Below are 72089 nucleotides of genomic sequence, written 5' to 3' on the forward strand. Positions count from 1 at the left end.
AAATAAAGAATCAAATGAAGACACTCATATTTAAATTTTTTCAATAGGATGGTGAAGTCAAAATAATTGACTTTGGATCAGCAACACCATTTTCAGATAAAATAGAAAGGAAAAATTGCTAAAAATAATCCTAACTTATCTCTGTCCATCCTAAATAATCCCAACTTTCGATTATTTTTAAATAATACTAACTTTATACTCCATCCGCCCAAATCAATCCCAACCGGTTATCCAACTTATTATTACAAGTTACTAGACACATGTCATTTTATGATTGGTTAAATTTTTTTTTTAAAAAAAGAATAAAGTAAAAAAAAAAACTGAAAAATACATAAACAACAAGCCTTCTTCAAACTAACCACCCCACTGCTAGTACACACCTGGACGCCCAGCCCAACCACATGCCTCCCTGGCGCCGGCATCCGCGAAGAATCCTCCGACGCCGCCTCGACCTGTTACTAGTAATGAAAATTAGAAATTCTGACTGCGAGAAAATTTGGGTATGTAGGGTTCATCCTTCTCTTTCTCACTCCAGCAGAAGAGAAAAAAACTCTTTCACTTTCATCAAATTCCTCTCTTTCTTTCTCTTTCACTTTGGAGTTTTCATCATTAACCATGGCGAATTGTAAAAATTTTGTTTTTTCTGCAAAAAAATTTTCAATTTTTTGTACATGATTTTTTATTTTTCCTGATTGAAGTTTGAATTCATTTATGGTGGTTTCAATAGTGGCTAGGCTTCCAGGGTGGGGGAAAGAGCGGTCGAAGGGGAGAAGGATTTTGGGGTGGGGGGATGGTGGTTTAAGGGGAAGGGGGAGGGCTAACGGTCGGGAGAAGGTAGGGGCGGCTCCATGGGTAGTTGGGTCCGTCGTCGACAAGGGAAGGGGAAGGGGGTGGCGCAGGCCGAAGGGGAGGGCCTGGGGCGGTGTTGGTGGCGGTTTTTTTTAATTAATTAGTTAATAACAATAATAATAATAATTAATTTTTTAAATTTTTGACCAACATTAAACCATTAAAAAAAACAATTATCTGTTTAACAGGTCACCGGTCCCTTGGGACTGTTTTGGGCAGATGAAATATAAAGTTGGGATTATTAAAAAATAATCGAAAGTTGGGATTATTATGGACGGAAGGAGCAAAGTTGAGATTATCCTTGTCAATTTTTCCAAATAGAAACTGATGGCACACTGACGTATGCTCCAAAAAGGCAATTAAACTCATTCATATTTGTTTTTTTTTTCAAAGTTGAAGAGGTGTTTTATCACCCTAGCTGTTACCTAGTGGGGTCTCCAAGGTCATACATTTTTGTTGGGAGGATAAATAGTTAAAATTTAAAAAAAAAAAAAAAAAAACAAGTATTTTAGTTCATTTATTATTTTTTTTTTTAAAAAAAATCTTTAAAAAGTAAGGTTTCAAACCGGTTAACCTGGTTAATTAAGTTCGGAATTTGGAAACAACCCCTCTATGATTGAGTTTATTGTGAGTTCATTAATAATTTCAGTCCTTTTAAAAATAACGCTGATAATTATTAAGGATGTTAACGTCAAATTCTGATGTAGTATATATTCTCAAGCTCTAACCATAAATATATAATTTCTTTGGAGAGAAAAGCGGTTGAACAATTTGATTTATACGCGTACGATCCAACAATGATACAATTTTTAAACTTTGAATATGAGACAAATATCAAAAATAAAAAAGGATCATAATTAACTGATCTATAAAAAAAAATAGTATATAAATTAAACAATAAAAATAAAATTAAAAAAAAAAAGGTTAAAGAGATTTTGACTCTTTGCATAACATAAAATAAAAATAGAAATTTTTTAAAAACGTAAAAATTTAGTTCGTACAAAAATGAGTAACAATTTGCCAGACTAATAGAAGATTACATACAGTAACTGACGTGACAGATTGATGTTGCATTTTGCAAGCGAGTTTTGTTATACCTTACAAGCATATAACAATATGAATCCTCGCCTGAACCTACATTTGCCAAATATTAATCTCTGGCCCTAATGGTAAGATTCATTCTTTAATCTTTCATGGGCTGTTGACTGTTGTAAAAAAATATATATATATTCCATGAGCACATCGTGATGAGTAGATACAAAATTATACAGCCTATCACATAATTTCTTCACCAACAGGTGTTTGTGATAAGTGAAAATTCTAGCAAAAGGCCAAAAGCTAGGGGAGTAATATTGAACTTTCTAACAGCTATATACCAACCAACATTATTGAAAGGTGGTTAGTGCCTTTGTCTTAGAAATATATGCCAAGTTTTAGACTAGACAACGTATTAGACTAGTCACCAGACAAAGAACCGCCGGTTTCTTATAATGAGAAGTACCTTTGGGTTCTTTTTCAAGGAAAATAGACGAAATGGAACCGGAGGGGACAATGGTAATGTGAAAACTACACTGAATAACAGAAATGTGTACAAGGGTAGCTAAGTGGCGACCTAATACAATTTACAAGTAGCTACATTATATTTACGAGTAGAGTATAAATACGGTCCCTGAACTTTTGTATTTGTGAACTTTTAGTCCCTTAACTTTCATTTGTGCACTTTTGGTTCCTTAACCACCATTTTTGGTGTTTCTGACCAAAAAGTTGAGAGACTTAGCCTAGTCAGCAAAAGTTTAGAGACTATGAATCATTAATTTTTTATTTTTCTCTTTTTTCTGTCAGCATTAATAAAAAAAATAATAAAAGTTTCTTTTTTCTTCAAGATTAAAAAGAATCATCTAATCTTATTTTTTTTTAAAAAAAAAGGAAAAAAAAAACATTTAATTCAACTCATTGCTTATTCTTATTCCTTGTTCTTTTAATTCAATAAGAAAATCCAAAAAAATTTAAAACACCAAGAAATCATGAATTAAACTCAGAAAAATTGCTTATTATTCTTCCATAATTTTTTAATAAGAAAAACAATAATATAAGGAAGAACATTTCTCCTTCCGCCACTCAACCTCTTTCTCCACCACCACCTCCGTTGCCGCCTCCTCTACCATTGCAACCTCTCCTTACATTACAACCACCACCATTACAACCCTTAAAAGTTTCATCAACCGAAGCAGTTTTATTCCCAGATTCGAAAGTCCTTGTAATCGTACACCATTATTTCCGCCATTAGGGAACAATTACCACCATTATTGTTTTTCTTAACATTCCTAAACACCCTAAATTGCCATTGTTGATGCAAACAATTGTGGGATAATGGTAGGAGGATTCAGCGGAGATTTCGGAGGGGGAAAATAGGTTTGTTCATTGTTTTGTTTGGGAGAAGCTTATGGAGGACGAACAAGAAGCAAGCAGTTCCCTAAAAATTCTACTGTAATCCAATTTTCTCTCTCCTAAATTTGTCAATTTTCGGGTTTTAATTCTGAAAAATGGTGGAAATATTAAGGAAGGAGGAGTTTGTGGTAGTTTACCACGAGTAGGGAGAGAAGCCATGGGAGAAGGAGGGGAGGGAGTACGTTCGAAGCCATGGGAGAAGGGAGGAGAGAGAAAATCGAGAGGTAATAGGGAAAAGGGGGAAAGAGTGTGTGGAAGCCATAAAGATAATGCTTAATTTTTTTTATTTTTTATTTTATTTTTTTTTTTTAAGAAAATTATTGTTTTTGATTACTTTAGATTTTTAGTTAATGTTGATGGGAATGACAATTCTGTAAAAAAAATGACAAATAATAAGGAAATTTTGATTTTTACCACCATCAAATAACGACTTTATTGAATTTACCACCTCCAAAAAAAAAAAGATTTACTTTACCACCTCATAAAAAAAAACATCAGTTTTACCACCTAAGCCTAACTCCGGTGACGAAAACCGCCAGTGGGGCCCACCATAACAGCTAGTTTTTGAAATTATCCCCAAATTCTCTCGATTTCCCTTTGATTTAAACCTAACTTCTTCATTTCTACATGTATTTCGTGAAGATTGAAGTTTTTTTTTGCCATTTTCTTTTCAAATTCTGATTTTGGGTGATTCTTAACAATCCCACATCCTCAAATTATCAAATTATTGAAGATTGTACTCGGCCCTGAATCAATTGAACTGTTCGACGACAAATAGCGAAAAGGTAAGCAATTTTCATGAATTCTGTTGTAATTTTTTGCAATTGTTTGCGTGATTATGTTGCAATTGCTAAGTATAATTGAAATTGCATGTTTTCTGTTGTTAATTCAACCCCAATTTCATATTGTAAATAATTAAGGTTTATGTAAGTGTAAATTAATTTGGGGGGTTTTTGATATTTCAATTGGGCAGTAAAATTAGGGTTAGATTATGGTAATTGTGTTCAAATACAATTAGTTTCAATGAAAAATTGGCAGTAGAAATGACAATACTACCTCTGAATTACGAGTACAAATTTTTTCCAAAAGTCGGATTTATTCTTCGTTGCCATCTGTTTTCTGAAAACTCTGTCATATAACATTCAGGTTCAGGAAACAGAAATTGAAGCAGCTCAGGTACGAGTAATTATTGTTGCTCATCCACGGATTCGGTATTTATAAGATCAAGCACGTTTTTGTTTGCAATCCTTAAGCCATTAAGGATACAAATCAGACCAAAAACCAAGCCATAAGAAAATTATAACTTTATAAGATGAACTTTGGCTCATTTACTACCCAAATTAAGGATTTGTGAAGAAAATCGCAAAAAAAAAACTTCAATCTTCAACAATTTGATGTAGAAATGAAGAAGGTTGGTTTAAATAGAAGGGAAATCGAGAGAATTTGGGGATAATTTCAAAAACTAGCTGTTATGGTGGGCCCAACTGGCGGTTTTCGTCACTGGAGTTAGGCTTAGGTGGTAAAACTGATGTTTTATTTTTTTATGAGGTGGTAAAGTAAATCTTTTTTTTTTTGGAGGTGGTAAATTCAATAAAGTCGTTATTTGAAGGTGGTAAAAATCAAAATTTCCAAATAATAAATAGATTTTTTTTTTAAATAAATTTTGTTAAAAGAAAATAAAAAAAATGACTCATAGTCCCTAAACTCTTGCTGACTAGGCCTAAGCCCCTCAACTTTTTGGTCATAAACACCAAGAATGGTGGTTGAGAGACCAAAAGTGCACAAATGAAAGTTGAGAGACTAAAAGTGCACAAATACAAAAGTTCAGGGACCGTATTTATGCTTTAGGGGTAGTTATTGTAGACACCTGATTGTGTCTCCCCAAAAACCAAACCCAGTGATGAATATCTTTAGTTTCACGTAATTAATTATCAAGCGAGGTGAAATGTGAAAGAGTCTCGTGATTTCTCTGTTTTTTTAATAAAAATATTTCTTTCTATTTTCAAAAATATTTCTTTTTGCATTCTATTTATGAAAAATGTCCAATCTAATTTTGTTTGGTCCATGATATGGGTCTAATAATGGTGTAGTTGGATGGGGCTCGAAAAGAGCTTTCCAACGATATATTATAAGCCTAATTCCGATGAATAATGAGGAAGTTATCGCCAAAATACTACATTGGATCTTAAGTGATTTTTATGGGCGACCCAATGATCAAGTGGAGGGTCCATTAATTATAATTCCTAAAGTCATTAGGATTTACTTTAATCTTCTAGAATAATCGAGAAGGTTATTTTAAGTTTTAAAGAGATTAGGATTAATAATTATGTTTTTAATTAATTTAGAAAAGATAAAGGATTTTAGTTGAAATAAAACAAGTGTTTTATTGGATTAAATCTAATTTTAATAATAAGTACGGACTCTACCCACTATATTGGAAAAAGAACTCCGTACAACAATTTTTATCGTACAACGCCATTGCGTGGCGACAAGCCTATAGCGTCACGATAGCCCTGTCGCATCGCGATGGGAGCAGTTTTATTCCGATTGAAATTCGATATTTTCTTATCGTTTTCGGACATTTTTTTCACTATAAATAAAGGCGTTATTCCCCGTTTTCAAATCATCAACAATCATCTATTCTCTTCTCTCTCTCAAAGCTTGAAGCTTATTTATTCTCCCTCTTTCTAAGTGATGAGTCTATTCTATATATATTTTATTCCCCGTTCCACGGTCATATTTGTGCTTATTTGAGCTCTGCGGAGCTATTTATATTACTAATATACGTTTTCTAATGTTTTTGTACAATTGGTATTATTTTGTAGGAATTTGCAGATTTCTAGCAATTTTCCGAGCTTATTAAACCATTATGAAGATATTGGAGAAGGATTGTATTTTTATGACCGTATATTTAAAGCTCAAGACCGTGCTAAATAAATTTAGTTCGGTAAATAAGGGCTTAATTCAAGAGTCAAGTCAACATAGTCCAATTTCGAAGCCCAATTCCTGATCGGGCGTGGGAGTCGTAGTGAATATCGGATTTGCGAGCACCAATTCTCTTGGAGTTTTATTACTAGTGGGTTTCATTGTTGAAGCCCAATGGAATTAGGCGGTGGAATGAATTGTCAGACTTTTGTTAGGATTAGTGCTTCTTGGAATCCTAGTTTAACTTTAGCTAGGGTATCTTTTTAAGTGGCTTATTTATAAGCGTTGTATTTTTATTTTCGGAGAGAAGTTTTTACGTAGGCAGTACTCAGTAATTAGCTTTCTTAGTTTTAGTTTTAGTTTTAGTTTTAGTTTTGTTCTTATTAATTTAGTTTATACTTTAGTTTTACGTATACTTTATTGTTCTTTATTTAGTTTCGCTTCTTTATTTTAGTTTTATCACTATTTCTTCTAATCATGCTTTATTTAATTGTTTTAATTAATTTAGTTTTAATTATGCACGAGTAGTTTAATTTTAGGGTTGTGGGGATCCATGATTAATATGAAAGGGTAATTTATTATTGTTGATTGTCAATGCTTGATTAATTTCCTATTGATTGATTTAATGCTATGCAATTAGATTTGGCCAAGTTTAATTGTATGAGTTATGCAATATTGATTCGAGATTCGAGAGATGAGAATTGATGTTTAGGCTTAGTTTCAATAGCAGTTTAATTTATAAATGTTTAAGTCAAGATTCGAGAGATGCGATTTAATACCGGTAGATTAATTCTGTGATTGTAATACGCAGCGAAAGCCCTTTATGATCTGATTAATTGATGCATCGATGATTGATTATTGTGTTTTTACCCTAGAATATTATTTATTGGTGAACCTATGCCCTAGGCTTTTATTAATTGATTTCTCCCTACTTTTATTCTTCCCTACTTTTATTCTCCCTAGATTAATTCCTTTCACAACAACAAATTTGGTTACTTGATAATCTAGACTATATTAATTAATTAGGAATAGAAAGACTCGTTTCTCTGTGGATTTGACCCTACTTCCCTATCTATATTAGTTAGAGGACTTAGGTAATACTTTTGATTAGGTGATACGACTTTAGCCTGTCACTAAGCCTTGCATTTTCAAATTCAATACTCCTCCATCACGAGACTTAGACACACCTAACCAAGCTCGAAGTTGCCTTCGCCCTAGACGTAAAAGGTTGATAATTTTGAGGGTTTGGTCCCAAATCTCTATTTCAATTATTTAAATTAATTGTTTGATTTAATACGTTTATTGAAGTTACTAACGTGTGTATTGTTTTGATAGAAAGATATACGAGGCATCAAAGTAAGTAATTAGATTACTTCTTAATTATTCTTTTGATATAGAGATCATGCTTAGATTATTTTATTAATTCCTGGTATCATGTATGTCTCTAGTATCATGTTAGGAATAAAGCTTTGATCTTTATTGTTTAGTGACATGTTAGGATTTGTTATAATCATGTTAGTACCATGCCTAGGACCTTGCTAACATTATTATGCTTTGATGAGATTATTATGATGATGATGATTTGATGTATCAATGTTATATGTTGCTTGATATTGTTGTTATTGTTTGATCACACCCTTTCTTGCAGGTTTAAAGGGAATTTGTACTTGAAATCACGTTTAATAAGATAATTAATAATTTCATTTAGGCTAATGTGATTTTAATTCAAGTGATCGCCAATAATAGATTTATTTGTGCATTAATATTCAACTAACATAGATTAAACAGGTTTAGGATTAATATATTGATTGTATGTTGATCGAAAAGCGCACATGAATATGAGAACAACAAAATAGAGGCCTATTTAGGGCAGGTTCAATTACTTTTAGGTTGGATTTGTACCTTCATCCCCGAATATCCAGTCATGGTTCCAGACCACTATGAAGTTAGCGATCTCTAGGATTGTGAAGGGGTGTAACCTTCACCCTGTGAACGGTTTACAAGTTCCTAAAACTTGTTGGCGACTCTTTTTTTCTAGCTTCCTTCCCTTTGGACACCACCATGCTTGAATGCATGATCACAGTGGGGCTCAAGTGTGGGATGTTTGAAATATTCCCTACAGTTATGGATCTTTGTTAAAATATACTTTGGTAATATAATTTCACCAAGAGAGTGTTTGACAATTGGCTTTTTAGTTTGGTCAAACAACCAAAAAAATATGTTTTGGTAATTAGTTTTTTGTTGGCTTTAAAGCTGATTTTTCCGCCAAAATCTAATAGGAGTAGCTTTTTCATGGTGGTATACAATGGAGGGTCGTGGTTGTCGAGCTGGGGCAATGAGGGGGAAGGGGAAATTCGTGGGTAGGGGTAGGGCCACCGGCATGGGGGGGGGGGGGGGGCTAGGTGTCAGCTACTAAGCGGGAAAGGGGGGTGGCTGAGAAGGGGTGGTGGTTGGGTGGTAAGAGTGGTGGTTTAGTTGAAGAGAAGGGGTTAGTTAGTTAATTTAGTATAACTAAGGTTAACCATAAATCAATAATAGTTAACTATAAAATAAAATTAAAAAAAAAAAAAAAACTATACTTAATTATGTAACACTATAGTGCCACTTAACAGAGTTGGAAAATAGTTTAAAGAATAATTCTTAAGGCCACCATGCAGAATTTCCTTTTTTTTTTTTTTTTTTTTTTTTAAAAAAAAAAAAAATTATAATCAATAAGACTAGTCAAAGTATAGAGATTGTAGTATAAATCATGGCGTTAAGTAAAAAGAATCCGAGTCAATATTTTCACTTGCATATCCACATGAAGACATGATCATACCCCTATTATTAAAAATCTCTCCTATTAATCATATTAATTTAGGACCATAAATGATATCAAGGTTATATTTAAACAAATTCTCCAATTTAATCTTAAAATTAGACAAAGAAGAATTAGGAACCACACATGCTATTAGTTACAATATATCCAATGACTCGCTCTTTCTATCTTTCTTCCACCCTGTATCATAATTTAATAGTTATTGTTGTTTTTTGTTTGTTAATATTTTTCCATTTTCAATTGATTGCCCTCATTCTATTTACAATTCTCCCAGGCTCCAACATCTTCTTTCTTCCTCTTGCTCCATTATTGATTTTTCCTGCGATCATTTTTGATGTCGGTAAGTTTGTTTAAATATGTTAGAGATATAAGATATCGGAAAATATATGTCTCTAATTATACATTTTTTATTTATTCATTCCAAATTAATTGAGCACCGCAATATAAATTACAATAAAAGAAAGTGGAAATTTTTTGAACATATAACATATCATGCAAGACCGACCCTATGTTTTAATCACTAGGAGCTAGGACAAGATCAACTTCATTATTTATGATATTAAAGTTTATCTTTTTATAAACGTAAAGTTTTTCCCTTGCTTTTATGTATCTAGTGTATGATATCGCCTATTATCACGTATATATTATAGTCGTGACATACAAACATTAACTAACATTTCCAGTTCCACCAAATTATTTCATTCAATTTCATGAGTATATCCTTTATTTTCGTAATTTGAGAATGAACAAGATGACCTAAAATTAAGTTTTGACGATGTTTTAAACAAACGTAAATAATGTAGTAGTATAATTATAGCATGAATTTTAATGTTGAATTAGAATTTTTTTTGGTGCTATGGCCTAATTTGGATTCGGAACTCAGTTGCTGATGGTGAATTAGATGAGAGTATTATATACAAGTGATAAATTATTTTTATTACACTGCTTTTGCTTTACTATACACGTAGTTTGAAATATTTAAAACAGCAGGGCGCCAATAATGCAAGAGGTAGACCATTGCCTAAGTTTGGAGAATGGGATGTAAATAATCCTGCATCTGCTGAAGGTTTTACAGTCATCTTCAATAAAGCTAGAGATCAAAAGAAATCTAATGGCACTGTTGTTGGTGGCTTAAAAGGTGCTCAAAGATTTAATCAAAACATTAATCATGTTAATAACAACCAACATAAGCAAGATCAAGATCTCAAGAACAAATTCAAACAACCTGATAATCAAGAACGGGGATCGGTAACAAATTCACCTTGTGATCCTTTTCGTTTTTTCCACTTTTAACTTTTTTTTTATTGTCTCGATACAAAAATTAAAAATAAACGAAAAGAATAAAAGAGATTAGAGGGAGTATTTATCAGTAACTTTTATTTTTGTCTAAACGACTTTGTTAAATTAGTTATGTGTCGGCGTATATTATTTATACCTACTTAGAGATATTTTTGTTCTTATTATTTTTTCTTAATAATTGCAGAAAAAGTGGCTATGTTGTTTCTCTACTAGGTGAAGCTATTGCAGATGTATGGTGGTTTTGAGATTTTGATTTACCTATTTGGATGAAGAAGTATGACAAGTAATTGAATATTTGTAAATTTTGAGGGCAATATTTAATTTAATCATTCATTCATCATGTTATGTTTAGTATATCAAATCTAATTTATGGCTGGCAATGCTTATGTTCTATGTTTGAATTGTTTTGTTACTAATAAAGAATTGGTGAGAGAAATTACTCAAGATATTGTTGGAGTGGAGTATGTTTTGCACTAGAGAAAGCCTCAAAGACAAATTAAATGATATAGACGAGATTTGATTTTAAATTTAACCAATTACACTATTGATCATCCACTGGACGAAAATGTGTAGGTGCACTAAATATATTGTAATTGGACTTGCTCCAAATTATGTAAAGGAAAAAAGAAAAAAGAAATGTTGGTAGAACATAGTAGTGTTTAGAATGATACAAAGCATGGAATTTTTTTTAGAAAAAGTTGTTCAAAAGCTCGTTTACCATTTTTTATTTATTGAAAATCTATGTTGTTACATTAAATAAAGAAATACTAAATAGGACCAATATATTAAAATCTAATATCATATCATATCACTAATATATAAAGCCGGTCTCACAGCTAGGCCACGAAACAACGACACTTGACATTCTAGTTTTTTTGTCAAGTGTCGCTCCACATTGTTAAATTAGAGAGGAAAAGATAATTGTGTGGCTTGCCTTCTCATTAATCACCATGAAAATATATAGAGTTACAACCTTCTAACCCTAGAATCAAAGATAATCCTAGGATATTCGGAAGTTAACTAAAATATACACAAGATAATATTCTACTATATCAAATAATATCCCAAAATATCTCAATACCCCCCTCAAGTTGAGCATGCGGGTCGTAACTGCCCAACTTGGAAAGAAGATAATCAAATTGTGATACCCGAGAGCCTTTGTAAAAATATCCGCAAGCTGAGAAGACGTCGAAACATGAGAAGGAGAAATCAACCCTTCGGTAATTGCATCACGAACAAAGTGACAATCAACCTCAATGTGCTTTGTTTGTTCATGGAACACTGGATTCTTAGCAAGATGAGGAACCAACTCATTGTCACAAAATAATTTTATTGCCTTTGGATGTTGTACACCGAGACTCAATAACAATGCTTTGAGCCATTTTAGCTCACAAGTAACGGAAACCATGGACCTGTATTCAGCTTTTGTAGATGATGTTGACACAGTGGGTTGATTCTTGGTTTTCCACGAGATGGGAGACTTACCAAGAAACACTAGCCAACCAGACAAAGAATGACGAGTGAGAGGAAAAGCACCCCAATCTGAGTCACACCAACCCTGCAGATTCAAGTCACAATCAAAGCTCAATAAAATACCATGATCCGGAGTGTCTTTCAAATAACAAACCATCCTCAATGCAACATCCCAATGTTCACTACGAGGTTCTTGCATAAACTGAGACAAAACATGAATTGAGTATGCTAAATCAGGGCGAGTAACAGCAAGATAAATCAAACGGCCTACTAGCCGTCTGTATGCCTCCAGATTAGAGAGTAGATCGCCAGTAGTAAGACTCAACTTGTGGTTCTGCTCCATAGGAAAACCACTAGGCTTTGCTCCCAAAAGACCTGCTTTAGAAATGATATCCAATGTATACTTTCATTGGCACAAAACAAACCTGCAGAGCTACAGGCTACCTCAATGCCCAAAAAATATTTCAAAGGACCAAGATCCTTCATCTTGAAGCAATCACTAAGATAAGCTTTAAAAACTGTTAATGTAGCGGAATCATTCCCAAAAATAATTAAATCATCAACATAAACTAAGACATTAATCTGAACTCTGCTTGTAGTATATGTGAATAAAGAGTAATCAAAGTAAGATTGTATGAAACCATATTATTTTAAGGCTGTGAAAAGCTTTGCAAACCAACATCGAGGAGCATGTTTCAAGCCATAGAGCGACTTCCGAAGTCTGCAAACCAAGGAAGGATCCGAGCTTTCAAAACCCGGTGGCAATTTCATGTAGACCTCCTCATCGAGATCACCATGTACGAAGGTATTATGCACATCCATTTGACGAAGCTTCCAATTTTTTGCAACCGCAATAACTAGGACAGTGCGCACCATCGTCATTTTTGCAACTGGAGCAAAGGTTTCTTCATTATCTGCCCCTGCTTTCTGATGATTGCCAAACACTACCAAACAAGATTTGAGACGCTCTACGTCTCCATTCGATAAAAACTTGGTCTTGTAGACCCATTGACTACCTATAGCTCTTTTTCCTGGCGGAAAATGTTCCAATGTCCAAGTAATATCGTCTTCCAAAGCCCGAATTTCTTCCTGCATAGACTCGCGCCACCCATCAAATTTCATCGCCTCTCTGAAGGTTTTTGGATCTTTAATTTGAACAACAGCTGAAATAAATTTTTGATAATTCACAAAAAAAAATTATCACAATGTATATAATATGCTAGGGGATACGGAGTACCTGAAGACTAATTGGATGGCAGAGACGGACTTTTAGCAAACATTGTGTGAGTCACATAATCACGGAGCAAAACCAATGGGAACTTTTCTTGAAGACCACGCCCCATATCTGGCTACTGCTGTGCCTCAGTATCTGTGGTATGAGTTGCGGGCTGCTGTGGTGCGGAGTTTCCAACACTCGCAGCACTACCAGCAGCGCTGCCAACACCCGTAGCACTACCAACAGCCTGGTTAGTGGCTGGGGCTGCTTGCTGACCCATCGCCCGTAGCATTCCTAGTGGGTTGACCAGTGCTGGGATGCTAGGAGCAGCTCGGGGAGCCTGCGGCAGATGGCTAGTTGGTGCCATTTACCCCCCTACCGTGGGTTCCCTTTTACAATCATCATCAATTTCACAATATTCATCACCCATATCATACACCGCAAAATCAACATGAATGTCATCCGTTGTAGCAAACTCATTCGAATCTATGTTCACATCATCCGTGCAACCAAAAGGAAACACATCTTCCACAAATTTCACATCACGAGAGACAAAGAATTCCTTAGACTCAAGATCATACAACCTCCAACCCTTCTTCCTAAAAGGATACCCCAATAAAACACATTTGCGACTCCTACTAGCAAACTTATCCCCCTTAGTCTTTTGATTATGGGCAAAACACAAGCACCTAAAAGTACGAATAACATCAAAAGAAGGAGGTTTATTAAAGAGAATTTCAAACGGGGTTTTATTTTGTAGGAGAGGAGTTGGTGTTCTATTTATCAAATGAGCTGCTGCTAAGACACATTCCCCCCCCCCCCAAAAAAAAATAAATGGGCAATTTGGCTTGAAATCTCAAAACTCTCCTAACAGTAAGAATATGTTTATGTTTTCATTCCACTTTCCCATTTTGTTGAGGGGTTCCCACACATGAGGTTGGAAAAAGGATGTCGGTTGCAACAAAAAAAATCAATCAAGCAATTAAATTTAGTCCCATTATCACTTTGAACAATTTTAATGGTTTGATTAAATTGCCATTCAACCATAGAAGCAAAAGCCATAAACATCTGGTAAACCTCTATTTTATCAATCAACAAATAAATCCAAACAGTTCGGGAAAAATCATCAACTATAGTAAAATAATAACGAGCCCCACACGACGAAACATGACGATATGGAACCCAAAAATCACAATGTATTTTCTTAAAAATTCTAGTAGAATTATTTTCACTCAAAGGAAATTTGTCTTTAGGTTGTTGAGCATGAAAACATACTTCACAACCCTTAGCTAAACTACTTTTATTATTGCTAATATGAGGAAAAAACTTAACTAATTTCTCTGAAGGATGCCCCATTCTTCTGTGCCAAAGCTCCAAATATGATGTAGCTTCAACCACAGACACCCGTTGCACCTCGTCCAGTTTGTTAAAATAATAGAGTCCGTCTCGCCGAAGACCCGTTCCAATCAGCTGCTTTAGTCGGTCCTGTATAACACACATATATGAGTTAAATTGGACAACAACATTTAATTGTTCACTGAGTTGAGTAACATAGATTAAATTGCAATGAAGATGAGGCACAAAGAGAACTCCAATAATTGTGATTTTGTCGGACAAACGAACGAAACCTTCCGATGTAGCAAGTTCACTTTCACCATTTGGTAAGCCAACCGGACATTCAATATTGTGTGTGTCAAACAACCAAGAACTGTTACCGGTAACATGATGAGTCACTACAGTATCAATAATCTAACAAGAATCATCAAACTTATCATTTATACGGTTTTCAAGAATATGAGCATTACCCACAAAACCCGAAAACGCCTTCGATTGTTCGGTGGTGAAGGACGAACCTGTGAGAGAAGTCGCACCACATGGAACTGGTTCCCCCCTTGCTGTGGCTGCATTCACTCGCTCCCCTCCTCGGCCTTGACCAGCCGTAGTATCATGCTAACGAGGATCGTGCTCCTTTTTGTTGCAATGAGGGCACGAAGATCTAAACCAACAACTTAAAATATCCTGCCCCGGTGGTGTTTGATCATCACCGGCCATGGTTAATTATGAAAAAAAAAATCAACCTACTCTTGATACCATGTTAAATTAGAGAGGAAAAGATAAGTGTGTGGCTTGCCTTCTCATTAATCACCATGAAAATATATAGAGTTACAACCTTCTAACCCTAGAATCAAAGATAATCATAGAATATTAGGAAGTTAACTAAAATATCCACAAGATAATATTCTACTATATCAAATAATATCCCAAAATATCTCAATACACGTATGCGACAAATAGGTATTATTGTGATACATGTGATGCTAAGTAAGTGATTTTTGGATAGAATTTTTAAGATAAAAATGTTGTATAAAGTTTTATTATCACTATACTTCTAATATTTCATACATACAAAATTAATCATAATTTTTAGTAAACATCCTATAACTCGGTTTTATTTCCATCATAAATTTCGTTTCAAATAGTTCTTTAAAATAAGATCCATTTATAATATATTTAATTTAGTTAACAAAATAATAGAGCATCAATAAAAATAAGTTTTAATCAGTAAAAATAAAAATGGTTAAAATACTTTCAATTCAGTAAAAATAATTTAAGTGCAATAACAATAATTTCAAGTCAAGATATCTATTTACAACAAAACTGCAAAAAGTGTTTATTCTATAAATAAGTAATAGGATGTCGTATGTCTAAATATCCTGCATTATCTAAAAGGATTACATGACAGTATTAATGGACATTCAAGCCAAAAAGTTTATCCTAATTAAAATTTATGAACAATCCAGGCATCGCCCGGGCACAAAATTAGTAGCTAATATATAAAGCTAAACTTTTAGACAGGTCACGAGATAGCGACACTTGGCATTCCAACTTTTCGCCAAGTGTCACATCATGTAGACAATAATTAGAATATGACATATACGGTTTATTTGAATATTTTTTTTATTAGAATAAAAAAGAAGGATAAATTTAGATAGATTTTGTTGCATAAAAATTAGTTAAGAGTTTTATGTTCAATAAAATTTGAATAGCTTTTTAGGATGAAATTGTTAATTTAGAGTTTATTTTTCAATAAAATTTTAATATTTTCCCAAAAACCTGACATCTCACAATTTTAGCAAAAGTGTCGCATAAAAATTGCACAACTATAATTGTTGTATTTTCTTAATTTTTTAATGACGTAGGTATTATTTGATTAAATCAAGATTTGTCAAAATTTGAAGACTAAAGGGTAAATTAGTCATTGTACATAAGTATTCCAAATTCATATCAATCTCCCAGTTAGCTGCTATATGGGTAACCGTATTACACGTTTGTCAATCATGAGCACAATTAAAGACATTAAAGTTACAACTGATCCTAAAAATATTATCCAAGAACAAGAAAATAGGTGTAACTCCAAATTGGATTCTTCTGAAAGCTCTGACCGTGCTACTTCCGTCACTTTCAAGAACTACGAGATAGTCCAAGTTCTTTTCCAAAACTACCCATAGCTTTATGAGCGGTAGTACTATACTTTTTATTTTACAAATATATGTGATTGTCAAATGATTAAAATCCATGAGTAGAAAATCAAATAACATAAATATATATGTTATTTTTTTCATTTGTAGTGTATATATACATATTACATTCTTACAAAAACCAACGGTATCATACGTCAAAATATCTTAAATCAAAAGGATATACACCTTTTACATAATATTGTCATAAACAACACAGGCAATGCCCGGGGCAAAAAACTAGTATATATATAAAGGGGAGTTTTTTTTTCCCGGGTTTTTAGAGCGCCATGTAGGATTTTAATTTTTAAAAAATTATTAGAGCTCCACTTAGGATTAATATTTTTAAAAACACTACAATCGGATTATGCCACGTAAAATTAGTTTTTTTAAATCTCTACGTAGAATTATTGAGGAAAAAAAAAAAGCGCCACATAGGATTAATAGTTTTAAAACGCTGCAATAGGATTATGCCACGTAAGATTAATTTTAGAACGTCACATAGGAAAATGTTATATTTTAGCCAATGAAAAAAGGAACTGCAATTTATTTCAGATAAAATATTTTATATTAATTATAAAAATAAAATCCGCGTTTATTGTGTGGCCGTCCAGACCATGTCGTGTGGCCGGCTGAGACACACCCAAACACTGACTGAGTAACCCCTGACCGTCCAAGTAACCTCTGATTGATTGAGTAACCTTTGATCAACCAAATAACTCTTGACCAAGTAATCTCTACCACACGATGTGATCAACCACATATGAAACTTTGTGAAATAAAATATTATCTTTTTATATTACGAATTTTATTTAGATATGAGAAACAATGTTATTGATTCATTTTACAATTAAAAAAAAAAATTTCAAGTTGTAAGTAAGCGAATCTCACAAAGTTTATTAGATAAATATACTTTTAGTAAAATATTTTATTTGAAAAAATACAAACAAATCGTGCATCGCACGGGCTTCATCTAGTTAGAACTAAAATAAGGATTAAATAAACATCCAACCAACATAGGTTTTTTTTTTTAATTTTTTTTTATTATTATTATTATTTTTTTTTTATTTTGATTAGGAACCGACATACAGTTATTTAGTTTGAAGACATGATATAATTATAACTTGAAATAGAATACTAAATAAATACATTTAATAGTTTTTTTTTTGGTTAAAATTATAAATATCTTAGGCCCCGTTCACTTCACCTTATTTTTACTGAACTGAAATTATTTTTTCTGAACTCAAATTATTTTTTACTGATTTTCTATTATATTTCTTCTTTAGGTTTACTGATTTTTACTAAACTGAAATTATTTTTACTGAACTGAAATTATTTTTGCTGAACTTAAATTATTTTTACAATACTGAAATTAATTATACTGAACTGAAATTATTTTTACTGAATATTATTTTTTTAAAGGTGAAGTGAACATGGTCTTACTCTATATTTATGTGGATGTCAAATAGTCTTAGGCCCTATTTTTTTAAGCTTCTGGGCAGATCAGAGAAGACCTCTGCAGAGCAGAGCCGAGCCGAGCTGTGCCGAGCAGAGCAGATTTTATTATTATTATTATTATTATTATTACTACTACTACTACTACTACTACTACTACTACTACTACTACTACTATTATTATTACTACTACTATTATTATTATCACTATTATTATTATTGCATTATTATTATAATTATTAAAAATATTAATTTATTATATTATTATTATTAAATATTAATTATTATTATTATTAAATATTAATTATTTATTATTATTATTAAATATTAATTATTATTATAATAATTCAATATTAATTATTATTTTTAAGCAGAGTAGGGCAGAGCAGAGAAGCTCTAAAGAACGAGGCCTTAGTTGACTAAAGTATTAAGGTTTAGACGTTAGCGTCCAAAATTTAAGATCAAACCTCAGTTACACCATTAATGTTGTCAATCTATTCACTAGAAAAATAATTATGTTAGATCCATATTAGATTATTAAAAACTTTTCTCAAAAAAAAAAAAAAAAAAAAAAAAATTAAAAACTAATCTAGCCAGAAACAACTTCACCTAATTTGAGGTGATTTATTTAAAATTTTATCTTCACAAACACAATATTTGAAATAATATATTGCACGACTCAAATTTGAATGACTTGACCCAACTAAATCCATTCTGAACACACCTTACAACTCAAATTGACATTTCTATAGCTCTACTTCATACTAGACTCACAACAACTAACGAATATGAATACGGGTATGAAAAGTCGGAAGTAAGCCAAACCAGGCAAGATACCTTGCAAAACCCCGAAAAGCGAAAAATAATGAAGCATATAGTGTGACCAACCACGTATAAGAAAGTCGGAAGCTAGCCAAACAAGGCATTCCTACTACTTCCTAGCAATCTAGCACTTTCTGAAAAACGCCTGAAACCCTCGCAAAACCCCAATACACAGATCATCGTCTTCATTCGTGCAACTCTCTATCAATGTCGCTTCGCAGATTGCTCACTCATCATCGCACCCCTTTCTCTCTACTCCTCCGTTCTCGCACTTTCTCTCACATTCACACTTCTCATTTCAACCCTTCTCTCTTCACCCCTTCTTCTGCACCACTCCCCGCCTTCCCTTCTTCCGATTTCCTCAAAGAATGTCGCCGGGGTTTCGCCAAAGGGCGCAAGTCAAGTATGTTTATTTTTCAATTCATTGTTTTTTTCATTTGTTGATTGTGTTCAAGTAATCTGTATTCATGTTGACAATTTCATTTTTGGTTTATTGTATGATTGTATGATGCTGCCATTTTTTCGTTTTTATTGGAATTTCTGTTTGTTTATTTTTCTTTCGTTATTTGAAGTAAATTATGAAATGGGAGAAGAAATTTTGAAGAAATTTGAGAGCTTTTTGTTTGCAATTGTTATATTTGTACCCGTACCAGTATTTGAATTTGCTGCATTTGATTCGATTTTGATACTAATTTAAACAGGCATCGGGGTTTTTGTGACGATGCCATAATTGAGGGAATCATTGTTTCTAATACTTTGATTGCTTATGCTGTGATTCTTACCAAAAATTTGAGTTTCTGGTTTGCATTTGATGTAATTGACCCTGTGTTGTTACATTGTTGACTTAGTTAGGGATGCGAATCAGGGTATGAAAATCCATGGACAAGTTGTGGAAGAGTAACCAAGGATTATATATTTATATTATACCAGGGATCTCTCTGATTTGAGTCCTTTACAATTTGTTGTGGTATTAGATGAATCAACAGGGTATTTTAGGTCAGTCATCATGGTGTATGTTGTTTGCGGATGATATTGTATAGGTGAAAGAGACTAGAATTGGGATTAATGCTAAATTAGAGCTATGGAGGCAAAAATTAAATTCCTGGGTGTTTAAACTAAGTAAGAGCAAATTGAGTTATAGTGTGCTGGTTTAGTACTAGAAGGAAGTCAAATGAGGATGTAGCAATATTGGATGGTAAGGAGCTGAAAGAGAGAGAGTGTTTTAAGTACCTTGGGTCTTTCCTATAAAAGGTTTGTTGATATTGACCAAGATGTGAGTCACAGGATTAATTCCAGGTGGGCCAATGGAGAGCAATTGCCGGAGTATTATGTGATTGTAGCTTAATTAAGTTAAAGTGTAAATTTTATCAGACTACTATTAGACCAAAACTATTATAAGGGTTTAATGTTTGGCATCTAGGAAGAAGCATATTAGGAAGATGATTATGAACATATTGGGAATGATGTGTGGGAACACCTTAAAGGATAGGATGAATATATACAAAAGAAAGTTGGAAATGTTGATGTTTTGCAATAACATATGAGAGAACTAATTACTTTTGTAAGGACATGTGAGGCAGCAGCTAGAAGATACATTGGTAAGGACAGTAGGGAGTTGGAAGAATCCGAGGGAAATCTTAGATGACCTGAAATCCTGATCAAAGGGAGTCAACAATAAATATGAAAATCGAGTTTACAAGAGCATAACACTTCATTGAAAGGCATGGAGGGAGAGAATCTTTATCAACGGCTACTAGAGAATTAATCTTGGTTCATGCAAACGCCCTTTCCATTATTGGGATTCATGTTGTGGTTGTGTGTTGCATAGTTGTGCTTGTACCGCTAATTTGAATTGGCTACATATGATTCAATTGTAGCTAATTCTATCGTTGCGGAATCACCATTTTGTACACTTAACTTTATCGCTTACATTTGGGCTTGGATTTTTGCACAAATTCCTTTACTAATTAGCTTATCTCACTCTAAATTTTGTGGCTTTTATTTATCAAAGTAATGGGATGATGGACATATTCCGTTAGTCAAAATAAATGTCATTTTTTGTTGTTTTGAATTCTAAGGATAAGCAAATTCAAACAAAATTATCATTGGGTTTTTTTTTTTTTTTTTTTTTTTTTTTTTTTTTTTTTTTTTTTTTTTTCTCCTTTGGTTCTTAAGTAGTAGGGAACACTAGATTGGGTGTTAATTTTAAGGTAATGAGTCTGGATGACCTAACTCACTGTCTTTTTTTTAAAAAAAAATAAAAATTTATTTATGAAGAATGTCCTATGTTGAACAAAAACACAATGTACCTTAGGGATAGAAAATCATTCATTTTCCGAACAAAACTTTTACCATGGGTTTTCTTGACAGAGCTTTCTCAATTACTCTCAAGTGGTTGATATAATTATCATCTTTCCTCTCTTTTCTTCTTCCTCCAAAAAACCCTAGTTCCCCATCTTGTTGATTTTAGTGGTGGCCATCGACATATTGCCAATTGTTCTGTTGTTTGTTTTTTAATCTATGAGAATTTTCCCATTCAAACTCTTGATGGGGTGTTGAAGTCTCTTACTTATTTTACGGTTTAGAAAAGTTACATTGAAAGTTGTAGTATTTAATTTTGTATTAGATTCGAGCTTGATGGATTTTCACACACACAAGTAAAATTGAAAACAGAGATTAAGATCGAACCTTAGATTGAAAATATTGACAACGGGGGTTTGTACAAGCTAGCAACTTTAGGCTGCCAGCCTGGCAATCTCTATAAGTGACTTTCGGTCACCACTTTCAAATTACTGACATGAGGTAACAACTCTCTCAAGGATAAACTCCCAAAATATGCCTACCATTTCCTTTCCCCCCTCTATTTATAGTTTATTATACTAAACTTAAAGACTATGAACCTAATAATACTAGACTACCAATATTGTCCCTCCATAGGTTAGTCTATTACAAATTTATACTGCAATGGGCATCGATTCTTATATGATTGTCTATTAAATCAGATGAATATACCAAAAAGGGCACTGAGATTGATCAACCCCTTTCCAGGAAGGCTATATTAAGAAACAATTGGGCTTACAATTTACATGTCTTGGATATGAGATTTTTTTTACCCTACAACTTATGTTGGTTCCTATGATAAGTACTCTGTATTTGTTAGACATTTACTGCCCAAGTTCAGCAGAGTAAATGAATATTCAGAGATCCTTGAGTCCTTGACATTTTTACTGTCATTGTAAATTTTGACAAATGCGTTGATTAAATGGGACATGGATTTCGGTGTGATTTAAATTTTCTTGTTCTTTTTTTGTTATTATTTTTTTATTTTTTTGTATGTAGAGGGTGATGATAGTGCTAATACAACTCAAGTTGTCGAAGACATTGGGCCTGTTGTAAAATCAACTGCTAGTTCACAGATGGAGGCAGCCCTAGATGCATTATCAAGAGAACTAACTAAGCTACGAACAGGAAGAGCATCTACAGGTTCATTGCTGTCTCTTCTATGAAGATGAAGATTGTTAATAATTGGCCTGAAGTAAATGAAACTCTTATTACTGTTTACAGGAATGCTTGACCATATCATTGTGGAAACAAGTGGTGTAAAGATGAATCTGAACCGAATTGCTCTTGTCACCATTATTGACTCCAAAACTCTATCAATAACTCCATATGACTCAGATGTAAGGAATTTATTCTTCACAATGCAAAATTTCTTAATTTTGCTTTTCTTACACGATTTTAATGCACCCTTCATTCCTTCTGTTGCAAGCCACACACTAATAACCTATTAGATGTGCACTTTCATTGACTTCCATAGCTCTTTTAACCTGTGAATGCTGTGATTGCTTGAAACATCTTTTATATTTAGGTTGTAATGTTTTGAGACAGTATTTAAAGATGAAAACAATAAAATAAACAAAGGAAATGATTATTTATTCATGTATACCCTGCTTTTAGTAAATTAATCATGTTCACTGACTGTGTTTGCAGACTATTAAAGAATTGGAGAAAGCCATTGTTTCATCTCCGCTAGGCTTAAATCCAAAAGTAGATGGTCAACGATTGATAGCTGTGGTTCCTCCGTAAGCAATTCGTCCTTTTGTCTTTATTAGATACCTAGAATTTCTATTTACAATTTATCTTATGGATAATATCTGAGACTTCTTTATTCCTTACTGACTGATTTGACGATTCATTGTGATGAGCAGATTAACCAAGGAGCACATACAGGTGTGTCTTAACTTCATTGCTTTCAATATATTGCCTTTGAGCTCAAGGGACTAATATTCCCTTTTCATCTTTGGAATTCTGTAGGCCATGTGTAAGGTTGTTGCTAAATCAAGTGAAGATGTAAAGCAAAGCATTAGGAGAGCTCGCCAAAAGGTTTGTGGAAGACATTTTTATTTTCAATTTCAAAAATTCTCGTTTTGTTTTTCATTTGTAGTTTTCACCTCTGTCCAGTACAGTGTTTGTGTTTTTGGGTTGGAAAATTAAGGAAAACTGAGGATTTTCCCAGAAGGGCATCTTGATGCTGAGATGCTGATGGTGATGATAACATGTTATTTCAATTGAACAATACCTTTTGATTTAAATATTCCCCATTTTGCAGTTTGAGGAGTAAAAGAGTAAGAGTTTATTAGAAGAAATGTCTTGGCTGTTCACACAGTTGAGGCCAGCAGCATATCCTAGATGCTATGTAGTGAGCTAGCGGAGTTTCTTCCTTTTCTCAGTTCTCGTACATTTTGTTTGGATAGCTATATAGAAGGGGAAGAGGGGGAGTACAAGAGGAAGAAGGTGGAGCTCCATCAAAGAGGGAGAAAAAATGGATCTCTCTACCCCCCTACCCCCCCCCCCCCCCCTCCTTCCTCTCCCAACCTCTTATTTTAACTAGGAAACTTGTTTTCTTTCCTTTTTTCTACATTACTTCTTATCCAAACAATGTGTAAATTGTCACTTCACTGGTGGAAAGCTTTTACTGTAGAGTAATCTGGATCTTAACTTCTTATCGTAATAAGGGTTCTGGGGTAGATAGGTTGTGATTATCAACTGCATGGTATGTAGTTTGAGGCAATTGAGAGGTTTTGAGCTTATGATTCTCCAAAACATGGATAATTTTCGACTTGTAAATTTAAAAGAAAACTATAATAAACAGCTGTAGTAAAGATTACAAAACAAAGAGGACAAGCTGTCCTCTAAATTAAAAACAAAATTACTTTTAACCCAGTTTCATTGAACCTTCCTAACCAATTTATTAAAGTCCGGCTGCTTTAGCCCTTAATGAAGCCAAATAAGTGACTTATTGAAAAGACAAGGAGACTTCTGTTAATTCCCTTGAGTTATGCTCCAGCCACACATGTCACATGATTTCCATGAAGTGTTGCACCACAACTTCTCCTTACACTTAGGTCACTTACCAAACCCTTTAAAGCTAAGATGCTGCTAGGGAAAACCCAATATTCTTCATGCAAGCGAACACCCTCCTCCAGAAGTATCATGCCTTTTCACAATGTAGAAATACTTGCAAACAAGGCTCACTAGGAGCTTGGCATATCTGTTGAGATAACCAAACTTGACCTTTCATTTTGAAGCACCCTCACTATCCTGAATCCTATTTAATGCCAAAGTCTACTCACAAGCTCTCACTTCATGAGGAACCCTTGCTTTTGGGGGCATGTCATTAATATTTAAGTGTTACATATGAACTGATATCTAAAATCACTTGTTGTAAGAGCAATTGATTGTCACATATTCTCATTTAGCCAAATATATGGTCTTATGCAGGCATTGGATACTATAAAGAAAGCTGGATACCCTAAAGACGGTGCAAAAAAATTGGAGAAAGAAGTATGTAGTCACTGACATTGGCAAATTTGTATTTTGGGTTTTCTCATTTTGCCAATTAATGATGATAGTTTCTTCATATTTTTTTTAGATTGATGAGCTGACTAAGAAGTTTGTCAAGTCTGCTGAGGATATGTGTAAAGCAAAGGAGAAGGAGATATCCACGGGTTAAATGCTTTTAAATGCATTCCTTATTTGATCTACTCATACTGCTACCTTAGGTTCTAAACTTAATGTTTGGATTAGATGGTATTGTTTTTCAAGGATGCTGAATCAACATCATTGTACATTGCAAAGCTTGTTGTAATTGGATGCTTTAAAGAACACCGATAAAGCCTTTTTTGGAATAAATACTTCACATTTTCTAATTGGTATGATGGGAATTATGATCTCAAGACTGCTTCAATCTTAGTAGGCTTTGACTTATCACTTGATTTTGGTCAGGTAAATTCGGTTTGAGTAGAAATTGTTCTGGTCACTTTTGTTGACACAGGTATGAGTCTTGGGTTGTGGGTACATATCCCAGAATTTAACACATCAATGCTGAAAATTTTAGCTAAGGGTGCAGGGACACAATATGAATGGAACATTTTCCTGTTATTGAAGACTTATCATGAGTTTACTCACAGTTTAGGTTGAGTGAATAATTCTTGTTCATATGCTTATCGAAAGCCTAATTATGAGCACATATCACACATTTGCCTTCTCCTTTGTTTTATGTTTACAGTTTTTTCTACAATCGTGTTTCTAAGAAAATTGAAGTGTCTAAATGGGCATTTTAGTATCGGATAAGGGTTATATCCCGTCGAAAAGTGTTGCTTATGTTCAATACTAACGTTTGGGTAAGCTAATGTATTCCAGTTGGGATGATATATTACTGTTGAAAGGTATATGAGTTGTAAGAATCGATGATGTTTTTCAGAATAGTATAATTTTGCCTTTCCCACAAAACTGCTTTGCCAGTTTGACACAATTTCGAAAATGTTTCCTTTTGATTCTCTTGAACTGTTTGCAAATATTTACAATGAAAGAATACTTCGAGGTGAAGTATTACACCACTACTATAGAACACCAATATACCTAAATGAAGTACCTCATCATTCAATTACCATTCAGCTTAGAGCTAATTACAGCTTCTTTCGTCAGAAGCTTGATCCCTCTTACCCACAGTTTAGCAGCATCGCAACCGCCTTTGCACACAAAGTGCACTTCCTTGTTCTTGGTTGTTACTACATGAAACACCCCAGCTTCATCTGCATCACCCTTGCTTCTCCTGTTCTTGCAGAAACGTGCACTAGGTCCGACTTCAACCTCTTTACAGATCACATTCCTCCTGCTGGATGTTCCCCATGTCAGAACTCCAGTGGCTCCAACCATTTTGATCATTTTAGCATGGGGAGACCCTCTGCCTCTTTTAGTGTGTTTCTGCACACAAGCTCCCCTCCTTACCAGCTTTCGAGCGAGCTCATCTAGTATAATTCCTTCTGCTTCATTGTCTTTCCTACCATTCTTCCTTGCGAAAGAAAGTGGTGTTTCGCCTCTGGAGTTCTTAAAATCACAAGAAGCTCCTTTCATAATCAAGAGTTTACATATTTGGGCATGTCCTTCTCTGGCTGCTAGCATTAGAGGTGTGTAGCCATCTCCATCAGGAGCATTCACATCATAACCCTTGCTAGTCAACAATTGGACAGCTCCTAGGTCTCCTTGACGTGCAGCACAGTGAAGAGCATGGAACCCTACAGCATTGCGGTTGTCCATTTCAAGTGCATAATCAAGTAACACCTTCTCAAACAAGTCTCTCGTGCAGCTGAGCTCTGATAATGTTATCACAGTATCACCTGATTTAGTGGATCGTTTCACATCAGCCTTGGCATATACAAGCAAGCGAAAGGATTCTACATGACCTTTTAAGGCTGTAAGCAAGACCGCTGTGAAGCCATTGTCGTCGGGTTGATTGATATCTATTTCTGGCTGCGCTAATAATATTTTCAGAGCCTCTGTATCCCCAACTCGAGAAGCAAATAGTAAAGGTGAAAAAGTAGAGAGATTGCTGCTTTGAGGAACTTTCCCTGCCTTGATGACTTGCAAAATTGTTTCTTGAAAACCCAAAGACCACTTATTTGAGGAAGCAATTGAAGCAACAGAAAAGCCAACATCGTTGATCAGCCCAAAATCAGCACCAGCTGCTGCCAGTACCCTGAGGCACTCTTCTTGCTTGTACTTGGCAGATAACATAAGAGCCGTGTCACCAGAGTTAGTCCTTGAATTTATATCACAGCCAGCTTCAAGGAGAGCTCGGATGATTGTTGGTAATCCAAGTCGAACAGCCATGTGTAAGGGACGGAACAAAGTATTGGATGTTGTAACTGGACACTCGATATCAGCTCCACAATCGATCAGCACATTGACAGCGACACTGTTAGCACAGAGGATGGCATGGTGAAGAAGAGTTCTTCCGAGATGAGGAGTATTTGGAGAGTGTTTTTTGAGGAGCATCCTGAGGATTGCGCCACTGATCTCAAAGTACTCGACTGCGCACCAAGTGAGGGGATATGGCTCTGCTAATCCTGCACCCACTCGAAACTCTTCACCTGAATCCGAGTCCCATGACCAAGCTCCAAGCTTCACTTCCATGTCTGTTGTTATATCAGCCTGTTTATCAAAATAAGGTGTGATCAAAACTCTGGAAAGCCCTTAAGTAGTATATACAAATTGGGGAAATGTGCTAAAATTCCTCTTTCCTTACAATCATCAAGACAACAACTTAGCTACCTGTTGGCAATTGCCATGATATTCTTATATGTACAACAACTTAGCTACCTGTTGGCAATTGCCATGATATTTTTATATGTACAAGAAATTAAAAAAAAATGGAAGGTTTGTCCCTTCCAACTTATCTACTATTTGAGTAAATTAAAGAAATATTCTATGATACATACAGAAATTAATTTTTAACCATGTATAAATACTAATCACCTGAATTTGCTTTGTTTTTAATCATGGATTGACTGAGAACTTGTCATTTTCATTGATATACACAAAAAACATGCAAAGATTTTGCAATGATATATTCAATTGTATAATTTTCAGAAATAAATTTTTTTTTTTTTTTTAATTATTCATTTAGTACAACTAACCTTTTTTTTTTTTTTTTTTCCTTACAGTTTTATAAAGATATATTCACTTAATATACACCCCACTTGTGCATTACCCGCATGCATATTAAAGGGATAAACTTGTATAGTTTTCCAAGTTTACATATACTCTAGTAACTTTGAGGGAAGTCAGTAATTTTTTTTTTAATCAAAAACGATATACTCTCCAAGTTAAAACTTCTAATACACCACACAGTATTTACTGCAGGTCTAAAATTTACTGTGCCATGCTATACTTATTCTCAATAAGACAGTAGCTGAAGGTTTCTCTTCTCCCTCATCGTGTTATTCGTGTACCACAGTACCAGTTGACTACTGGACCATAGGCAATGAGCTAAGAAGCTACTATTATTTGCAATCAGATATGCGAAGTATTCTCAATCCGTACAAGTACCTTGAACGGATGCAACGTACTTGTATGGTTACACACTTACAAATCCAGCTGTCATTAAGATGGTACTCTGAAGCTCTGAACAAACGTCATTAATGACCCATTCACCCAACAACTTAACGCGTCACAAATAGTACAAGGATAAAATTGACCTATTCAGTAGTACAAGCATACTGCAAACAGTTATGCCATATATTGCTATGTCAGTGACTCAGAGGTTCCTATTCAAGCACGGTTATCGCAAGATATGAGCTGAAAAGGATCACACTTCATGTTAGGTGTTAGTCCGTACTCTGTATCTGTACATGTTATATTGTTAGGTCTAGCCTCCCAGGTGCTTAAAAATTAAATACCATTATCAATTTATGATCTGACTCCTGAAACTAACTAATACCGTCCCAACCCCACAAAAATCGACCCACTTAGAATGTGATTATTGGGAACCGATAACCAATCCGACCTGATTAGATTGAAGCCGAAACGGAATGGACTATATTGACCCGTATAAGAATCTTACCTGATATCAAATTGACCTGTAGACAACCTGAGCTAAAACTTTGCTAAGACCTAACAATTTATATCAATAATCCTTCTTACAGTGTTTCTTAACCCCTTGGTAAAATGTACATAATACTTTTTTTTTTAAGGTGGATTATTCTTCATCCTCTGAAAAAATAAAATATATCTTGGTAATAAATTACAGGTAAATTTAAGGGTCTCCAAATTAATTTGGTTCAAGTTTCAAGTGATGATTCACTTCGTTTTAATTTGGTTAACAATCTGGTTGATTTCAACAAATTAGCTACCATGACACAAAATATCTAAATCAAGATTGTTAATTTTACTAATGTCATTGTCTAGTGTAGTTATGAGGTCCTTCATTAATCGGATGGAAACAAGCCTATCACTTCACTTTTAGTACAACAACATTGTGTTAAGGAGGTGTCTTATTTCTGCACCCGAAAAAGGGTAACTCATTCAGTTGACAGGCCAGCAAAACATAATAATGTAATGTCCAATCACCAACAGGATAAATTGGTGTTCATACTTGCAAAAACCCCATAACAACTAACAACTAACTTACCTTTAAAAAATCATGGGGTGATACCTAAGACGTGAAATTAAATCTCGTTTTCATCGTTAGTGAAAGGAGTTAATTTTCCAAATAACTCACGTGTAGGTAAGATTAATGGCTAACATTTCCGCCATCTAATAGCAGTAAACTTTTTCTATACTTTAAATAAAGAATTATCTTCATATCAATTTTCAGTTAAGGGGAAGGGATCAGATGGTAAAACAGTCAATCACCAGTAACAAAAATTGACAGTGAAAATAGTAAAGTCACCTGTAGCAGCAAACGGACAACAGATGGTTGCCTACTGACAACAGCAGCGACTAGCCCATTGCAATCAATGTTGGCATGAAGAGATGGCTTGGATGATTGGAGAAGTACACGGTCCATTGCATTTGTATCCACACCACACTGCCAGTTAAAACAATACAACAAATGTCCATGTAAGCCAATACTCCAAAAAATGTATCACTCTATGGACCTGTGTAGATCCACTGTGCCATATGTACGTGTTGCTTATAAGTTGTAACTAATTTGAGACAATAACAATTGGTTGTTGGATCCACACCTCGATATAACGCAACAGTATTATTCATCATTTAGATGTTAAGCATTATCTAATACTAGCGTGCAACGTAAATAAGAGCACGAGTCAACTCTGTATAAAAAGGAATTAACATGTTACCTTAATAATTTGCTTCAAAAGTCAACAAAGTTATGTACTCGTAAATTATTATATTGACTAAACATTTAACCTTCAATGTTCTTGGTTTCAGTAAGGCAATTACCTATATATAAATTAGGGTTAACTGGTATAAACGTGCATATTATCAATAATAATGCCAAGAGAGAATTAAGTAGATGACAAAAAACTCTGTATGCTTAATAAGTTAACATGGTATGGGATACATTGAAGCGTTAATTTATTACGGACCTTAATCATTGTATCAACAACATCAGTGAATCCTCTGCCACATGCTGTGACAAAAGCATGCAGGGCAACATGGGGCCGTATAAGGTCAGATCCCATCAGCAGTTCCACGAACCTTGCCCGTCCATGAATGCTAGCCTCCAAGAGAGCCTGCTCACATGCTGGTTGAGAAGCCCCCGCCTTGAGCAGCACCTTCACAATCTCGAGATGCCCTTCTCTCACTGCTGCAGTAATCGCAAAACCTCTGAATAGTTTCTGGTTTACATCAGCTCCAGCGTTCTGCCATCCATGAAAACAGCTAGAATCTCAGAAATTTTATTAAAGTCGGCAAGAAAAATAAATAAAAAGTCATACTCCGTATATACTAATTTGGAATGTCCAGAATACATTGTCACATTTTATTAAATCTTGAATGTTATGAGGATTATCCGATCAAAATATGACAAACCTTTGGGACAATGTAACTATTACTAGTTCTAGACCGCAATTATATTCTCTTTTAGTAAGATTGAACAAAAAAACAAATACTTCAAAGAAAAAAAAAAAGCATTAATGATTCAGAACTAAGATTTACATAAAGAGACAAAGAAAGACTCAGAAAATGCCATGACAAACAGAAACAAGGGAGCAAGAAAGTACATTATTTTGTAAACAACTGTATGAAAGAGGGATTTACTACAGATTTTTAAGTTAAATTACAACGTCGGTCTGTATTCATGGATGAGGAACAATTAAATATGGGCCTCGGGGATCTTCATGTGCACTATGTCAAGTATGTCAACTAGATATTCAGATTCGCTAATTATAGCATCTACCAGAAGAATCCTATGTTACTAAGTTTCTACTAACAATGGCAAAACAAAACTAAACAATGCAAATTATTGGCAATCTACACAAATGCACCATGTTGTTTCCACATTTGTAATCTCCCTTCCTTCCCGACAAATTGCCTGTCTCAAGTTCAAGGTTAAATTTATTTTTTGTTTCATGTGTTGACATGGACAAGTTGGTTTTTCCTGCAGGGATATTGTTCATGTAATCATGTGTGACAATATATTCATCAATAATTACTTGTATAGGATATTTCTTATTTCATATTAATCTATATCTTAATAATACGCATTTTCTTATGAGATATGTAAGGTAATTATAAATATTTAATTTAAGCTTCATGACTTATTTGACTCAAAATATAATTAAATCAATAATGCAAAATCTGCATAAGATTAATATGATGAACACTTACTCAACTCTTACCAAGCCACTAATACTTTTAATACTCATTGATTATTTGATATATTTTAAATTTATTTGTAACCATGTTCCTTAGACTTGTATGTCGTGACTCTTAAGTGTTAATTTTGTCTACTTTATTTTTTTATTTTTTGGTGTTTTACCCGATTTACCCTTTGGGCTAATCAGGATTTGGGGATCAGTTTTGAATAGTTAGGTTCCAATCTCCTCTCAATTGTTATTACGGGGGATCGAACAATTTTGTCTACTTTATAGTGTTAAATAAAATGTCAAAGTAAATGGGATGGATCAAGTCTTGAGCTAATGGTTTCTTCACAAACGAAAACGCACCGTTTTGTACAAAGGGCAAATTAAAAATAAGGAGCATTGACTTTGGGCCAAGGAAAAAGAAAAATTAAACAATGCTTTGTGTGGTCCTAGCAATGAGTTTAAATTAATTCCTAACAATATTATACCTTTTTTTTTCATGGGTACTTTTTTCAAATGTTTGCTCACCTAGTCACCTACGCCAAACTTGACACGTACAAAATCAGATAATCTTGCCTTAATATTTAGTACTCTCTCCGTTTTAATATGATATTATCATATGGAATTAATCACATAAAATAAATAAAATAAATAAATAAATATTTGGAATCTAACATTAAAGTGAAAAACAATTCATAAATAGTTTTACCTTATTTAAATTTTTTGATTTTTTTTAGAAAAGAAGTCATAATTACATAATTCAAGGGAATAATTTCATTACTTAGATTCATGTCATCAATTCACAATCAATTAATTAAACCAATTAGAATTTAATATGTATAAAATAGAAAATAAAAACTAAGTTAAAAGTGGTACATTCACTATATGTAAATCTTTTTGAAACGCCCAAAATAGTATATGGGACTAACAAATCGAAACGGAGGGAGTAATACTCTGTAGCAATTTACGGAGCTTAATTAAATAATCAAATAATAATGTTTTTAGTTTATTGAAAACATTTTAATAAAAAAAAATTAAAAAAAAGTTAAGTGAGTTAAATTAGCTTTAAACAAACAGAATATAGATCAATTCCCAAGTACTAAATTTAAGCAAAGGTAGCTAATCAGACAACATGTGTAACAAAATGGCTAGATTTTCAATTAATCTAAGCACGAATGCACGTTAATACTTTATTGTATAAAAAGTCGTACTATGTTTTAAAATTCAATTTGAAGTATAGTTAGGTATAGTGTATTAGTGTAGTATCGAATATACAATTACTATTCAGATGAACAGCAGAAACATATAATAGCATTTAAGTAACACGCTTAAATGATAGCAGAGCATAACAATAAGAACATTCAATCTATCCTAGCAAGTTTGGTAGGGACTTCACACCCGTCTTGACTAGCAAGCTTTCAGATAATGAAAGAGAAGATCATTTTTATTTTTAATACCTCCCACTTTGATGATAATTTCAAGTACAAAACTAATTAAAGCATTTATTATGCTTCAGGTTTATTATAAATGCCAGATTGTGGTGCCCAATGAGCTTTAAGTCCTTATTCTTTTGTTTTGGCTTTGCCTCTAAACACCGTCAATTGCTTTTTTGAGCTACTTAACGAATAATCAGGTTTTCTACCTACTTATCTAACAATCTTACATACTTCATAACTAAATTGGAGTAGACTGTAAAAAGGAAAAAAAAAAAAAAATGGGGGTAATCAGGTTTTCTACCGACTTATATAACATAGTTCGTAACTGAATTGGATTACGCTCATTACTTTTATATTAAACCGATACATGTCGCTCATTACTTTTATATTAAACCGATACATGTCAAATAAGATGATTAAATTTTTCCATTTATTTTTAGTTCATCAAGGCATGAAAAACGTTTGTAACTAAAGAGACAAATAATTTTTTTGCCAACATAAAAGAACTTATCTGTGGTACTAATAGTATTAAATGAAGAAGTACTAATAATGCACAAAAAGAAGCAATTTAGCTTTGTGTAAGGCTGATATCAAACCAACCAGCGACTTCCATATAACTCAGGTTAATTCAGAATGCAATTGATTATTGCACTGAGAATAGTTTTCAATTGCTCTTTCAACTGAAATACAGAGTAATAAATTTCTAAAAAATTAAAAAGCTGAAATTAGGAGGGAGAAACTAGAGTACTAGACGATGTTGTACTTCTTTAATTCTTTTTTTTACAGAAAAATGAATTTTGTACTTCAAACTAAACTTGCTCTACATTACTCCCACATTTTTATTTTTGCTACAAGTACCGATTTATGACAGCCTATAAATATTTGATTTTTAATATAGATTGTAAGAACAAAAGTATTAATAAAAAAGCAAATCAACCCATCAAAAAATTAAAAAATGTAAATCTTTCATTTGAAGGAAGAAGATCATCCAAAATTTGCGCAAATTAAATTGGAGATACTCCTTTCAAAATTAACTTTAGTGGGACCATTAAAATAGAAAAAGGTAAACGAGCCTTGTACTCAAAAATACGTGAAAGTAATTTAATTCAATTCAAGTCAAATTAAAGAATGAAAGAGGCTTCAAATTTTAAGACATGTACCCGCGAAATCAGTTACTGCTACTATCGATCACATATTCTCTGCGCTTATAATCCAAGTCAATTTTTGTATACTCCATTATTTAACGCAAATTAACATTCAATTTATTACCGTTAATTGGATAATTTTCTTGTCGGGATTAATAGTCACGTTTTTGTTTAAATTAAAAAATTACACTCCATGTATTATGACAATTTATTTCTGAACAGAAAAAATATAACTACTCAAACCGAACTAGAAAACATGAAGCGGTGATTAGTGATTAACAAATTGGACATTTTTCTCGTCCGGAACTTATAATCACGTTTTTATTGATATTTTTTAAAAACAAAAACAAAAACAAAAAATAGTAGCAGTAATTAATTTGAACGGGGAAAATATAATTTTAATCACCGAAATCGAAAACACGAAGCCAAGTGATGAACGTACAACAAATAAATGCATGAGAAATTTAAAATTCAAACTAGAAATCAATTTGAAGCACTTTTTCCGTAAAATTCTACTATTCCAAATGGAGGACCACTGTACATTTTTTGACATGTAGAAATTCAAATTTTGACAGCAAATATTGAAAATAATCATAAGATAGAAAAAATCAGGAAAAATCTACTATTACCAAAAACTAGTCAGATTTTGACTTAAAAACCAAAAATAAAAACAACAAATAAAAATTAATTTAATTAAACTTCAATCAAAATAAAATCAATCAATAAATATGAATAAATAAATAATTACCAGGAGTTGGCGAAGAAGATTAAAATTGCCGAAATGAGCAGCGAGAAAAAGAGGAGTGACGTCAGTTTTGAACTCCTCATGGTGAAGAACGACGTCGTTTGGTAAATGATCACGGAGAACAACCTCAGGACGGCGGAGCTTAAGAGAGACGGCGCCGACGAAGTTAACGTCGAGAAAAGAGTCGGAAGAGCAGTCGGAAGCGGCTTTGAGATCGCCGGAGGAGAGAGAATCGAGGAGGCGCTGAGAAACCTCGGCTTCGTAGTTGACCGGAAAAATCTGTTTTCCAGCGATGGCGGCGGAGGTGTGAGAGAAAACCGTCATGGTAGTCGCCGGAAAATGGCGAAGGGAGGAGAGAGAAAGAGGGAATGGAGGTTCGTAGAGTTGATTTTGTGTTGAGGTGAAGTTGTTGTGTGAGAGTGTGTTGAGGAGAGTGCAGAGGAAGGAGAAGAGAGAGGAGAAGTTGGAGTTTGGAGAATGAGAATGCGAGAGACGGGGGAATTTATTGCCTGCTTGCTGCCTTTCAGATTTTACTACAACTATCTTTATTATTTTATTAATTATGGTTAATTCAATAAGTTTGTTTTATTTATGTTTTGGGACTTTTCTATTTCTAATTTTTCATCCAAGTAATTTTTTTTTTTTTTTTTTAAGAAATGTTAAGGTTTTGTTCACTTCACCTTAAAAAAAATAATATTCAATAAAAATAATTTCAGTTCAGTAAAATTAATTTCAGTTCAGCAAAAATAATATCAGTTCAGTAAAAATCAGTAAACTAAAAGAAGAAATATAATACAAAATTAGTAAAAATAATTTCAGTTCAGTAAAAATAATTTAAGTTCAGCAAAAATAATTTATGTTCAATAAAAATAATTTCAGTTCAGAAAAAATAAGGTGAAGTGAACGGAGTCTTAGTGTCCTAAAAAAAAATCACCAAATTTATATACCCTCATTTCGTAATGTTATTAACTCTTTTATGTACATAATAATTAGTAACGCTTTTTATCTCTCTTAGGGCCTGTTCTGATTGACTGAACTGAGCTGAATTGAACTGAACTGAACTGAACTGCACTGCACTTGTTGGAGCTGAACTGAATTAAACTGAACTGAACTGAATATTTTATGAGAGAAGGAAATTATGAATTGAATTGAACTGAACTTATTGGAACTGAACCGAACTTAACTTAACTTATTGGAACTGAACTGAACTGAACTGGACGGAAAATAATCTGAAGAAAACAGGCCCTTGTTCTACAATAATTAGACATTTTTACTAGAATTTACTTATCTTTTTATCTTCACTTTTTGTTTTTACTTAATCTATATGTATCACATATTTCTCTCATTTATTGATCTGGGTTCTTTTACAAATAATAATAATTATTGTGTTTTAGAGATCATGAAATTCAAATGGGGCCAAAAATAGGGACTACGTGAATATATATATATATATATATATGTTTCCTATATATCTCTATTTTTATATGCGTAAAAATTATACAATCAGACGAATTTAACAAGATCTTATATGATTATATTATCTGACTTATCTCTTGGGTCATGTTCACTCCACCTTATATTTTCTTAAATGACATTCTTTTTACTGAACTGAAATTATATTTTATTGAACTTAAATTAGTTTTGCTGAACTAAATTAGTTTTATTAAATTGAAATTATTTTTGCTGAAATAAAATTATTTTTAATTGATTTTCTATTATATTTCTTCTTTGGTTACTGATTTTTCACCGAACTAAAGGTCTGTTCTCTTCAGCTTATTTTCAGTTCAGTTTCTAATTTCCTTCTCTCATAAATATTCAGTTCAGTTAAGTTCGGCTCGAAGCAGTTCAGTTTAGTAAATTAGAACGGGCCTTAAGAGTATATACTTTTACAAAACTAAACTTATTTTTACTTAATTGAACTATTTTATTGAACAAAAATTATTTTTGCTGAATAATTTTTTTTTTTATATGAAGTGAACAGAGTCTTATTTATGGTCAAATTTAGTAGAGTTTGATCCAAATATTGACAATGGGGCAAAATAAATAGGGACAGAGATTATATAAGGAAAAAAAAAGGTTTAATATTGTTAAGTTTATTCTATTGTTTAAATAAATAAATAGATTGTACATCAATTTTGATATTCAACCTATGTATTGTAGACACGTTAATTTTCAAGTTATAGAGAATATAATTTTTTAAAACCCTCCCTAATTGATGATTAATTAATGTTATTTAAAATTACTATAGATTTTAATGAAAATGTAAATCTCTTCGAAAACTTATAATTTAGGAATGTAGAATCATGTTTGATATGTTGTTTTATGATTTTATCACATGATATTAAACTTTTCCCTTTAATGTAGTCAAAGATATTTATTGTCAAAGCCCTTGACCCTTGTGATTAGTTTGACTTAGTAATGTTGTAAGATGCTACAACCCTGTTCCTTTAAGATGTTGTGGTCTGTTCTGCTTTGCTGAATATTAATAATATGATGACACATGCTTTTCTCTACTCTGTTATACTCTGCTTAGAAGCTCAAAAGAACAGCTAGGGCCTACCTTTTGCCGAATTCTTGCATTGAATAAGAGAGATATTTAATGACCCATTTTCCACCCTTTTCCCATATTCTCAGCTAGTTCCCCATAACCCCTTTATAACTCGCATGGGTAGCAACTTACAATATTTAGTATTTTATAAGATAGTTTATTACAGTATTTTTACATATAATTGTTTTAATAAATAGACTAAAACTACATAATTTCCTCAAAAAAAAATAATATAAAAAAAAAAATAAAACAGCATAAAACATTTTTTTTCATTGAACTTAAACTATATATTTTTTTTTATTGAATTTAGAGATAGTTTAATTCACCTTATTTTTGCTTATTTGATCTAATACTTATTTTTTCTAATATGATCTAATTGTCAGACTTGATTAAACTTTGACTCAATATATATGCTAATCTATAAGGAAAAAATATATCAAGTGGGGTCTAGCTAAATTTGTAATAATATGTATTTTATTAATATGCTTCATTACGAAATTAAAGATATATATATTTAGCTATAAAAAACCGCATACGAAGTTATGCCATAACTTATTATTTTTTATTTGATTTGATACGAACTTTTTTTTTATTATTTTTTTTATTTGATATATAATAAGTAGAAATAAGGGGAGTTGAATATAACCTTATAATCACTTTAATTTTACTATTGTAATTATTTTTTTTTCTTAAGTTGAACAGAGCACATAATAGGACCTACAGCTTTATATAAGGAAAGTGATAGAATATACGATAGATATTCTAGATTTTCTATTATAGTAGGATATGATTTGTGAATATTGTGTATCTTTTGAGATTTCCTAACCTGATTAGAACTTAGATCACCCTTGTAACCCTATATATATGAATCAATGGAAAATACTCCAGATTGAGGAGTTTCACAAAATCTAACAAGTGTGGTTAGCAATATTAACTATACTCCTTTAATAATCAATATCTTTAATTGTCTATTAGCAAAATTAACAAAAAGTTGATATGATATTATCGGCATATATATATATAAATTGTGATTAGTCTAGCATAATGCAAAAGTCGAAATAATGCACTTAGGGCCTGTTCTCATTTACTGAACTGAGTTGAGCTGAACTAAGCTGAACTGAATTGTTTATGAGAGAAAGAAATTAGGAATTGAATTGAAATAAATTGAACTGAAATTAAGCTGAAGAGAACATGCCCTTATTCATATACAAAGGGACTAAGGGGATATATATATGTATGTTCGTTGTGTCTTCATTTCTTGTTTCTCTTCTTATCTAGTGACCAAAATCACCAAATGCAAAGTGATTCAACAACTCCAATTATCAAATTCATAAGCTAAGAATCATAAGTCTTAAACTGATAGACCTAATTTAGTGTTGCTAATTAACAAGTCTCACTCACATACAATAACTTATCAATGACGACTCCTATATATGTGGAGCTAGTAAGTATAATTTGGTTCAACTGTTTTTACGTCCATAAGTTTTGGTAAACTAGCTTTGTAACTTGTAAACCAATTTCATTTAGCTTCCACGATAGTACCATACAATATCCTTTCCCCATTATCTTAATAATTACTTACAATTAAAAGTAGAGAAATATCAAATTAATAATACTATACAACATTATTACCTTATTATACGTATATACTATAAAGTTTTTGAAACTATCACTCTTAATTAATTAAGGTTTATACTATAATAGAGTTTATATACATCAAAAGCTGAAAACAGATGGATAATTTGCAGAAAAAGAGTAAAATCAACTTAAAAACATGCATACTTGTACAGATGCAGCAGCCTTTGTTTTTCTTTTATAGTAAATCAAGTCATAAGTGTAGTAAGAGTTGGTGTATTTGACAAGCAACTTCATTCCATCAAACAAATACGGAGTAGTATTTGACCTTACATATGTATTTTTTTTTTTTACTTCAATACGTATCATTATAAAAAGAAAAACAATACAAGTAATGATTTAAAGTTATTGGGAAGATTTTTAACAAAACCTGGCAATACTCGGGTTAAAAATAATTACTAATTTAAAAGTCTCTTAAACAAAATAATTTATGACTTTTTTTTAGGTAAGGAGAAGGCCACTACAAGAAAAATACCTTTTTGTAGCGATTATTTTAACATTTTGTATCGATTATAATTGCTACCAAAAAAAAAAAAAAAAATCCCAACGAATGGTTATTCGATACAATATCGCCGTTACCATAGCCTTTAGTAGTGTTTTTCGCTTTCGCTAGGGTTGTCCTCATAAATCGATAAGAAAAAAATTCCCTACATATGATATATACAAGATTCTAATATGCAACCTCAAACTCTAATATTAAATGTTATTTTAATAAGTTATAACATATTACCAAGCATAGCTTGGTGGAGTTGGTGGGAACTCACCTTGTGATTTTGAGGTCACGAGTTCGAGAGGTGTTGGCTTAGTAGGGTCCTTCTTCTTACCTTAAAAAAAAAGTTATAACATATTTTATGTTTTCTTTGTTAAACAAAATTTTGAAATCTAGTGTAAAAAAGGCTTTTTGTATCAATTTTTGGGTTTTAGTGGCGATTGTAAATGATACACTTTTCATAATATTATAAATGTGCATAATAAGGTGAATAATTATTATTATGTTTTTCGTATTGATTTCATATGGGTTTACTATGTCGATTGTAAAATGATACGAATTCCTCTACTATTTCACAAACATATATGCATATTGTAACGAATGTATAATTGCTACGAAATAATCGCTACAAAAAGACATTTTTCTTGTAGTAGACGCCCTGCCAAATCAGAGCCTCTTGTAAGCGAATTCAACCCAAATAAACAGACAAGACCCCTTGGGAGTGTTAAGGGTAAGAGAATTCCCACCCCCAAGTTGCCTCTACTGGAAATTAATCCCACAACCATTAGGTTGTGAGGTGATAATCTTTTCCACTAAATCAAGTACTTCTTAGTAAAATAATTCATAATTATTTGTGTACCGGAAATGAAAAATCTTAGTGCACGTAGTTAAAAATGTTACTTATAAATTCCATTTGACCACATTTAATTACTATTACAAGTTAGGGCCTGTTCACATTTACTGAACTGAGATGAACTGAACTGATTGGAACTGAACTGAATTGATTGGAGCTGAACTAAACTGAAGTGAACTGAATTGAGCTAAAATGAATATTTTATGAGAGAGGAAAATTAAGAGCTGAACTGAACTGAACTGATTGGAGCTGAACTGAACTGATTAGAGCTGAACTGAACTGAAATTAAGTAAATGTGAACAGACCCTTACTCTTGCAATGTAATTATGTAAATTATCAAAGTACTCCGTATATTTTTTTTGGGTAATGTTATATGCAGTCCTTATAAGTATTTAATATACTTCCTTTTTTTAGTATTAAGTTGAGAATTTATCAACTGTTCACGAGTAAATCGGTGTAATAAATTTTTATTCATTATCAATTCTTCCCATTTTTAGCTTCTTATATGCAACCCTTAACCCTTAGAGCTACATATAGCTTTTTTTATTTTTTTTAATTATAAATTTTTATGATAAAGAATTAAAAACAGTGTATAGATAATCTTGTTTAATTAAAATGATACAACTATTAAGAAACAACCAGAGGAAGTGATGTTTATGCAAGTTTTAACAATAATCTAACCTCTAATAAATATGCCAACAAAGATGATTGCATGGGCCACACAACTTAGTTTCTTAACTGGGCCCTTAATACACCACACTGGCCCAACACTCAAAGGTGGAATTCATATCAATTGTTCTCCACTTTCTTGTCTTCCAGGAGGGGGCAAATTATTTTAAATTTTTAAAAATTAAACGGTCAGCAAATGTAAAAGCATGAATAAGTTGGTAACAACAATATTAAACAAAATGCATAGGTTGTATTTTTTTTTTTTTTTTTATTAACATTATCTTCATAGAAATCAAATTTTTAAACGAAGATGGCGGCTAATCAAATTGAAAGCATTGCTTAACTAATTCCAATTCAAAAATTACCACTGTATAATTTGAATTGTATCGACTAATTAATTATTATTATACACTATAAGTTAAAACTATTACATCCTCTGTTTATTCTATTTAGACTGTTATTTCATAAACAACCGAAGTTAAATTATGAAAAGAATTTTAGATACTCCCTCCGTTTTAAAATAATGTTTCTGTTTACGTAAATCGATGCAAGTTTTTATCCGTCTTTAAGCGCAAATATCTTTAATCTCACACTAGCAAAAATTATAAAAGTTAGATATTAATAATCTACTCACCAAGACGAATCAAACGAGATCCCACATGACTATATTTGCTCTTATAGATTGAGAGAAATTTAGAAGATTCTCTCTTATTTTTTAAAAATCAAAAATTCCAAACAGGAACATCATTGTGGAACGGAGGGATTGTATTTTTGAGATTGTATTTTTGTATTCTATATTTGAAGGTGGAACATAATTACATAAACCTTATTTTTAGTGTTTGAATTACAACTTTAGAGCATTAATTTAGATGGTGTTGGTGCTGTTAGTTACGTTCCATTATAATCAAACATTAAAAGAAATGCTATTAAAAGTTGCTTGGGGTTGAAAGTTCCTTAAGTGAAGCAATAAACACCTTTGAATTTAATTTAATTAGCATAATCAATCTAATGATTATTGTAACTCAATATTTAAACTATGATTTCCCTTTCAACTGCTTGTTTATCAAGTGATGATAATTTAGATAGTGTTAAATTTTAAGTAAAGGTAATGTGGCTAAAGTAGTTTTTTAAGGAGATGTGTGAACAATTAGAGGAATATGCTCTAATTATCGGATTGTATCGATGACTAACTCTTGAAGCTGACCTTCAAATTAGAATTGGCGAGAACAATTTAATTAATCTTGTAAAACATACCTCATAATTCTCCAAAACATTTCTACCTTTTATGTGTTATTTATGTACTTATTTTTTTCAACTTTACATAAATTATTTCTTTTTATGACATAAAACACGATTAACATATAATTCAATCTTAACCTACAAATTAAAGTGAAGCATTGTTGACATTATGGGATGATATAAAAAAGAGATTATAAATAAGGGCACGTGTCACATTTACTGAACTGAGCTGAACTGAACTGAACTGAACTGATTGGAGCTGAGCTGAACTGAACTGAACTGAGCTGAAATGAATATTTTATGAGAGAAGGAAATTAGGAGCTGAACTGAACTGAACTGAATTGAACTGAACTGATTCGAGCTGAACTGAACTGACTGGAGCTGAACTGAACCGACTGAACTGAAATTAAGCTGAAGTGAACTGGCCCTAAGGTTTTTATTTTGAATATCTTTTGTAATGGATGAAATCAGACATTATTTATTGAATTAAAGAAATAAAGTTTACCTTGAATCTGATAATAATGGTTCAATATAATTTAAGGGATTGAATAATGCAAGCAGTAGTTTACTAAAGAGTATTTCTCAATACCCTTGGGATAGAATCGAATTGTATTGGATGGAAGAAAATAAAATTTCAAAACACCTTAACAGTAAAAAATAAGATTTGTACAAAAACCCAATAATAGTTAATTGAACAAAAATCACCATTGAAAGGTAGGGGTGGGGTTGACATAGAACTACAAAGTATATTTAATGGTTATGAACTTATGATATGATTGTATCATAAAACCCAAGGGTTGCATTTTTTTTCTTTTTTCTATTATTATTTCAAATTTTTCCTTAACATTACTATTACATTATTACCCCGTCACATAAGCTATATCTACTTCCTCCATTACATATTATGTGCAACATTTGTCATAAATGGATGTTTCACATTATGTGCAACAAAATAAAACTTTCTTTTTTTAGTATATTTTTTAAAATGAATTTACCAATATAACCTTACTTAAATTTAATTAACACATTAAACTCAAATATTATAAACTTGTTACTAACTTAATTTAAGTTAATGATTGTCATGAAATTTACCCCAAACTAATCAAATCAACCCATTTAATTCAAATTTCTTCTTACTCTCCTTCTCCTCCAACCAGTCAACCACCATCTTCACCACTCACTAGAAACCACCACCACTATTCTCTACTCTAGAGTACCCTCTTTCTTCATGTACCCACAAATTTCTCCTCTCTTTCATCTCTCCTAAGATCACGGCCGCCACTGTCGACGATCACCACCACCACTTTCTTTGCTAGAAGGTGCCGTCGCCGCCGCCCATTCTCCTTGCTATCGACTCCCCTTCCTCTATCTTCCTTATCTTTTTTGTTTCATCATATCCACCAAAGCTCTTGAGGTTTTTATGGCCAAATTTGACCATGAAAATTCTAGATCTAGAGTTTTCATGGTCAAACCAAATAAAATCCTAATTGATGATGTGAAGCTATTAATTAATTTTTCATATTCATCTTTTTTTTTCACATTCGAAGTTAATTGGTTGTTTTTTTTTGTTGGATATGGGAGGGGTATGGTTCACGGTGGTGGTTTTTTTTTGGTGTAGATTGTTGGTTTTTTTTGGTGGAGGTAGTTTGGGGGTTTACGAGGTTGCGGGTTTTGGGTTTGGTGGAGGCTATTGGTCGGTTTTGTGTTGGTGGAGGTTGTTTACGAGGTTGCGCTTGGTCGGTTTTTGGGTGGTTGCGCTTGGTCGGGTTTTGGGTGGTTGTGCTTGGTCGGTTTTGGGTGGTTGTGGGGATGTTGGTTGCTGCATATTCGGGTCTGTAGCGGCAGCAGGGTGGGTGGGGTGGGTTTTGGTGGTAATGTTGGTGTCCAATTATAAACTTAATTATTTGCGCTCTTTCCTTTATTAACCTCCCTTAAAAATTTCTTCTTGGAAAATGTGCAACTCATTTTGTTGCACATAATGTGTAACGGTGGAAGTATTAAAATCCCACATTACACCTTTATTACTCACCTCACTTGTAAAGGGTTGCATTTGTAATTTTCACGGTATATATTAATCTCATACTTTGGTTGTTCAAAAAAAAAAAAAAAAAAATTGCACTTTAAAGATATCGTATGTCCACAAAACTTTATAGTACCAAGAAGTGTTAAAAAAATGCTTGATTAACAATACAATTAAAGTTTCAATTATTTAGTAGGATCTGGCAAGCCACAAACTTCAAACCAGTAAATTACTATGTTCATGTACCATTTAGCATATGCGAAATTCGTTTAAAAACCCAATTTAATTACCTATTTTTTTTTTTTTGACAGATTTGCAAATTAGGTCAGCCCAAAGCCTAGATTATGGGGCACACTTCTAATTCAAATAAAATTACAAACAAGTTAAACAGAATAGAAGAAAGTGGTTGAAGGTAATCAAACCACTTTGATATAGGACTGAAAAACTAAATTTATACAGTATAAGCCCAATGTTTTTCAGAAAATTTTGTGACAGGAGCCAGCAGCACCAAAACATTACATATTCCTAAGAAAATAAATATATACATCTAATTAACTAAGGAAACAAAAAAAAAGAAAACTGGTTGATAAATAATCAGTGTGTAGCGGCTCCTCTCTACAATTGCTTGATTGTGAATCTTGTGATCTCTGAAGCTTCACAAAAAAAAATGTGTGCTGATTCTAATCCTAGGTTTCCCATCATTCTATACTGAACCAAAAAACAATACCAACAAGCTTAATCAGCGATTCTGCGATAGAAAAGAACATAAGCAGCAGATGTCTTTATGTCATCCTCTCTAACTGGTTTAACAGAGCCGTCGTTGAATTCATACCATCTGTTACCATGCTGCATGAGGGGACATAAGATGTGAGGCCTTCACATTCACAACACAGCTATAAACCCCGAGATAATAAAGTAACTAATTGTGAGCCAAATAATACAGCTAAAAGATACTTCCTAAGGATCCAGAGACAAACGCTATTCTAAAGGAAACTAAACTATATTCTCCAAAATGTTCCTAATACAAACAGAACATGTGTTATTAATTTCAGATTGCATCTCATTTTAATCCAACAATTTCTTTTTCCAATCATCAAACATATCTATATAATTAATGCCCAAGTTAAATGTAACAATGCATAGCTTTATTATAAGATTTACAACACTTTCATATCAATTTCTCATCTTTAGGCTTGCTAAGTTTTTGGAACTAAAAGCTAAGTTTTAAGAGAAATCTAGCAGGATCACAGGTATGTATACATGTTGTATAAAAGCCCAAAATTAAATTAAAAGATGATATAGAAGTAATATCAATGTAGATGCAGGAATCTTCTGCAATACTGAAGAAGCTTTTTTAAATGCTTGCTATGGAATTTGGTTTCAAATATTATGAAACAAAATACCATAACAAAACAGTAGGCATTCTCTTGGGGTGATTAAGCCTCCTGTATACTACTTGAAGGATGGACATTAACATAATTTGGGGAGACTAAGCCCATTGTTTAGAATACACACATTGTAAAAAACCTCTTTACAGTCCAAAGAGTGCACTCTTTTTCTCAGAATAATGAATATCCCAACATAATATAATGTTTTCCTAATCAAGAAATCTAAATTAGTGTCAAAATTACATTAGACTATTTGGAAAGGGAGAACTTACATAAACCAGAGCTGTATAGTGACCACCACCCATGCAGCCGTAGTGGTTACTGATGGCATACAACCTATAGCAATTCAAACTTGGACCACTATCATGGGCAAGGAAACCTGTCAAATCGAGCTTGTCTAAGGGAAAATCAACATATGTTTCAAGCTTGTTTTTCAAAAACCGGCTGTAGGAGAATCTTTTCAGATGGACTACTAAAATTTCAGGTAATCTCCAAAGATCTAATTTCTTGCTTGCTTGGCGATGCTGCTTGCAGCTAGGACAATACCTTGAACACAAGCATGACAATTTTTAAGTCAAAACATAGAAAGGCAAAGAAAGCAATATAACACTTCTTTAGTAATTTAACTGTTTCAAAGACGAAACAAAAACCCATTTTTGATGGGGAATTCTAGACATGAAAATGTTATTGGAGGAAATAAGATAATACTTTAATAAAAGACCACAAAATTTACAGCAATGAATATATTTTTTTAATGGATTTAGGATATGAAATATGAACAAATATATTTTTAAAACAATGAATATATTGTTTTAATGTAGAATTGTATAGAAGTAAAGCTATGAGACATCACACCAGATAAACTCTAGCAGAACTCAGTCTTACATCTTTGCATTAAGACACTTAACTTTTCTCCATCACAGAGGCTGACTTAGGGAGGTAGGGTTTACAGTTAATTTTATTTCAGCGTCTAATATGCGAGACAAAATAATTTACCACCCCCCACACCCCCTCTCTTTCTATGCTAATGGTGAGGCATAATATTATGTTACAAAAGGCACTTATATCAGGATTCATTCTTGTATGATGGTGGAAACCTTTTGCTAAGAACAATGCAAACCAGAATTTCCCACTTTCATCAGTATGAAGGAAGAAATCAGGCAAAGGTGAGGCTGTCAAGTACAAGATATTCTAAAGCAGAACTTTATATAAAAGTACATTCAGAGATACATGTTAATAGTTACAATTCATAGAATGCCCTAACCAGTAATAATATTGCAGGTGAAAGAAACTACATAAGAAGTGATTTAATCAGTCGTGATCTATACAAAAAATTCTAATCTTTACATAGTCAATTTAAATATGGGTTAGACAGGGTATTAAATGGTGGATACAAATACCTGTATCATACAGCTTAAAAAAGAAGAAAAGTCGACTAACATCTAACCACGTCTTTATCATCTATATATATATGGTTTATGGATTTCAAATTATATCATTCCTTTTCACAGCCACTCATTGTTTAGGTAACAACTTTCTAAAATAGCTCAATTCAATCCTACTCTTGAACTTAAACACAGAGGCATCCCAATTTTACTTTTTCAGGGTACCAAAACTGCATAATGAAAAGTTAGAACCTTCCATCAATGTTCAACTACAATCCACCAAGGGAGAATTAAAATGATGTTGGATACTGTAAACCTACCGACCCTACCAGGTTAGTACATTGCATTTAGCTTATGTCCTCCGTTCTCGGCTATGACTAACTAACAAGTATGTAGTACTTTCATCCAATAGGCCAAATATGATCTCAAAGTTTGTTTAGTGATCTAACAGCACCTTACCTGACATTATGATTATAACCTAGAATACTTGTACTCAAGTAGATTGGAGCTGTACCATATCCAACCCTATGTAATCCTTTGCTATATGAGCCTACTGCAACTGAATATTATCCCCCAACAAACGCATACTACCCGCCCTGCCCACGATAGTGGTTTTGAAACCGTTACCACAATTGCAACCTCATCCAAGATTCACCTGGTTAATCTCTCAAATCCTAAAAGGCCTTAAACAAATTGCTTTAAACTTAACTGTAGTTACATGTTATATCCCATTGCAAAGGCTAAAAAAAGACAAACATTCGACTGATACCCAAGGAGGGGGCATAAGTCTAAATGTGATTATGCAACAAAACATTAACATTTCAATTTAAAGAATGAAAAGGTATTGAAGATGATGAATTCTAACCACATATCTTCAGGGCCCAATGGCTCCTCCTTCAAGAAGCCTTCCATGCATTTGTACAAGGAAACTGATTCTTGAGGTATCACATCAGGAAATATAGGTTTGAAGACCTCTGGCAACGAGCTGAGATGAGAGGTATCATACCGCCTTAACATTTTTTTAGACCAGCTAACAAGCACATTCACTGTTGTAGTTTTAACAGGAACATCCAGAGGTTTGCCCAATTTTATCCTCTGCCCCCCTGATGTGCCTCGTTCATCTGAAATGTGAAATTGAAAGTCAGAGGGCACATAGAAGTCAGCTCCCATTTCATCATCCGAGCTCCACGAATTGTCTGAATTTGACAAACTCCCTGATCCCATCTTGGTAAACTCATTATCTGAAATTTTTTTATTATCATAATCATCTTCAACCATATTCAACAAAGGCTGAAGCAGTTTTATGTAAGCATCATGAATCTGAGTTCCATCTGATATACTAGAAATTCTTGCCACCAAAGGGGTGCCAAACAAACTCCAATGAGGTATTTCGATTCGAAAGCCAAATTGCCTGAAATAACATAAATATTTTATGGAAGATACAATCTCTCTATTTATAGACAAAGAAAATGCATAAAACCACTTTCCCAGTTGCATTGTACTCTTTAGCCCATTTCCAAATGAGTACCCTAATTATTCATTACCAGTTTATGAACAACCTAACAAACAATTCCCAAAAAAATAACAATAACTAATAAAGTATTGGTACTTAACTATTCTTATTATTCATTTCTTGCCAATTATGACAGCAATAAATTGTATAGAATAATGATTAATAAATACACCTTCAACGGCTTCAAGGGTACAAAATACAGTTTAAAAATTGAGTGAAAACTTGCAAGCATAAGCATAGATATTCAACAATTACATTTGCAAGCAGAAAACAACACAGTACCCCTACTTTGTTACAGTTGGGATGAGCCTTATTGCCTAAAAAGGCTAAGAAAATTAGAAAAGCCATGTAGCACATCAACATCTAGCAACAATATTTTACTGTTCCCAAAATTTGCAGAAGCCACACCATTTAAAACACAAATCCAGGACAACTCACATATTTTTATCTGATGACTAAAACTTTCAAGTTCAACACCAACGATTTGGTATGTTTATTGTTCATTTCATAAAGAGGAACTCATTTTGCAAATTATTATATAAAAATTCATAATTTTTCCATTCTGTTTTAATTGCAACATTTTGACTTTTACACTTATCAATGCACAATTTTAATCCTTCATATCTCTAATAATTATAAGTAAAAAAATATAAATATTTGATATTGTGAAAAAAATAAATTGAGACAAATCTTACAAGAGCCCACATGACTATAGTTTGCGCAACATATAAATCAACAAAGGGGCTCAAATGGGAGAACTAGGATAGTGTAAATTTCCAAATGTTGCAATTAAAAGAGAACAGAGAAACTATAATATGTTGATGAATACACGGATAATCACTTTTAGGTTCATATAGCCGACCCTACTTACGGGGTTAAGGCTTTGATTGATTGATCGGAGAAACTATAATATATTCAAACCTACACTATGTTTGGATAAAAGGAAAAAGATGGATTAGAGAAAGCCATTAAACAATGTCAATGTCTGGATAGCAATTGCGGGGGTGAGAGAAATGGAGGAAAAGGAAATAGTACGAAAAAAAATTCCCTCGCTACTTAAGATCAAATCTCTCCAAAATTGGAAGGGTTAGGAAAGTAAAAATTTCTGTTGTAAAATTAGTCATAATGCTCTAAAAATTCTCTCATTTGCTTTTATGCATTTGAATAACAATGAAAGTTCAGGAACCTCTTACCAAATTACCTTTCCCTTACTTTTTGCTCTCTCTCTCTCTACAATAAAAATGGATAAAATCTCCTATTTAATCTAGGATTATGATCTAATTTCTCTCTCTTTCCTCTCCTCAATTCAATAAGTCTTGCATATTGGTTTGCTACTTGTTGCTTCTCTTTAGTAATATTTATTTTAGGGGTGGCAATTCGGGCCAGCGGGTCGGGTTCGGGTTATGCTTAGAAACTATCAAAAATAGTGTAAACTTAATATTATTACGAAATATGAAATTTGGGTCAAATCGGGTCGAATTCAGGTTGTTCGGATTCGGGTCAGGTCAAGTCGGGTTGGGTTCGGGTCGGGTTATTGGGTCGGGTCAGGATTGACGGCCCTAATTTATTTGTGTTGCCTTTGCTGATTAATAATAGGAGCAATCGTCATACAATGTTTCTTTATTCTCCTTTTACTCTTTTATGGAATATAAATATTATGTTAATGATTTTCTCTATCCCTCTTTCCTCTTCTCTCTTATCCAAACAACGGAAATGACTTTCTAACTCCCTCACTTCTCCTTCCATCCACTTCTTGATGACCTAATTTAAACACACAACTAAGGTACATACTTATAAACCATAGATCTACTATTTTGACGCATTTTAATCGTCAAAATTATGAAAAAGGACTTTGGGCTGCAGCAAGGAGCCAACTCTTATCATTGCTGAAGCCTCTAAACGATTACTAGCCACAGGTGGGCAAAAAGAGAGAAACATGGAAGAAAGTCTGGAAGGCTGATGCATAGTATTAAGAAGACAACTAAAGAAGAGAGAGGGGGGGGGGGGGGGTGGCGGGAACTAAGTGGCGACCAGGCAAGCAAGGGTTTCTTTCTCTCTTCTATTTTCCATTCCTACTTTTCTTCTTTGTAGCTTATAAAAATTCAAGATGGCCGTTAATATTTTAACAGACGTATGCTATCAATTTATTAGAAAATTAAACATAAAAGCAGTATATATTTGTAATTTTTCTTTACCTTTTTGTACCTCATTTCTATTATTGAAAAAGCAACATGCACATAATTCAAGTCATCAAATCAAAACAAAGGCATGCTTACACAAAATGTACCGAAATCAAACTACCAAAATAGCTATTCTTATTGACACTACTAGTCCTAACTTGCCACCATTACATGGAGATTTTGAATGCTAAGCAACTGAGAAGGATACTCTTACAAAATAAGGTTTGGGCCTTGCGAGTTAACATGATGTCAAACAGGAAGCAATAGTGAGACATATACCTTTCACACCTCTGATGCATGAAAACCACCAAAAAGCCGCTCTCACTCTCTTTTGGCAAACGGTACGCTACAAGGCAATCCTCATCCCTTATCAACGCCAATGAATCGGATGGATTTTCCAGGGATCGGATGATGCAGTGATAGTAAACCTTCAAAAAGAAGCAAACTTCACATATGAAGCAGACGTAAGAGTAATCTTGCGAAAATCTGAATTAAAAGATAACAAGATAACATTGCCTAAAAAGATGTATGCCTGCAAGTAAGCAACTTCTCTTGCAAACCAAACTCCTAGAATTACTCAACCAACATTCCACCTAGTCTAAAAGATGTTAAAAATCTCACTTGTCTAAGATATTTTCTTGTTATCAAGAAATCCACATAAAATTTCAAGCGATTCAAAAGATGAGAATTTAAATTCTAAGTGATGAGTTTGATGACCAACAAGGAGACTTTCATCTTACAATACCAAAAATATGAATAAAATAAAAAAAGTAACCAAAAGAAATGGGAACAGAAATTTTCATTCAAAGAACCTTAATCAGGGAGATTGGAAACATTAGATATACATCAGTAACTTTAAGCAGAGAGTAACTAGCAAGCTGAGCTAAATCAGCAGCTATCTACTAACAATCGCAAAAGTTAGGGTCATGTAATAACTAAGCTGTGTATTTGCAAAATTTCAAACTTACAACTTTTCCCAACCCAGCCATACACTAGTCACCACCTTAAACGAAACAGAAAGAAGTTTCACATGGAAAAGTTACTTGGGCATGATGCAGTCCCAAGTATGAAATACTTTTGCATACTACGGAGTAATACTTAAGATACAAGGGATGAAAGCAACAATAGACTAAATCCTTAATGAACAGTTGGATGAGTTCAACGGCAAAATCAATCAGCAGATTATGCAACATACCTCAGCCACAAAGAGAGTCTCATCATCTCGCAATGAAACGGCTGTGCTGAGGGCTTGAATAAGATCCTTGCACCTTCCATACTTGGGTACCGTTACAGTAAGCGATGATGGAAGCACACTTCCATCAGTGCTCAAAAGAGTAACAGTCATGGTTCGGACAGTTGTTGAAGGCAAAGGAAGTGACAGGTACATAAACGGATCAAAAGTGACTGAGACCCTTTTACAGATAGGACAAACCAGCTTTGATCGAAATTGACCCTAAATAGAAGAAAGGTAAAAAGCGAGCATTAGTTAGATGCCCCCATAAGGCATATAGATACGAAATTCTACAATCTTCCCGTCACATAATAATATTGTGCCATGCGTTACCAAGCAACAAATATATGTGTCCACCGCTTAAAGAAAGTTATTCTTATAACATTACATTAACAGTTCAAAACAATTTTGAGAGAGATCATTAGGAAACTGAAAGCCCGTAAGAAATATAAAATCAACTAACAAGTTTATAAACATTTAACAATATAAAAGAAAAAAATAATACAATAAGCTCACATGGTACAGATCAACTATTATAGAGTCATTACGAGCTAGGTGAATCTGCCAATGTTCATCTGCCACTTTCTCAACAGGACGATCCTCAGTATCACCAAGCTGTATATATGGCTTGTGTTTCACACGATTCAAGTCTTCATGGAGCCCATCCAACAGAAAAGCCAGAAACTCCTGTATTCAGCAGAGTTCAGTGGATACAAGTGAGAAGCAAGTTACATAATGGCACTTCTTGTGTATTAGACTTACACTGTAGAAGAAAATGATTTACATCATAGATTAAATTGGTTGCAGTAGAAAGCTGGACTATGAAAAAGTTAAATCCCTCAAAACTTTCCCCTAGTAATAAAGAGAATAATTTAGCTAAACCCTGAAACACCCCCCCCCCCCCCCAAAAACCACCTTTTCTTTACAAATGTACAGTTTGCCTTCACTGGAAGGAAAGGAGCCAAGAAGCGTGTGGTGGAAAACTTTCACTTCTAAATTTTAGAAAACTTTACATGTTCCTAGTATGCCCTTACCGAAACATTATTCCAAACAAAACAGAACTTACCTGGGAATCATGTTGGTTATAGCCACAAAATTGAGGTGCGAAGTTCTCTAAAGTTGACTTAAATAATCTTGGAGCAACAGGCATACCACCTGGAGCCCATAACTTTCTTAACAAATCCCCAAAAGACAAAGCAAGCTCACCCTGTCCAAACGAACAAAGCATTTAGAAAACTTGAACTGGCATGAACAGCAAGGTACACTAAAGCAGCCAATGCAGCATTAGGACCAATAAAGAACCACTCACATTCATGCCTAGAGGATTTTTGTAGTTTATATCTTTCTTAAAATCTCCAAGGAAATAATCAACAAGTTTTGGAGTGTGAGCTAAGCACTGAATTGCACTGTTCATAAAGCAGGTATTCCCAAGATTTACAAGTCCAGTCAAACCCAGCACACCAGTTTTTCCATATCCTTGAGTGCGTGATTGCAAACTGAGAAGTGATGAAGAAGAACTCTGATTAACAATGGTTCCATTCATTTCACTCGGCCAGCTGCTGCAAGAGCCTTCACTGTTGGACCTTTCTTGCATGGAAAACTCAGTTATTTTCACTTCTGCATCCTTGGCAAAACTTGGCAATCCGTAAACTTGTAATTCAAGGAGAGCCTATAGTAAAAAATATAAACATTAAGACAATCAAAAGTCTTACAAAAATTATAAAAGAAAAAAAAAAAAAAAAAAAAAAAACAAAGATACAAAAGACCGATCCTCTTGCACAATTGAAGATCCAGGTTATTTAGGTAACTTTGCTAAAAACCAAGCAATTCATCTTAAATGTGATGTCACTAAATGCACATGTACAAGCTTAATATACATAAAGTTACATTTCAAAAGCCAGCAGCAGTAACATCAATTTAGAGATATTTGGAGCCAAACTAAAATGAGTGCAACAAGAATTACCTCTTCAGAGGCCTGGCCTGGACCGCCATAAGGAAATACTTTACTATCTCTCTCAAAAAATTTGGTCATCTGCCCAGAAAAGTCCCAAATACAAACCTATTTCACTCAAAATAGTTAGAATATTGTTCAGCAAAACATACATTCACAAATGCAGCATTTTTCATTAGCAACATACCATGTGCGACTGCACATCAAAAATCTCATAGGCTCGTCTGTAAAGCTGGACCGGATTATCCTGAAATGATTCACAAGCTGCATCAGGTAAGCATCAGAGAGAAATTACCAAGAGCCTGCTTACTCTACATTAAGGGGGCAATTATTTTAAAAAGTGGATAGAAAAAAAAGTTGAAGAAAAATATACGAGGAAAAGAAAGGTTAGACCTCAAAATGTCTTCTTTGTTTAAGGTAATCACCATATTTTCCACCATCACCGTTTACCTTCACAACCACAACTACTCTTTGCCTTCTACTTTTTCAATACCACCACCACCACTCCCCCCACCTCCTACTCTATTAAAACCGTCACAGCCGTCTTATACTTTGGCTGCCGCTCAACCCCTCATTTAATGAAACATATACTACTTGGTGTTGTTTTATGGTGGTGGGGGTGAATTCTTTTGGCAAGTGAAGGCTTTCTTAAGGTTATTTTAGTGTGTTTGGGTGGTGGTGTGAGGGTTTTCAAGAGGGTGAGCAGTTTTCACGGTGGTTTGGTTGGAGGCTTAATTCCTGAATTTGGGAGGGTTTGAATTGTTAGAGGTGTTTTTATGGTGGTGGACTTTGAGGAGGCTACTAGGGTAGTGGGAAGGGTTTTGGTTGGGTGGGGATGGGTTTAAGTGGTTTTATGGTGGGTGAGTTTCTGGTGGTTGGTTGTTAGGTGAGTGATTGTCAAAGTAGTGATCAAGATGGTTATTTAGTAGAGGAGAGAAAGGAGGACTTTGAAGTAATTGAGTGGGAAAAGGGAATAATTAAATTAACATATCAAACAAGATGATCATCCTTGCTCATTACATTACCATTTCTTGAATACCCCTAATCCAAACGCCCCTTTAGTTCTTAAAATGTGTCAAAACAATTTATTGTACAAAGAGACTAATCCATAAGGACCCATAAAATAGATACAAGTAAAAAATAACAATAAAAAAAATCCACTAACCTCCACCGTGAATATTTTGGGCAAAACACCATAAAATACCATTATTAATGACATGATTTTTGTGGGCAAAATAACTAAACCAAACTCATTCAAGGACACTCTAAATTTCTCAAACCTATGATACAAATATACACGAGCAAAATATAACAAAGAACAAATAAAATCCTAAATCGTTAGCACTTAGATTTATATTCTCCTCTGACTATTCATTTAAAATTGGAATAATAATGACTACAACTACTCCTCAATTAAAGCATCACAACTTTAAAAGGCGGCAGCCCGAAGAAAGTTATCACTATGCTAATCACCCAAATCATTTAGAATGAAAAGGTCAGCAATTGTTTGCAGGACATTCCACAATCATTTTACACAATCTTAATTCATGCATTTATATCCATTGACCTCATCTTTTTCTTTTTTTTTTTTCATTATATATGAGAAAGATAAAGTATGGAAAAAAAAACGGCCAAACTGTTCTAAAGGAAGAACTGACCAAACCTCTTCAGCACTGCAAAAAGGTGGGTTCTAAATAAAATTGTCCAAAAATTCCTTGTTCAAATGTTCTTCTCCACCTCATGATAAAAAAATCCCTGGTGAAACAAGTAGTTCAGTCCTTGAACAGAGCAGATTCGTGCTCAATACAATACATAGAACTAATCCGCCCATCCCCCACCAAGGGCTGGGTGGCATAGGTCTCAGATGTCAGAAATCAGATTAAGAAAACACAAGCAGTTAAAGAAAATGAGTGAAAACAGCAACGTATAAGAGTAAAGCCATTACATATATGTGGCCTTAATAGCAATCATGCAATGAAGATAAATAATAACTGAAAACCTAATAAAAAATAATAATGATAATAATAATAATAATAATAATAAATAAAAATAAAAATAAAATTAAAGGGGCTCACCATCAGAGATATCTTCACCACAAGAGAAACATTCTGCTGCATTACACACAACCTAATCTGAATAGTGAAAACATCCTGCTCCTCATCATCTTCTGCAGCCAAAGAACATCCCATATCCTTAATTCTTGTGCAATAATCACTATGCCTGTAGGGACAAGCAAGACATCTTCACGCTCATGACACTGAATGAAAACATTGCATGTTAACAATCCCCTAGCAACTCAGATGACTCGAAATGTCCAATAAAACAAGCAACTCCAAGAAAAATCACAAATCCAATGCAGAAACTCATGACCATAAAGACATGGCTGATGCCATTGATATACAAAAAGTAAAATATACGACAATAAACTTCCAACCAAGTGAGCTCAAAAATATGTGAGCTCCTTTGAGGCTACTTAAATGGATAAAACAGGCTAGATAACTCAAAACATAGGAATAGATAATTAAAGATAATTTGTAGCTATAACAGGTCAAGTAAAAGCACAAGTTAACCTTTACAAAGAAACATAAATTGCTCCAAACCTCCGACAGACAATATTTCTCGGACTCATAATCATGGAAGTAAAAACATGTGTGGATATGAGAGTCTAACCTTAATTGTGGCAAGTTAAAACATTGCAGGGGCAAAAAAATACATTAAAAGCATTGTGTATATTTTTGACAGGACTTTTTGGATTCAGATGGAAAACTTGGGTTTATTCTAAGATGATGCGAATCAATAAAGAGAAGAAATGAACTAAGACTATGATTGATGCATAAAACTCATAATCTAAGACGTAACCTAATCATCAACACACTATGACACTCAACTAAATAGTGTCAAAAAGACTAGTACAGCAGTCTCTCATTCATTCATAACTCCAGTTCATAGGGAACAAGCTTTGCTCCTTATTAACCCTTAAATAAGGACACACACAAGCTAGTTCTTAGCCATGTTGATAAACTACATTCATTCAGTTCAAATAAACAAGGACCAAGAGCATTCAAGTGAAAAAGCATAGGAAACTAACATCAAGAATCAATGCACTCTTAGGCTACGTTCGTTTCAACATGTTTAAGCATATATTTACTTGTTTCAAATATGATCATACAAAAACCAGAATAGATCATATTTATCATTTGCAATTGCTTATTATTATACGCACTCTATCCACGAGTATTTAACAAAGTCAAACTTGGCACACATGCCGATGCATTAGTTTAACTTAGATATATAAAATTAAATGTTAGTAAAAAAAAAATAAAAAGTTAATATCATGAAATCTTACATTGATACCTGTTTGATAGCATATTTCATGAAAGAATTTGTTTTTATTACTTCCACCTTTTTTAAATCACAACGTTTGGAATTTTACACTATTCGCACACTTCTCTAATCGTCTTTTGTAATCTATACGTTGGAAAATTTACAGTCATATGGAATCTTGCTAGATTCATCTCAGAATACAATTTCTTAACAGTAATTTTATATTATTTTTACTACAATACAAATTAAGGTATGTTAAGAAACAAAAAGTGCATTGGCAAGCATGAAATCCCCAACGTTGCGATTAAAAAAACTGATGAAATACATTACAAAAAAAACTATGGTCAAAGTTAGTATATAACTATTGTGTAAAAGTCATACATAATTCTAAAACGGAAGGAGTATGTTTATTAGGAAAAATTACACTCATTGACTCCAACTTTAGGGAATTTTGCATTAATTGACACCAACTCGTTCAAAAAGGTACAAAATTAACATAAATGAAATTTAAGTGGGCCCACTTGCATAATAGTTAAATTTTACTTTGGATAAATCATTTTAAGCATTTATAAAATGATTTATGAAATCAGTAATTTATTTTCATGAGTTAATTTATTTTCTTAAAAAAAAAAACCAATTAGTTCTCTCTCCTCTTTCTTCAGTATTCTCATCTTTTTCAATTTGGCATCAATGGTTGATAATAATAAGTCTGCAGGAAAAATATTTGCAAATTTGAAAAGGAGACAATAGTTCCTCATCCAAATTCTTACCATGAAAGTTTCATATGAAAATTAAAACTCCCATAATCTTGTTTAAGCTTTAATATCTGCATTTTTCGATCTTCGTTCTTTTTTCCAAAACGATTGATAAACCTCTTTAGCACGAATTCTCAGTGTCGTACCATTTTAAAAAATTCACATCAATTTGGACAGCTATAGAGATGTTTCACATCATTCCTTCAGTTCCAAGTAGTATTTATCTATGAGAAAAGATGATGAGATTGGAAAGAGTAAGCAGAGAAGATGATTTAGGAAAGAGTAAACAGTTACAAATTCAGTTCCAACTTTGAATTTGTAACTGTTACTCTGTAATATGTTTATATTTTGGGTTAGTCTACAATTTAGAGTTTGAACTTTGAAGGGTTTGGACTTTTTTTTTTTTTTGGTGCTAGTGTCACAAAAATTATCCGCTTGTTCTTCTCGAAATTCCAAACCATTAAAACCACCTCAAAGTGAACCACCAATACAAGACAATGGACCTCCATCAAGAATATATTCAAATCCCCTAGTTTACTGTAATTGCACCTGTCACCTGTGCACCACTAGTTTTAATCTATATTATTATTAAAACTCTAAGACAAGGAGTGCCATTTTGCCATTTGTCAATTCTTTTTTGTCATTTCGCCACATCACTTTAAATTTTTTGCCGCGTCACTTTTGCAATTATTGTATTTAAATGTACTTGATTTACGCCTTAGAATAATGATCATTTGAAGTATTGATTTCAACTTTAAAGATAGAGAAGGTGTTACTTGCTAGCATTATTAGTATTTAGTTTGGTCACAATTGAAAAGTTGAATAATTAAAATGTTTTTAAACTGCTTTGACCCATTTAATTTGTAATATATGTAGCCGATATGTATTCAATATATTTATCCCAATAAATTAACTATCTAAGGAAATGATACAACCTCTTGGAGAAGCATTTTACTGGCAGTATTGAGTTAGGTAAGTATTTGTTTACTCTACCTTACTTAACAAGCAATGGATATATTTTGCATACTTAACTCATATTTTTACACTTTTAATAAATCACCCCAAATTAATTATGGCTTATGTATGTTTTAAGCTATAAGTAGCATTTTGGTTCGATAATTGTGTAATATGTAGGATTTGCTATATTTTAATATGAGATGCCGTTGGTTGATTTTCTTTATACTTCACTCAAAGCTCTCAAAGTTAGTGCGTGTAAAATTCTTCATTATTCATTACTTATGCTCAGTGGTTGAATATTGGTGTGATGATTCATTTGTGCATACAATTTGAAAACAATACTACATTTATTTTATTTATTTAAAAAAGGACATAATGCATGTAATTATTTGTCATGTACGTAATTGAATATGAAGAAGATAAACAAACCCGGGCCGGGGCATTGCCTGGATCACTAACTAGTTTATAACTTCAATTACGCCATTTACTTTCAATAAATTTCTTTGAAGACTCCAAACCCATTAGCAAAATCTGTTGTTAAGTTCATACTAGTACTACAATTAAGCAACTAGCCCCCGGTACATGAGCCTTTAGTTGCAGTCGATTCCTACTACTACTGCAAAAATATTTATTAGTAATTCCTCAAAATCTTCTAATGAACCTATCTAGTGCAAAATTTTGCACATACTTTTTGAAGAAAAAATCATCCACAACAGATTACAAACAAAATCAACCAGCGAAAAAGATGCATATCAGAATTATCTTTTGATCGAATGACTACAAATTAGAACAAGCACTTCAATGCAAATCATGATAATTATAACTAAAAAAAACGAGAAATTGAAGGCATGCAACAATTTAAAAAATAAATAAATAAATAATTAAAACAATAAAGTTGCTCACCATTTGAGAGCCTTAAACCACATGCTTTCAGTAATTAAAGCATACTCCCGACCAGAGAAACCCTCGCCCTTATCATCTCCATTGCCAATATCATTCACTTCTTTATGTAAATTCAAAACAATCTCATCATCAGCATCACTCTCCCTATCATTCTCATCACCATCCGTTGCCACCGCCGCATAACGAACACCTTTGATTACACTCTCACTACCCAAACATTCCTCACTCGCATCCTTCCACCACCTGCAAAATTCAATTCAATCAAATTCAACTCAAATCAATCAAATTCAGCTCAATTCAATCAAATTCAACTCAATTCACTCAAATTCAACTCAATTAAATTCAATTCAACTCAATTCACTCAATTTCAACTCAATTAAATTCAATTCACTCAAATTCAACTCAATCCAATTCAATTCAAATTCTACATTACTCTAAATCAAACCAATTTTTGTAAAAAAGAGCGAATTATTACTTGTAGGAGACGAGGAAGAGACGATCATGGCGAAGAGCGGGAGACAAAGGCGACGCCGACGACGACGGAGGAGAAGAATGAATTCTCCGGCGACGACGAGCGTGCGAGTAGAGAAAATCACCGTCATCGCCGCCGTCGGCGTCATCTTCGGCGGCGTTAGTATTGACGGCGGTATCGTCGACGGCGAGAAACTCGTCGGGATCGAAGATGTCATCCATGGCGGAGGAGAGAGAAAGTTTAAGAGAATTGAAGAGGCGGGAGAAGAGAGAGAAAATAAAGATGATGAAAGCGTTGATTTTTTTGAATTTAAAGCGTCGTTGTTGTTGTTGAGTCAGAGTTGAAGACGAAGAAGAAGAGGGCATGAATGAAAGCAGAGTAAAAAATTAAAAAAAAATAAAATAAAATAAAAAAAAATAAAAGGTAAATTAAATTGGAAAATTGAGAGATTATTTTGGGGAGCGCTGCCCAGTTAATATAGCATATTAACGAAATATGTTAATATAGTGGCAAAGTTGCAATTATGATAGGTTGCTGCTATTATTTTATTATTCTTCTATTCATGTGCTGAGATGGCAGATAACGTCGCTGTACGGACAAAAGTTAACGGATTCCGTTAGGCCTGAAATTTCGGATTGTAATCCAAAATTGAACCCCGTTCTGTAAAAGTGTTTCTTCTTCCTCTCTCAGCTATCGTTTTAGGGCTTTAGCGAACTGGAGTGACTTCGAAAGCTCTGGTGGATTTGAATAGATGCAGCATCGAACTCGTATCAAGTGTTCTGCGGTTATTTGGTGCCGAAGATCGAACCACTGACTCCATGAATCGGCATCATTAGTATCACTCATAACCTCTAGGTCCTACAATTACACATGAAATTAACCACACAACCACAATTCATCCAGGGACAAGGCTAAAATATGCTGAACATAAACCATACATTTAAATACTGACTGAAATCCACTGGAGCAATAACATTGTCAGATACCAATTCAATTAATTCAATGTCTAGTACCAATTACATAAACACAACTAATACAAATAAACATGCAATTACCACTATCAATCAACAAATTCTTTAACTACAAATGGTCGCATAAACAATATCACCAACAACAGATTACATTATAATCAGCTGCAAAAACAGTAAAACCCCTAGCTTGACAATGCACCCTCGTCGTAATGCCCAATCAGTCCACAAAACCGTAATTTGTTAACACCGGAAGTCGAATTTAGGTTACTCAACCACAATTGATGCTTTATTCACTAGAGGTTATGGGAATCGTTCTACTGAGGCTAATGAGGAGAGGTTTGGAGCTGCTTAACGGGACTGCTTGCAATGGAGGAGTTAACGTCTGTTTGTTGCTCGTTAAAGGTCCAGAGGCTACTTTACACATATACCCTTACTAAAGACGCGGAAATGTCGAGCATGCCCCCATATTAACGAAGCTCGTTTATATGCTATATTAACAGAGATTTTCTCTATTTTGGGCGTACGAAAGGTTTATTTATTTATTATTATTATTAATTTTTAATTTTTAATTTTAATTTTAATTAGGAGTTTGATTTGATTAGAGGTGAAAAAACGCGAGTAGAATGCGAGTGGAGTTAGAAATAGAAGTGGAGTGATGGTTGGTCTAGATGATTCTCAGAGGTTCAGGTTGTGGGGTAGGGGGTTGTTACACGTGGAATGGTTGTGAAACCCGAGGTAGCTCAACTAGTACTCCAATTAAAGGTCGGCAAAAAGAGTTTTATGAATTTTTTTGGGCTTTCCTTAAACAAAAGGTTATTTGGGCTGGGCTTGTTTTTGTTAAATGTGGACTGGGTTAACAATTTGTGATCTAATTGTTTTTTTTTAGAAGAATGAGCATTATGAGTAATCATATTTTAGACACCAATTTTCCACTCCTCATCCTTTCCTTTAGTATTTTAAGTAAGTATATTTTTTTCTAAACAATGGAGCGTTATGGGTAATTCATAGTTTAGCACTTTACGTCTTCGAGATATTAGATCTATTTGAGCCTAATCCATGTTCTAAGCCTAATATAGTTGAAATGATAAAAATATCCCTTCATAATCCAGTTCATCATCCTTAATCATCATAATGTGCAGTTTTGCCCTAATATGTGATCGGGTTCTAAATCTACCACAAGCGTATGAATCAATTACTGTAAATATAGGGTGAGCAAGCTATCATATCTACAAGGAAGACTACTCAATTACTAAATTAAAAAAACTAAAATATTATTTAGACGACGGAAAAGTAAGAGAAAAGTACTTCTAAAGCTTTAGTAAATGATAAAAGTTGCAAACTAATAAAAACGACAGACAAGTATGAGAAATGGTTCTAGGTTTCGGGTTTCACCAATTACTCTCTATAATGAAATTAAACTAATTGCAAGGTTGGACATAACAATGATCGAATTACCAAAAGTATGTAATCTCCTCTCTCAAGGTAGAAAACATATATTCATATTAATCTCATGTCTACTCTTGTGATCACAACAATTGAAATAAACTCATTAAGAATAGGAATCCAATAAAGACCACCCCAAGTGTATAACTATTCCTAAAATTATACTACTTGATGTTCGATAATCTTACGAACTAGTATTGAAAGTTCACTCCCACTAATAAATCATCAATACCTTAAACATATAATCAATGGGCCAGATTAATCATATGAAATAAAACAATATTATCAAATTGCAATTATATAAATAAAACCCAACAAAAAAATTTAATTCATTGTTAGATTGTAAACGACTACATCCCTAACCTAGAACAAACAAATTTAGCCAGACATGGAGATTAAGAGAACGACCAATTCGTTTGATAATGAAAAATCCATAATTGACATACTAACGTAATAAAGTATATTAATTAGAATAAAATTAATCAAAAAAAAGAGAAAGAATAAACTCCAATATTTAACTGTTGCTGCTCGAGGTAGTGTGTGGTTGTTGCTGCATGAAACAATTTCTGTTTCCTAGAAATAGTTTTCCAAAAACTATTTCTAGAGAAACATTTGTAAAAAACAGAATTGTTTGACCTAATAAAATTAGAAGTGATTCTTAGAAATAGAAACTATTTTACCTGTTATGTGAGTATTAGTGTTTTATTGAGATGAGATATATATTAGAGGTCTTTTTGTAAAATGTTGGGAGTGTTTTTGTCCAAATATAAAATTCATTAGATGGGAGAAATGGCTCCCCAAGAAACAGATAAGAGAAGCTCCAATTTGGTGATTCTCATTATAGTGATTTTACCCTCTTTAAAAGCTTTTGGGCTTCTTAAAAAAGTGTTTTTGCTAAATAATAAATTTCCCTTATTTGGCCCACTTTCTATCTTAGATTGAGAAACATTCAGAAGCTATGCCAAACAGCTCATTAGTGGATTTTCAACCCACTTTTACTTCTTTGCTCTAAGCAGCAGTGCAGCACGTGTGAAAGTCAAGTGGGCATCTCTTTATTTATTTTATTTGCTTTCAATTTCACTTCCACAATGAGCAATGACTTTTTGAGCTTTTATTTTCCTAAAATAAGAATAATATAAATAGAATGCTCATTAAATTAAATTATTTGAAAACATATATAAACAATTGTAAGAAACACTAGGGGAATTAAATGTAGGACTTTAGGTAATATAAGCAGAATTGTATGAATCATATTTATAAGAACCTAAATAGGATCTACAAGCATAACACATAAATAACACATAATTGTACCTTTAAAGCGTGATTTCACGAGTGATTGAGCAAAAACAATGAGGAGATCTAGAACCCCAAACGTGATTCCTTTACTTGGTTCACGGGCACAAATTGAATCTCCACTAATTCTAGTTAATCGTGATTGAACCTTTCAATCAACCTTCTACAGAGAGGAGAGGAACGAACGAACCATGAACCACCACCACCACGGCTGAGCAACCTCCTTACGCTGGCGTCCGTGCTGTACGGACATGGAGGGAGGAGGAGAGAGGCGTGTGAGAGAGAGAAGGGGGGTTAGGAGTTGGTTGATTGCTTCACAGTTCACTGCTTAGGTTAATTGTGACATGTCTGCTTCACCTAGGCAAGACCTCTATTTATATATCACATATATAATTAGAATCCATGTGAAGCCCAATCTCCTAACCCATGCAAACTTCTCTAACCTTACTACTTATGTGGCTTGTCATTCCCTCATGAGGCCCATTAATGGGTCTCACACTTGTTCAATCCAATTGACCTAATAGGATCCATTCTATTGAGTTTTGGGCTATTTGACTAGTCCAAAAATCATTTATCATATCTAGCAACAGTCAATGACGATCGCGAGCCAAAAGAATGAACTAATTATCTCTATAATAGTGATCATTGATATATTTAGTAATTGCACTTAACGAAAACATAAATCATTCATTAAAATCTTCAATTAGTATGCTATAAAATGAACTTATTTTGAGTATAATTCACTAAATATAATGAATTGAGTGTGACAATATATAATCTCATCATAAGATATTAAATCATAAAAAATATATAAAATATACTCTAAAATAACATAATAATGATATAATAAAGTATATAAATATGAGTTTATCAATATGTCCAACAAGTACGACTTTGTCACCTGAAAATACATGTATAAATAACATCCAATAATTAATGATGGGAACTTTTTCGAATCTCTCATTCTCTCTCTACTTTCTCTCCCTAAAAAGTATATTCACTGACTTGAGCGTCAGAGGGGCGTTCCTGGGTCAACCTCGTCAAAAGGGCATTCCCGAGTCAACCCCCTAACGCAGCTTACCTTCTCTTCATTGCATGCAGAGCTCACAGATGCCCTTGTAACTTTGTAAGGCTAAGCTTGAGTACGTTTGGACATTGGACATCGAACCTAGAACACCTTGTTACCTGAAGTACCCATACACATCGAGAGGAACTTTGTTTCCAGGAGTAAAATCTTATCATATCAAATTAGTAGCTCATGAACATAAATAACGAGTTGTTCATAAACTTATTTAAATGAGTATATTTATGTTCATGTTCAAGCCATTTATTAAATGAGTTTTCAAATTTGTTCAAACTCGGCTCATTTATTAAATAAGCAAACATGATTGAGCTTTAACTGAGTAGTTTATTGATCGGATTAGTTCATTTACATCCTATAGTAAAGACCATCTGCTTCTTCGTTTCAATTTTTTCATAATCTATGTATAATAGAGATGTATTGTTGCTTGAAAATTCTAAGATCGTCAAAGCCACGAATCATGAGCTATTTTGCCTTTTCATTTATGTATTTCCTTTGTTTGTAAGTGATATTTTGGTGGTGGACCTTGTAGTGCATGTGCATAAACACATGTACATCGTTTTGATCCACAAAATGCTTAAAAAGATTTGTAACTTAAAAGCATTTGAAAACAAAATCCCTTTTATAAAACATGCTTAATGTGAGCAAAAATGAGATGTTCCCACACGCTTATTGAAGATAAAGTTTGTTTGATTTTGATTTTTGAATTATCACTATACCATCCAATTTAATAATTTACAGTTTGGCAAAAGCGTCATCTTTTTGGATGGCCTCATGCCCCATCCTTTTTTTTTTTTTTTTTTTTTTTTTTTTTTTTTTTTTTTTTTTTTAATGATAAGGTAACCAAGAAATTAAAATAGTCTTTTCTCAACACTACATGTCCCTATCCCTCATACCCCAACTTTGAACTTGATTTTTTATTTTATTTTATTTTTTCTAATAATTTATTTTCCTTCCGATACGGAGTATATGAAGGTAAATCACTTTTGCTTAATCATCTCTGTCCCAAAAAATAAAAACCAAATTCTGATTTTCTATGATTCAAGACTTAGCTAACTCACCACCAACTTAATTGAACAAAATATATATAGGGTAGAAAATGATAAACAACTCTAACTCAATTAAACAAGGGATTGGATGATTAAGATGACATATTATTAAATGATTTAAAATGATGATGTTGTATCCATTTTATCTAATAATATTTTTAAGGTTCTTTTGTGGTCGATGATGTTATATTTTTACACCTAATTTGGCTAAATATTCACTTTAAATCATATATGACAAAGAAGTCTTTAGGTACTACCAATTGATTTATTCATACTTGGTGATAAGACGATCAAAATTGGTCAAAGCTACGCTCATCTCTTATTTACACGGTTATTACATATTAAGGGATTGTTCTTTTCAGATTAATTTCAATTCAGTTCAATTCAGCTCTAATAAGTTCAATTTAATTGAGTTCAGTTTAGTTCAATTCAGTTTATGTCTAATGATATTGCTAATAGTATAAAGCCAAATTTCATACTTTTAAGTTTATATTACAACAACGACAATAATAATAATAATAATGACTATTATACGGTTGTACCATATTTCACTTAATGACTATTATACCATATTTCATTATTTGACGAGCTAGGAGTAAAAATAGGATCAAGTTAGGTTTTAAATAAGATCGGCCCAACTCTTTGTTTTTATTTTATTTTTTTATTATTTTATTTTTTTCATTTTGAGAATTTTTTAAAAAGTGTTTTGTGTTATTTTGTCATTTTAATATTTTATTTTTTAATTATATAGTATATATTTTTAAAAATGTTTTGGGGTTCCATGTTTTTAATATATTTTTTATAAATATTTTAATTATATAGTATATTTTTCTTAAATATTTTAATATGTATATTTGTATATACACATATATATAATAATGAATAATCAAAGATCATTGATCCGTAGTTAAAAATCACTAATTAATAAGTTCAGTTCACTTCAGTTCAGCTCTAATAAGTTTAGTTCAGTTCAGTTCTAATAAGTTCAGTGCAATTCAGTTCAGCTAATTTCAGTCAATGAGAACATGCCCTAAGTAGAGTAAAACAAAAGCTCATCTCTCCTCTATTCTCTAATCCCTAGCCTCCATTCAGTGACGGATCTAAAAAAAAATATGTAACAGGGTCAAAATACATTTGACAAATTTATATAGGGTCATTTGATTAAAAATATAAGCAATTTTATAAGAAAAAAAAATTAATTTGGTAAGAATTTTTGTTTGTTTGTTTGTTTTTTTTTTTTTCCATATTCAAATGGGGTCAAGGGACCCCACCAAATAGCCCTGCATCCGTCACTGCCTCCATTCTTGATTTTTGAAGGGGCTTTCATTGGTTTTATCCATAGAAAGCCTCAACCTTTGTTTCTTTATATTTTTTTTGTTTGTTCTTTTGGTCTGTTATAATAATGATTTCTACATCGAAAGAAAGAATTTTTGATCTCCTTCGAAAGACAAGGTTTTTTCGATCTCCTTCCTTCGAAAGACAGGGTTTTTCGATCTCTTTTCGAGGGAGAATTTCTTTTGCTTAAAATCCGGGATAATAGATTTGATAGATTGTCATAGATTGTTTCGTTGGTGAAAAATATGCGGGGTCGCAAAGATTTTCAATTTTTCGAATACGGCTAGATGAATCCGATAGAAATCATCTTCACAACTACAAGGGATCATTGAATTGTCACTCCAATAAGTAAATCAGATCGAAACTTTTCATAACTCAACCTACTATAAACTTTAAGAGTGGAAAAAGGGTAAAGAAACCTCACCCCAAAGAACCCATAATTTAATAATGGGTTTTGTCGTCCCTACAAACTCAAAGTTGAGGATAGAGTTAGGGATCAAATCCACTATGATCCTTTCTATTAATTCTGTTATCCTGAAGTTAATACAAAGTTGTTACATATTTTTTTTTTTTTTGAAGGAATACAAAGTTGTTACATTTTATTAGCTTGGAGTATGTGTTAGAGGTGATTAACATTAACCCGGCCCGCTAGCCCAACCCGATCTGCCCCGAAAATAGGACGGGTTTTGGCAAGCTTAAAAACACATTTTTAGTTTAAAAGTCCGAACCTGGCCCGAAAACCCGCTTTGGCCCGACAAGCCCACTATATTTTTTTTTTTCAAGTTTGGACACGAGAAATTGTGTTAAGGCCCCCTGGCCCGAATTTTGATCATCTCTAGTATGTATCATTGTTATTTAAGTAGGATTATATGTCGTTCTCTAGTAGCGTAATGTAACTCAACGTTCTACCTGCTCTGCATTGAATAAAATGTTACTCAATAATGGTCCTATACTCCTATGTGACTAGTAGCAACAAAAGTAAACTCCATTGAAAATTTTGTTTCAAAAATGACCAAGCATTAGAACAATGCTGCCAACAATACTAGGCCAATAAGAAAGGGCCAATATTTTTTTTGTAAATAATTTTATTTTAAAAAGCCAATGGACTTTGCAGCAACGTTGAACCTTATGTATGTTATGACTTTGAGCATGAGACCTTCAAGGCTTTGACAAGGACGTAGGGCAAAAAATAGCCACAAATTGAAGAAAGTGGGAAAGTATGGCGTAGAGCTAAAAGAATCAAATCTTGATATGTACAATTACGGGATAACGGTAAGTCTGACATACTTAAATAATTTGACTTATCAAAATGTTTTGACTAAAATGATTTAATTTTACACGCATTAAAATTTAAACTACTCAAAATCGATCTGAATAAAATTGATGGCATAGTTGTATGACTCAAATCGTTTACTAATCATATATCCAGGATAAATCTAATTGATGATAGGTTTGAAATTGACTATGTTAATCAAAATGAACTAGCTTGTAGACCTATTCTACGTACGGGTTATGCTCAAGTTATTAATTTTATTTAAAACTTTACAAATTATCTTGTCTTAAAAAAAAACCCAAAAAAACCAAAAAAAACTTTACAAATTACTTGAATGAATTCATTTCATCGTCTTTTAATATATTATAATATTTTAAGAATTGTAGAAAAAATGGCTTGAAATTATAAAATCAAATCTCTATTTGCATGATTGTTAATCAACAATTTGGATAAAAAAACTAAATACCAAACACGTATTATAATTTTACAATTTTTACGTCAAATATGAAGGCATGATCTTCATTAGTCTTTACCAATATATGTAAGTGCGCTTAATATCTTGAAAAATAAAGGCCCATGACATACAAGCAATGTCATCCTATAGAATCTCCATTATTCTTGCATGAAACTCTTCACTTTTTTTTGTCAAAAAGTCTTCCTTTTTTGCTACCTCAAGATTTTCCTTTTCAATCATTATCTTCATTGTTGTAGAAATTTTACATGTAATTTTGAGAGATGTTTCTCTAATTTTTTATTTTTTTTGGAACTTAAGTAATGTGAAAAAGCTTTATTGAAAATTTATATTTATATTAGAAGAGAGGGAAGAAAAGGGGTCAAAGAATTGAATTATGAATGTGAATAAATTAAATTGAAAGATGGAGGGAGAAGAGAAGGTTTATTTAGGAAATTTAATTTGTTATTGAATCAAAATAGAGATTACAAAATATAAAAGTTATTGAGAAATAAAGGGGGAAATGAAGAGAATTTCTTTGAAAACATAAGGAGAGAGAATGAATAAAGAAAAGTGAAAAAGAATGAGGACATGTATCAATTTTGGTTTGTGTTTTTAAATACTAAGGGCCTGTTCTCATACGTTTATTTTCAGTTCAGTTCAACTCTAATAAGTCCAGTTCAGTTCAGCTCCTAATTTCCTTCTCTTATAAAATATTTAGTTCAGTTCAGTTCAGTTCAGCTGAATTCAGTCAATGAGAATAGGCCCTAAGTATAAATTAGATTACTACATGCAAGGGACTTAGAGTGCAAAGGTTTTTATGAGGAAACCCTTAAGGGCCAAATTGAAAGTAAAACATCAAACCTCTAGGGATATTACTAGGGCTATTAATGAGCTTAGCCGGCTCGCGAACTACTCGAGCTCGGCTCAGAATTTTTACAAGCCGAGACGCAGCCATGTTCGGTTCGAAAGCTCACGAACAAGCTCAAAATATTTTTTTAACATCATAACCTTAAATATTGGTAGAATATTTTTTAATAATTCTAAGAAAAATAAATACTTAGCTATAATATACTCCGTATTATATCTTAAAAATAGACATTATATTGTTATGATTTTCGAACCTAAGTCGAGTTTTAGTGTAATTTGAACTTGATAATTTAAGCTTGAAAAAGATCGAGACTCGGTTCGAACTCGAGCAATAGTGTAACGAGCCAAGTCTGAGCTACCCTGCAAGCTCGATCTTGGCTGTTAACACCTTTAGATATTACTAACTCTCGGCAATAACCCCCTCGACTGGCCACAAGTCCACAACACATGCAACTTTACTTATGATAGAATTTAACATTTTTAGTCATGAAAGCACTCTTAAATTTCTTAGCAAAGCCTTTTATAAACTAAATTACTTCATTCGGGTAGCATGTAGCCTAGCTTTTTGATAAGTAGAAATTTAATTTTAAAAAACTTAGGGTTTGTTTAACATTGTTTTTGTTTTTAGTTTTTAATTTTTTTTTTGAAAACAAAAAATCAAAAACACGAAATAAGAAAAAAGTATTTTCACTTTTTTTGTTGTTAGTTTTCAAATTTATCATGATCTTAATAAGTTTGACTAATTTTTGATTCATTATATGACATATATCATGTAATTTTAAGAAACAAAAAACCAAAAAAACAGAAAACCACAATAATGTCAAACGAACCCTTAAATTTTTGTTAAAATAGTTCTCTAATGTGGATTGAAATTTATAAAAAAGAAAGATAAACTTTTTTCATAAAACAAATTTTAGGAAGGGAGTAAATTTTAGGAAGTATATACGGATACATTTTTCATAAAACAAATTTTGTCTTGAACAAAAATTAACGAAGGGAGTAAATGTTAGGAAGTACGGATATGAAGCAATTTTTTAGCTTCCCTAATAAAGCTAATTGTTAGCTTACCATGCCACCCAAGATTTCAAGTTAATCCTCGCTATATCCGGTTTTTCCTCTAATGGTTAGTTATTAGCTAAGTATTTAAGAGTCAATCATATCACTATTATATAAAGCCGGTCTCGCAGCCAGACCACGAGACAGCGATACTTGACATTCCAGTTTTTCGCCAAATGTCGCGTCATGTAGGAGAAAAATAGGTATTATTGTGACACATATGATGCTAAGTAAGCGAATTTTGGATAAATTTTTAAGATAAAATTGTTGTGTAGAGTTTTATTATCGATAGCATAAAGTCTTATATGTGGCTAGCCATATGGTATGGTCACTTCACATAATCACATATAAGGCAATTAATTAAATAATAGGGGGTTACGGTGATGAGCAAATGAGATTATCTTAACGTATGTTAGTTACTTAAATGAGAAAAAGAGGTTACTTTCTTAAAAAAAGTGGAATTATTCTTTCATTTTTTTAAACAAAAGAATATGGGTTACTCGAATGAACAAATGGGGTTACTTATTTCTAAATTACTTGACTTCACTCGTATAATGAATTTGGGTTACTTTTATGGATTATATTAGGATACTCTTATGAAAAAAATGAGGTTACTCATACATATAAATAAAGATTACTCTTATAAATCAATGTGGCCACACCGTGTGGCTAGCCACACATAAGACTTACCCTTTCGATAGAATTCTAATATTTCATATATACAAATATAATCCTAAATTTTAATAAATATTCTATAACTATGTTCTATTTTCATCATCAAATTCGTTTTAAAAAGTTCTTTAAAATAAGATACATTTATAATATATTTTATTTTCTTTTAAAAAAATATAGAGAATTAATAAAAAAATAAGTCTTAATCAGTAAAAATAATTTAAGTTCAGTAAAAACAATTTCAAGTCAATAATAATAAAATAGATATTTATTTACAAACAAAACTACAAAAAGTAAACTATTATGTAAATAAGCGATATAC

General features: G+C 32.9%; 3 protein-coding genes across 4 annotated transcripts; 1 reads left to right on the forward strand and 2 right to left on the reverse strand.

Annotated features, from left to right (window-relative positions):
• Positions 1–18824: 18824 nt before the first annotated feature.
• On the forward strand, positions 18825–25059 carry LOC145568930 (uncharacterized). The gene is made up of 8 exons (XM_081628313.1): positions 18825–19226; positions 22163–22306; positions 22388–22503; positions 22814–22905; positions 23032–23053; positions 23138–23206; positions 24605–24667; positions 24756–25059. The coding sequence occupies exons 1-8, from the start codon at positions 19031–19033 to the stop codon at positions 24834–24836; spliced, it is 783 nt and encodes a 260-aa protein (XP_081484439.1). The 5' UTR covers positions 18825–19030; the 3' UTR covers positions 24837–25059.
• A 578-nt stretch (positions 25060–25637) lies between these two features.
• LOC145568931 (uncharacterized) lies at positions 25638–35224 on the reverse strand. The gene is made up of 4 exons (XM_081628314.1): positions 34764–35224; positions 30217–30492; positions 29556–29693; positions 25638–27316 (listed from the first exon to the last, which is right to left on the reverse strand). Exons 1-4 carry the CDS (start codon positions 35082–35084, stop codon positions 25766–25768), a joined length of 2286 nt encoding a protein of 761 aa, XP_081484440.1. The 5' UTR covers positions 35085–35224; the 3' UTR covers positions 25638–25765.
• A 9379-nt stretch (positions 35225–44603) lies between these two features.
• On the reverse strand, positions 44604–60712 carry LOC145567595 (ubiquitin carboxyl-terminal hydrolase 8-like). Of its 2 annotated transcripts, XM_081626909.1 has the most exons (13): positions 60277–60712; positions 59802–60044; positions 55938–56082; positions 54050–54109; positions 53875–53970; positions 53221–53580; positions 52978–53118; positions 52428–52598; positions 51876–52133; positions 50960–51108; positions 47853–48398; positions 45875–46148; positions 44604–45060 (listed from the first exon to the last, which is right to left on the reverse strand). In XM_081626909.1, the coding sequence occupies exons 1-13, from the start codon at positions 60636–60638 to the stop codon at positions 44950–44952; spliced, it is 2916 nt and encodes a 971-aa protein (XP_081483035.1). In that variant the 5' UTR covers positions 60639–60712; the 3' UTR covers positions 44604–44949. The 2 variants fall into 2 exon arrangements, with proteins under 2 accessions (XP_081483035.1, XP_081483036.1); XM_081626910.1 differs by lacking the exon at positions 60277–60712 and having other exon boundaries at positions 55938–56119; positions 59802–59941.
• Positions 60713–72089: the final 11377 nt, after the last annotated feature.

Source organism: Chenopodium album, chromosome 11, assembly GCF_948465745.1.
Source record: "Chenopodium album chromosome 11, dcCheAlbu1.1, whole genome shotgun sequence".
Classification (NCBI taxonomy): Eukaryota; Viridiplantae; Streptophyta; class Magnoliopsida; order Caryophyllales; family Amaranthaceae; genus Chenopodium; species Chenopodium album.

Excerpts from the sequence above, each read along its gene's own strand:
- LOC145567595 (XM_081626909.1), bottom strand. The coding sequence starts at position 60,638 with ATGCCCTCTTCTTCTTCGTCTTCAACTCTGACTCAACAACAACAACGA. Across the intron at positions 53,971-54,049 it reads TTGATGTGCAGTCGCACATG|GTTTGTATTTGGGACTTTTC; the intron begins GTATGTTGCTAA and ends TGAGTGAAATAG. Across the intron at positions 46,149-47,852 it reads TTGGGCCCTGAAGATATGTG|GTATTGTCCTAGCTGCAAGC; the intron begins GTTAGAATTCAT and ends CTTGTGTTCAAG.
- LOC145568930 (XM_081628313.1), top strand. The coding sequence starts at position 19,031 with ATGTCGCTTCGCAGATTGCTCACTCATCATCGCACCCCTTTCTCTCTA. Across the intron at positions 22,504-22,813 it reads TAACTCCATATGACTCAGAT|ACTATTAAAGAATTGGAGAA; the intron begins GTAAGGAATTTA and ends CTGTGTTTGCAG. Across the intron at positions 23,207-24,604 it reads TTAGGAGAGCTCGCCAAAAG|GCATTGGATACTATAAAGAA; the intron begins GTTTGTGGAAGA and ends GGTCTTATGCAG.
- LOC145568931 (XM_081628314.1), bottom strand. The coding sequence starts at position 35,084 with ATGACGGTTTTCTCTCACACCTCCGCCGCCATCGCTGGAAAACAGATT. Across the intron at positions 30,493-34,763 it reads ATCTTCTTCGCCAACTCCTG|AACGCTGGAGCTGATGTAAA; the intron begins GTAATTATTTAT and ends CATGGATGGCAG. Across the intron at positions 27,317-29,555 it reads TTGTCCGTTTGCTGCTACAG|GCTGATATAACAACAGACAT; the intron begins GTGACTTTACTA and ends TTTGATAAACAG.